This window comes from Abramis brama (genome assembly GCF_963993115.1).
Source record: "Abramis brama genome assembly, chromosome: 16".
In the NCBI taxonomy this organism is placed as follows: Eukaryota; Metazoa; Chordata; class Actinopteri; order Cypriniformes; family Leuciscidae; genus Abramis; species Abramis brama.
This window is the reverse complement of record NC_139978.1, coordinates 1,499,625-1,557,440: the sequence shown is the minus strand read 5'-3', so window position 1 is coordinate 1,557,440 and position 57,816 is coordinate 1,499,625. Positions and strand designations below refer to the sequence as shown.

General features: G+C 39.4%; 1 protein-coding gene across 1 annotated transcript; it reads right to left on the bottom strand.

The window, feature by feature from the left end:
• Window positions 1-18,131: 18,131 nt before the first annotated feature.
• On the bottom strand, window positions 18,132-55,962 carry LOC311066066 (zinc-binding protein A33-like). Its single transcript, XM_084087039.1, has 6 exons — window positions 55,328-55,962; window positions 33,640-33,735; window positions 33,195-33,425; window positions 33,095-33,117; window positions 32,895-33,013; window positions 18,132-23,171 (listed from the first exon to the last, which is right to left on the bottom strand). Exons 1-6 carry the CDS (start codon window positions 55,727-55,729, stop codon window positions 22,657-22,659), a joined length of 1,386 nt encoding a protein of 461 aa, XP_083943165.1. The 5' UTR covers window positions 55,730-55,962; the 3' UTR covers window positions 18,132-22,656.
• Window positions 55,963-57,816: the final 1,854 nt, after the last annotated feature.

Below are 57,816 nucleotides of genomic sequence, written 5' to 3'. Positions count from 1 at the left end.
AATTTATTTAAATAAATTGTTATTTACTGGCAACAGTTTGCTCAAAGTTAAATGAACATTAAACATTAACAAGTCTTTGTCTTTACAGAATAAAACTATAAAATAACAACCTAATGCAAAGCATTCTGGGAACCAGAAATCTTCATCAACCTTTTTCTGTTTTTTTCCTTCAGATTTTGGTTCCCACTGTTTGCATGAGGCTGTTATTTTAGTTTTATTCTGTAAAGATAAAGACTTGTTAATGTTTAATGTTCATTTAACTTTGAACAAACTGTTGCCAATAAATAACATCAATTTAAATCTACAGTAAGTTACTGGCAAGTAGCTGCCAATAATACTGTAATTTCTACAGATTTTTTTAACAGTGTACAGGTGTTGGTGTATTTTGTAAAAGTGCATAAAAGAGGAAAACACAATGTCAATGAACTACACTGGGGAAAAATGTGATCAATAACTCATGGCAAAATATTTTTACATTAACATAAGTTTATCAGTTTTCACTTTCACAAGTCAAAGCAATTCATCATTACTTAAGATTTAACAGTTGAAATACGGCCTTAATTTAATGCAGCAAAAATTATTTTACAGTGTAGGCTACTAAGATCTTTTCTTTTTTTCAGCCTTTTTCTTGGTTGCTTTTATAAACACCATTTATTTAATAGTGCTTTTTATAAAAGATATAATAAATAAAATAAATAAATAAATATATATAATAAAATGAATAATAAATGCACAGTTTAAAAATATAATAAAAAAACTAATAATAAAACTAATAATAAAAAACAAAAAATTACCATTATGTAGAATATTTTTGTACTTCACTTTTATTTGTTCCCATGTTCTAGTGTGGTGACTCTGACATTACAATGCACAAAGTAATTATGCAATTATTAAAATACAAAAATATAGGCTATTAAGTGATAAAAAACATCTATGGCCACTTCTAACGGATTTAAATTGTCTGCTACTTTTTGCCAGCCCTCTCTCCTGGCTTTTGCAGACTTTGAGGTGTTCCCTGGCGTTTTGATTAAACATTAAAATTCCGAATGAACTTCGACTATTAGTTCTTGCTCTGCTGAGGAGAAAAACTGAGCGCGCTCTTTGGCCACGCTGAGCAGCCAATAGCAGCGTTGCTGATCAATGTTTCTATTATTGATACATATCCCCTTTTAAACCAGCGCATGAACGCGCAATTATCTCAGATAACTCAATCCAGCGATACTAATCATATCCGGCAAGTGTGTTCGAAGAACCGAGTTAGCCGGATCATGATTCGCACGATGATATCATCCTGGATGTGTCATTTGATCTCGGATGTAATAAATAACGTACGAAGAACGAGCCCCTGGTTTGTGTTCATCAGTGTCTGTATTTAGTTCCCGCTGTTCAGTCAGTCTTGGTCTGTTCTCGTCTATGTAATGTCACAACCTGCCATTTTGTATCGCTTGAGTTATATTTGTAAGTACTTTGTATTGGAGCCTTCTGCCTTCCTCGTCTTCTGCCTACACACACCCTGACAATATAATTATTTATAATTTTAATTTTGTATACATGTACACTACCGGTCAAAAGTTTTAGAGCGGTAAGATTTTTAATGTTTTTAAAAGAAGTATCTTCTGCTCACCAAGGCTGCATTTATTTGATTAAAAATACAAAAAAAACCCAGTCATATTGTGAAATATTATTACAATTTAAAACATCTGTTTTCTATGTGAATAAATAGTTAAGTGTAATTTATTCCTGTGTTCAAAGCTGAATTTTCAGCATCATTACTCCAGTCTTCAGTGTCACATGATCCTTCAGAAATCATTCTAATATGATGATTTGATGATCAAGAAACATTTATGATTGACATTTAAGACTGGAGTAATGATTTTGAAAATTCAACTTTTATCTGAGGAATAAATTACATTTTAAAATATATTAAAATAGAAAACAGTCATTTTAAATTGTCATAATATTTCACAATATTACTGTTTTTTTATTGTTATTTATCAAATAAATGCAGCCTTGGTGAGCAGAAGAGACTTCTTTTAAAAACATAAACAATCTTACCGATCTAAAACTTTTGACCAGGGGCCTGTACCATGAAGGTAGCTGAACAAACTCGGGGTTACAGGATTAGTTTTGAGTTGACAAAACCAAACCGATGCAATCAGGCTTTATTGGTACCATGATGCAGCTCATCAACTTTCTTTGTCAACTCAGGCTTTGATCCTCAAGCTATGATTACTCCACGCGCGCGTGCACATAAAAGAGTGACGTCGACACTGAACAACCAATCGCGGGTAGAGCGAGAGCGATATATTTTTCTGCGGAGGAGCAAGAGATAATCATTCATAATTACGATGAATTTAAATATGTATTTCAAGCTCGAAACAATACGTTCTCTGCTGCCAAAGCAAGAGAAGACTGTTGGAGAAAGATTGCTGATTGTTAATGTGTAAGTTAAACAAATACGTTCTATATTTATGTAAAATTATGTATGTATATATGTATGCCTATATGTGTACTATAGCCTATAGCTTATTTTTATAATATATAAAAAATGTGCATGTATGTACTAAGAAAGATTAATATTCATTGATTTTTAGATTTTTAGATGCAACCCCAACTCCAAATGTTCTTGGCAGCAGATAAAGACAAAATATAAAAATATAATTCAAAGGTTATTTCAAGGAGTTAAATCAAAGAGTATTTACCACAACCTTTTATTACTTTTGTGAACATTTTATCACACTTGTTTGCAGCAAACAGAAATAAATAGTTAAATTCAGAAAACCAGAATACACTGTGGCAGAGGAGTTGGCTCTGAGTAGGCAATAAGGGACGGCCGATTATGGATGTGATTACAGGTGCTGTACAATCTGACCCTGGTGCTGGCTCCTCTAAGCAAGTAACACTGGGTACGTGTGCAATACATTACTACTTTTTTTTTAAGTTTTAAATATGGCTGACAGTATGTTCTGCAGGGAAATACAGTGTCCCTGTTGAAGCTAGCACACATTCACACACACACACACACACACACACACACACACACACACACACACACACACACACACACTATTAGGGTGAAGCAAATGATGAAGACACTCTGTCTGTGTGTTCTCAGACAGTTGCTGATGTGAATGCACTGGGCTTTTTATTATGGCAAATATTTGAATGTGTGGCATAAAAAAGGGACTGGCCCTTACACATCTCTTTTGTAGGATTTTTCACAACCTGACCAGAAACTGAGGCCTCTACCTCAATGGGCTTCAGAAGAAATGTGTAAGGATTTAAAACCCTTGACATAAACTACAGTCAGTCCTGTGTTTGTAGGAAGTCAAGGAACTTTTTGTGATTTGATGAGCCTCCAGAAAACTTGTAATGATCATGTTTGTGGTGGAATTATGTTTCAGGTGGAAACAGACTCAGTCAGGGCCCTGTACAAAATGAGTCTTGAACTAGAATGCACACTAAAGGAGTCTTGAACTAGAATGCACACTAAAGGAGTCTTGAACTAGAATGCACACTAAAGGAGTCTTGAACTAGAATGCACACTAAAGGAGTCTTGAACTAGACTGCACACTAAAGGAGTCTTGAACTAGAATGCACACTAAAGGAGTCTTGAACTAGAATGCACACTAAAGGAGCTGACTGTGAGCTGAGGAGGCTCCAAACAAAATCAAACAGCTGGATAAAACTGATCTCAGTATGTATATAGTTATATAGTGTATATATATATATTAGTATAACTTATTTAACCAAGTAACACTTTAGTATGAATATTTATTAATGCAACTTTCTCTTGCTCTCTTTCTCCCTCCCATCCCACAAAACCAATAAAACAGTTTGAGACCTATCTGCAGTTTCAATGTGCTTTTATTAAGTGTAATATTGTATGGTGATTGCATCTCTGCACCAGCTGGGTGGTCAAGTGTGATCGGGTCAGTTTCATCGGGGAGAAGCTGGTTTTGTGTTTCTCGCTCTTTCTACTGGTGGCTATATTGTGCAGAATGGCACATACAGCCACTATCTGTGACGCCCGCTCTGGTGACTCTGAAGCGCCGAACACAGTTGAAATGTGCCTTTAGGATGCCAGAGGTCATCTCTATCTTCACTCTGGTTTTACTGAGGGCCATTGAAGCGGTGCTGTGGCCCTATCTGAGGGTCATGATAGGGGGTTATTGTGTAGGTTTTTCTATCTCAGTTCAAATGAACAGTGTTTTGTACTGTACCAAATTTAACTTGCTTTCCTCAAAGCGCTGACACAACACAGACTCATGGAAAATTTGTAAGACAAGCACTGGAGCCAGGCCATTTGGCATCCAAACTTGATCATATGTTCATGACCACAAGTCATCTGCAGATGAAATGTTTAGTAGATCATTGTTATATCTGTTAAAGTTACTATTAATTTAAAGCTTCATCTCACAGAAAATAATCATCTCACATATTCACATCATCTCTACCTGAACATTAAGGCTGTGATAGGACTTCCTATTAACATAATCTGCCTCATGTTCCCCTAGAGCAGTGGAGATTGGAGCAATAGACTGCATACATGTTGCAATGACTTGGGAATCATATCATAAGATTATCAGAAGAATAATAAAAAAGATTCAAAATAATTCTTAACATGTATTATATTGTATAGTACATTTGTGAAATTTGCTTTTTGAGAAAAAAAAAAAGTGTTCATGTGATGTCACCCTATCAATATATCTTACCGGCAATTTTATAAAAGCCCTCTTTTATGGACATGGTCGATAAATGTCCGGGGAACACTATTAATGAAGCTTTTCATGTACTCCTGCAGAGCGAGGACCATCTTGCGAATGGTTCGACAAACATATGTTTTCCCCTAGCTTCTGTGCGTCACCCACCGTGCAAGAATGTACCACTTGCAAAAAAAAAAACAAAAAAAAATGCAACGCAATATTTGCGGTACAGTAAGTGCATGAATTCGACGTGTTAAATTCTTTATGTGCGGCTCAAGAAGTTCGCAAAGATAAGAAATTCCTTCCGCGGAAAATCTGTATCTTTCATACAAGTAACTATCAGGAAAGGCAAGGGGATTTTGTCTGGCTAAAAACTCTTTCTCTACGAAGTGCTCGTCAAACAATTTGTGCTGAGATGTCCACCGGATTTCGAAGAAAAGGTGAAGTCATTGTAACAGACACTTGGAATAAGTTACGTCACCTATATGTTTCTTTGCTCTCAGCTGATTGGTCAAACTTCAGTCTGAGATCTTGAATCCAGAACATAACCTGCCCCGGAGCAGGTTAGCCGTGCAGCGTAAGATTCCATGGCAACGAACACCGATTAAAGCCGAGCTACTTTCATAGTACCTAAAACCCAGGGTTGGCGGAAACTAAGCTGAAACATAGCTGGCTAGCCACCTAATCCGGCTTCATGGTACAGGCCCCTGTAGTGTGTGTATGTATATATATGTATGTATGTATATATATATATATATATATATATATATATATATATATATATATATATATATATATATATTAGTGCTGGGCAATGATTAAATTTTTTAATCGCATGATGTTCTTGATGTTTTAATCGCATGATGTACAACATCCCTCCAGGCATCATTTTTTACCTGGACATTTCTATATATGTCCAGGCTGGAATCATATATTACTGGAAAGTTTGAGACAGCTATAATCAATTTTTCCTCCATTTTCGTGCCGGGAAAAATGTACTTTAAATATGAAACCATAGCAACGCCCATACACAAATTCTCCCCGCCGAGTTTCCATTGGCTGCTGCCCCGCGTTTTGACGCTCTCATTTGCATAAAGTATCCACCGAGATATTTTTTTGCAGCGCCGCTGTTGACCAAATCGACGCGACGCGACCCATCATGCTTTGCGGGGGCGTTTTTGCTGCCTGATGTAGTTCCATAGGAAATGAATGGGCTTTGGCGTCGCGTCAGAAATCGAGGCGCTTATATTTGCGCGAATGACGCAAATTGAGGTGCGCACACGCCCGCCCGCTGCCGAAGTTGAATTGTCTTGAACTTTTTGTACACGACGCGCAGCACAAATCATTGGAAGAGAGACTGATCCTCGCTGTTTGTGAGTTTCCAGAATCTAAATAGTTATCAGGACATCAACAGGAGGGAATTCACATGGCAGAGCATCCCCGCTAAACTAAACGCAGGCCTATCAGGTAAAGTTATGTATAACTTTATGCCGTTGCCATGGTTACTATCCATAGCGCGCCTGCTGTTCACTCGCGGAGCGCTGTTCACCTAGAGAACCTGCCGAAGCCTCCCTCCACTGCTTGTTTGGGAGGGTTATTTGCTGGCTGACCAACATCCCACCCCTCCTGTGACCCATGGTTTGACTGTAGGCCTATGTGTATTCAGAGCCAGTGAGCAACGGACTTTCAAAATAATAATAATAATAAAAAAAACTGCGTTAACGTGCGATAAAAAATTTGTCGGCGTTAATTAATAAATGCGTTAACGCGATAATAACGTGTTAACGTGCCCAGCCCTAATATATATATATATAAAGCCTATATAGTTTTTCTTAGTTACAAACACAAACCCTGTTTGTTTGCCATGGCAACCATACATTCCGTAAAGACATAAACACTTAAATTATTAAGAGGAATAAACTGGACTAAAAAAACATGTAAACCAATTAAAACTCTATTATACATAAAATCATTGTACTGAATAGAGCACTGTGACGACCTCTGCTATTGATTCTGGGAATTGCTGTTGGTACCTGAGCCCACTAATCACCTCAATTGCCAGCAGAGATGGGAAGTAACGAAGTACAAATACTTCGTTACTGTACTCAAGTAGATTTTTCAGATATTTTTACTTTACTATTTATTTTTGTGCCGACTTTTTACTTTTACTCCTTACAATTTAAAATGAATATCGGTACTTTCTACTCCTTACATTTTACAAAAATGGCTCGTTACTTTAGTTTCAAATAATTTCAGTGGAGTTACCGTTATTATTTTTGCGTCATCGACCATTCGCAGGGAGTTTGATTGACAGGCGATCTGACCAATCATAATCCGCCATTTTGTCCGACAAAGCAGTCAGGAGAGTTAGTAGATTAACATTGGAGGATTTAAACTTGAAAAACGAAGTGTACCGAGTCTACTCTTTTCGCGTAAAAACATCATTCCCTCTTATGTTCATTCATGTTTATTTGATGCTATAAATTAACTAGAAGGAAGAGATGAGGAATTCACGAGCAGCTTTAACTGAGACTCTACACAGCGATCTGTCACGACACATTAAAGAGCCACAAAACGGTATTTATTGTTTAAATTTCTTTAAAAAATAACCAAAATTGAAAGGTGAGAATTTGTTTCATATAAAAAATAGCCTGGTCTGTCCTGTTTGTCAGTGTGTTGTCAGTGTCCTCTCTGCTCCGCGATGTGTTTTTCACTGCGTGAGAACATGGTGTGGCGTGAGAGTGGCGTCGCTTGTCGGACATAGCAACAGTAACTAAAGGGGATGGAAGGGAATGGTTTGAGACCGTTCGCAAACCGGTCTTTGCGAATGGTCAATAGGGGTTATGCACAACATACTTCCGGGTTCTACAAAACAGATCTAACTACTTCCGGTCGTCAGCTACTGAGGTAAACACAGCATAGGAATGGCGACCTTTTATAGAATGTGAATATACGCTGCACTTGACCCATCACTACAAGACGACTCGACAGATTCGGCGGCATTCGTTCGCGGAAAAATCTTTACATAGCCTACATGTAGATTCCTTTAAATGTTAAGGGGAATATTAAAAAATATTCTCACAGAATCACAACTGAATTCACAATTGAATTCATATCTTGCTACTCAGTCAGAATCTCATTAACCTGGAGTCCCAGTCTCTGTCACAATAATCATATAGGCTATGTGATGTTTTAGGCCTATTGGCAGACATCCATTTAAAATGTAGGCAATGGCATATAAAGAACCTTTTTTCCAAATCCACTTACGTTTCTCAGCTTGCACTAGTAACATTTGTGTGGTCCAGGTAGCTTTGCATAAAAACATTTTTATCATTCGCAAGGCTACTTTTACTTTTATACTTTAAGTAAATTTCCAAGCCTGTACTTTGTTACTTTTACTTGAGTAAAGAAGTTAAATCATTACTTCTACTTTTACCAGAGTATTTTTTAACACAAGTATCTGTACTTCTACTTGAGTATGGGAAGTGAGTACTTTTGCCATCTCTGATTGCCAGTCAACTGGAAACACCTGTGTCCGTGCCTTAGAGAGATCTTAGAGGCTTAAGAGATCACCAATTCACTGGAGAGGAGCACTCTTTGGTTTTGAACTTTGCTTTTGGACTTGGGTTGCGGTGTATTTTGTTACCATTATTATTTGCATTTGTATTTGCATTTGTATTTGCATTTCTACTTCAACACTGCATTACATTTCAACCCTACATCTTGCTTTACACACTGACCTTACTGATGAATACAGAAACACTGTTATTTTCTTTAATTGTTTTCATTTTATTATTTAGTGTTGCCTTATTTTGTAATTAAATAAACATTACTTTTGAGCCTATAATTTGGTTTTCATGTGTCCTTTGTTTTTGTTGCTTCCCTTGAGCCAAGGGTCGTAACAAATTGGGGGCTCGTCCTTGCTTAGGTTATTTGTAGTGGTGGGCAGATCGAGGTTTCGTGAAACAATGAAACAATTGAAGCAAATGTGCCATATTGTGTCGAGGCTTTGAAACAATCTGACACCCGTCTCAACAGTGACACCTAGTGGTCACTTGCAAGTGTTGATCTGAAACAACCTTGACAAGAGCCATTAAAAAAAATGTTGTTTTTTATTATTGTATTTTTCTATTATGTGAAGCTTGTAACCTGTAGGCTCCTCACTGTGCATAATGTTATTTTGGTCATGAAAAATGAATATTAATAAAATAAATCAAGCCACAATGTCTCACTTTTTTATATAGGTTTTTATTAAAAAATATTAATTTCTCTGCTGTGGAAGGACTTAGCCTACTACTTTTTTTTACAGATAATTTCTCCAGCCTTTGAAAAAATCCTCTCACAAGGGACACTTGTTGCTGGCATGCAAAGATATTTTTTAGCAAGGACATACAAATGAGGACAGATTACTGCTCTCTCTTTCCAGTAAGTTAGGGGATCATGAGTTCTGGGCAAAAACGCATCGTTGAGGTATTTTTTCACTTCCACTGTGGCATCAGCTGTAGCATTGTGTATCATCTGGGTTTCACGGATACGATTATCAAAAAGTTCCCATAAACTGTCCTGTGTTTCTACTGGTGTTGATGATGATGATGATGATGATGATGATGATGATGATGATGATGGGCCTGATGTTGACATTTGTGGCTCTGAATGAAAATGAAAACAGCAATTAGTAACAAATCCTAAACTGATGGCATATATGAAGTATAAATTACATGAATCAGATAACATAACATAACATAGACTGACATAGCAGGCCTAGGTAAAGGGGGAATGCTACCATCCTCTGCACCCTGCAAAATGGCAGGATGAGCGCTCCTCAAATGGCGCATCATGGATGATGTATTGTTGCAGTAGGCTAGCTGCTGACCATAATACATACATCTCACTTTATTTGGGGTTTCCAAATGGAAATGCTCCCCCACCACAGATGTACGGCATCTCTTCTGTGGAGCCTCCATTTTTATCTATCTATCTATCTATCTATCTATCTATCTATCTATCTATCTATCTATGTATCTATCTATGTATCTATCTAACTATTAATCGATCTATGTATCTATAAATGTATCTATTAATCTGTCTGTCTATATATATTTCTATCTATGCATCTATTAATGTGTCACTATACTCTGTCTGTCTCTAGCCTTTCAGTCAATGTGTACATTTAAATGTAAGCCTAAATATAACTAAACAAATCGCACTATAAATGTCACTATATCACCAAAAATCCGCTATCTCTAAATAAAACTCCTCTCACAAAAACCCACGAGGTCAAGATGCGTTGACTTCACTTTTATACAGATGTGCGATTGTGTGGTCTGTTCCCAACCCTGTTAATCAAACACTGATTCGGCGGACCATGCCACCTGTCGAAACACTTGTGAAACACTTCATTTAGCCGTAGTCACGTGACATGGGTGTTTTGAATCACGCTTCGGATCAGTGTTTCGAAACATCTGCGCTTCGGGATCTCGAAAAGCTTCGGAACGTCAGTTTTGCGTCAGCCATCCCTAGTTATTTGATTGCGCTAAAGTTTTGGTTGCTTATAGTTTGATAATTGATTATTTAATCTTTTTGGACATACAAAATTTGATTTGTACCGAAGTCAATTAGTTCACAGTGTGAAATCACCAGTCTATGGGTGAGGGTTAGGGTTAGGGTTAGGGTTAGTAAGTAAGTACATGTGCAATATTGTTTGCTTGAATGTGAGTTTTCTCTGATAGGTATAGCGGCATGTTTCTTTTGAGACGTGTCGGATTTGTTATTTCTGTGTAGTGTTGCGGTGAAAGTGTGTAGAAGTAATTATCTCGGGAGCACATCCGTGGTGTTGAAGGTGTCGCTGGTCTGACCAGTTGCGTTCTTCACCCAGCGGGCTATAGTGCATAAATACCCCCCACCGGTAATCGCATGAAGACTAGGGTTGAGTAAGGTAGAGGTATTGGAACGGTAGGTAGAGGGAAAACTCTAGTTATTTGATTGCACTGTGCTAATTAAATTATTCTGGTGATTTTTAGCATGGCTGATATTGATGAGTTTGTTAGTTCACCTTCGCATGAATCTTTGGACAGGTGTACTAAAGAGCAATTATTAAGTATTGCTGAACATTATGAAATTGTGATTAAAGATAAAAGGCTCAAAGAAAATGTTAAAATAGCTTTGAAAATTGAGTTGATCGAAACAGGTTTATTAGACACTGAGATGAAGGAATATGTACCAGTTCATTTCACAAATCTCTCATTTTAAAGGCATATGAATGTGTACCTGAAGCATACAGACAGCACTTTCGATTACAGAAAAAAGGCGAGTTACAAACAAATTTAGAATTTGTGCGTGATCTGAGAAAACACTTTAATCATTGGCGTAAAGCATTAGACATTAAAACATTTGAGGATTTAATTAATTTGGTGTTGGAACAATTAAATTCAGTTCTGAGTCGTATAGCTATGTATATCAGTGAGCATAATGTTAAAACACCAGAGGAAGCGGCTATGTTGGCCGATGATTTTGTATTGACGCACAAAACCACTTTTGTTGATTGGCATGCTCGTGATGTTCAGTATGTAAAGTCTCCATCTACAGATAACCGTGTTTTCACAGGAAAATTTGACCCAAGCAAGATTTGCAATTACTGTCATGAGAAAGGACATTGGAAACCAGATTGTTCTGTCCTTAAAAATAAATCCAATAGTAATGCACAAAGTTCACAAGCTAAGCCTTCTGCTCTTGCGGCATCAGTCCTGTTGGCAGGGAGTGAAATCGTTGAAAATCAAAAACTAGTTGATTGTTGATTTCTCTTCTTACTCACCTTTTATTACAGAAGGGCGTGTATCTCTGGTTGGAGAGAAAGAGGAAATCCCCGTTAAAATCTTGCGGGATACTGGTGCAATGGATTAATTTATTTTGGAGTCAGTTTTGCCTTTTTCTTTGCAGTCTCATACTGGTGAGCGTGTTCTAATTCGTGGAATAGGACTGAATACTCTGTCTGTGCCTCTTCATAAGATAAGGCTTCAGTCTGATTTGATTCAAGGTGAGTTTGTAGTGGGAGTACGACCAGCTTTGCCAGTTGAGGGGGTCCATATTATTTTGGGAAATGGATTGGTAGGTGAACGTGTGTGGGCTGATACTTCAGTGTTTCCCATAGTGACCACTGATAATAAAATTGAGACTGAACTGAGTGTTTTGTGCCAAGATTCATCATGTGTCGTGACTCGTGCAATGAAACGTGCCAATGAGGATGAAGTGTGTGATCAAAAAGAGATTCAATCTGATAAAGGCTGTACTAAGTTGTTCATGCCTGATTTGTCTGCTTTGTCTTTTTCTGTTTCTGCAGAGGATTTAGGAAAGGAACAGCGAACTGACTCCTCTTTGGATGAACTCTTCCAGAGTGCTGTTCTTCCAGTAGAGGAGTGTAACGTTTCCCGTGGATATTTTGTTCACAATGGAGTGTTGCTGAGAAAATGGAGTCCTCACAAAGATTTTGTTGGGGATCCTGTTTTTCAAGTAGTTGTTCCTACTAAGTTTCGACAAATGATGATAGAAATTGCTCATGATCAATTAGGTCACCAGGGGGTGCGTAAGACTTACGATCGCCTGTTGCGATATTTATTTATTTTTTTTGGCCACGTTTAAAACGAGACATCTCTGCTTATATTAAGAGATGCAAAACCTGCCAATTAACCAGTAAGCCGAACCAGGTGTTGAAACCTGCTCCGTTGAAACCAATTCAGGCTACTGGTGAACCGTTCGAGCATCTTGTTGTTGACTGTGTAGGGCCACTTCCCCATTAGAAGTCTGGTAGTAGTTATTTGTTCACTGTGTGTTTGAACACGCGCTTTCCTGCGGCATATCCACTACGTACAATTACATCTCGTTCTGTTGTGAAAGCTTTAACCCAGTTTATATCTGTTTTCGGAATCCCGAAAATCATCCAAAGTGATCAAGGTTCAAACCTTACTTCGCATCTATTCCAGCAAGTGTTAAAACAGCTGCACATTAAGCATAATCAATATACTGCATATCATGCACAAAGTCAGGGTGCATTGGAGAAATTCCATCAGTCGTTAAAGTCACTACTCCGTTCGTACTGTGTGCAGCTGGATAGAGATTGGGAAGAGGGTTTACCATGGATGATGCTAGCTGCACGTGAAGTAGTGCAGGAAAGTATGGGTTTCAGCCCTAACGACTTGGTCTTTGGCCATAATGTTCGTGGACAGTTGTCTGTATTTCAGCAGGTTGGTAAAGATGTAGAGCCTCCTAAAAACTTAGTGTCATATGTTTTGGGGTTTAAAAACAGACTCATCCAGGCTAGAGAACTAGCTAAATTAAATCTCGGAAAACATCAGAAAAATATGAAACGATTGTATGATCGTACGGTTGAACGTCAAGTGTTTGTACCAGGCGATCAAGTCCTTGTCTTACGACCTATGGTATCTTCTCCTTTTGAAGCCAAATTTGATGGCCCATTTGTTGTACAACGAAAATTGACTGATGAAAATTATGAAGTCTCAATGCCATCGTGGAAAAAGTCTGTTAAACGGTGCCATGTAAATCTATTCCCAAAAAAACCATAAGACAGTTGCAGCTCATACAGAACGCTGCCGCCAGGATTCTGAGCAGAACCAGAAAATATGAACATATCACACCAGTCCTCAGGTCTTTACACTGGCTCCCAGTTAAATTTAGGATTGATTTTAAAGTATTATTACTGGTATATAAATCATTTAATGGCCTAGGACAGGGATAGGCAACTCCGGTCCTGGAGGGCCACTGTCCTGCAGAGTTTAGCTCCAACCCTAATTAAACACACCTGAACAAGGCAATCAACATTTTCAGGATTACTAGATATATACAGGCAGGTGAGTTTTTATCAGGGCTGAAGCTAAACTCTGCAGGACAGTGGCCCTCCAGGACCGGAGTTGCCTATCCCTGGCCTAGGACCTCAATACATTGCAGATATGCTCACAGAATATAAACCTAACAGATCACTCAGATCATTAGGATCATATCAGCTAGAAATACCAAGGGTTCACTCTAAGCATGGCGAGTCCGCTTTTAGCTATTATGCTGGAACAGCTTCCAGAGGAGATCAGATGTGCTCCTACAGTAGTCACATTCAAATCCAGACTAAAAACACATCTGTTTAACTATGCATTTAATGAATGAGCACTGTGCCAATGTTCGTCCGACTGTTTGTACTGTACTGTACTGTATTTTATTTTTTTATTTTTCTAACTGTTTTAATTATTCTTATTTCTTTTTATTATTTTAATTTCTTCTATGTAAAGCACTTTGAATTGCCACTGTGTATGAAATGTGCTATATAAATAAACTTGCCTTGCCTTGCCTTGCCTATTAAAACTAGTGGTGGGCCGTTATCGGCATTAACGTGCTGCGTTAACGCGAGACTCTTATTGTGCGATAAAAAATATCGCCGTTAATCTATTCTCCAAGTTGGGTTGGGAGCTGCTCTATACTACACAAGCTATGATGGTTCGGATTTAAGCCATCCGACGAGCAGCAGCAAACTATATAGACAGAGTGTGTGGGGTAACAGTTCGGTAAGTTAACACACGACTAATCCGTTCTACCACCTCAAATTCAAAACGAAACATGATATCACTGAATACCAGCGCGCGCATATTATTCCCAATATATTTTAGTGGTGTAGCACATAATCTCTGTCTGCGCACGATTTTAAGAATCGTTGTTGTGTTTCTTTTTAACTGAAAAGACATCAGTTAGACAATATTCTAATTTTAAATTTGGGGTTTCATAAACATTAGACCTACTAAAGTCTCTGCAGCTAGTGTACTTAAATTTTATTTATCTGCAAAATTATGTTGTATACTTACAGTTTTGCACAATATATGTTCTCAAAACTACATACACCCTTTAAAAAAAAACAAAAAAACATTTAGCAGTTGTTTAGCAGGGTCTGTGTAACATGTTCTGAAATGGTTTTATTATAATCGTTATCACAAGAGGCTGCAATATATATTGTATATCACAATATGGATTTTAGGCCATATCGCCCATCCCTAATTGATAGCCTATAGTAGTTGATAATAACATAGGCCTACCTAATGTTGCCTACGGACGGTAACAGTACAGTAGTAACCTTTTACAGTCTATGAGTAGAACAGCTTTCTCAAGCAGTTTGTGATGCATTTTGGAAACAGGAGATGAGCCCCTGGTCTAATGCGCCACCTGACTTGAGAAACCTGTTCTCAAAGACTTACTTTTATAGTCATTATTTGGGTAGCACACATATTCTGAATGCCTTCGGCAGAATTCAAATGAGCCATTTTAATCTAGATTAATCTAGATTAAAAAAAATAATCTATGCCCATCTCTAATTAAAACCCTATTATGAAAAAGAAACCAAACCTGTAGAAAATTCGACATCTTTGCATCCAGCACTTTCGGCCGTTTCCATCGGTGGGGGTAATGTGAGTTTGGCACTTTCGGCCGTTTCCATCGGTGGGGGTAATGTGAGTTTGGCACTTTCGGCCGTTTCCATCGGTGGGGGTAATGTGAGTTTGGCACTTTCGGCCGTTTCCATCGGTGGGGGTAATGTGAGTTTGGCACTTTCGGCCGTTTCCATCGGTGGGGGTAATGTGAGTTTGGTGGGTGAGGAGACCATTTTGCCCGATGATTGTGCTTTCCGGGGTCGTTTGAATAATTCTCGGTGATGCACCATCGCGTACTGATTGGGTTGAACATGATATCGATGTGGGGGACGCAAAGCCTATTAAGCAGCGTTTTTATCGTGTTGCACCTGAGAAACGGGAATTGATGGAGAGGGAAATTAAGTATATGCAGGACCACAATATTGCAGTACCTTCATTTTCTGATTGGGCTTCCCCATGTATTTTAGTTGGAAAGTCGGATGGTACTGTGAGATTTTGTATGGATTTATGCAAAGTTAACACTTTAACAAAACCAGACTGTTTTCCTCTGCCCCGCGTCGAAGACTGTGTGGACCAGGTTGGTTCAGCCAAGTTCGTCAGCAAGTTTGACTTGCTGAAGGGCTATTGGCAAGTGCCTTTAACCATGAGAGCTCAAGAAATTTCATCTTTTGTCACTCCGTCAGGGTTACATTCTTACCAGGTCATGAGTTTTGGCCTGCGAAATGCTCCAGCGACTTTTCAACGCCTCATGAACCGAGTAATTTGTGGTCTTGAGGGTTGTGCCGTCTATTTGGACAACTTGGTAGTTTTTAGTGACAGTTGTGAGTCTCATTTAAAACGCTTGCGTTCGGTGTTGAGACGTCTGTCTGATGCTCGACTTACAGTGAACTTGGCCAAATGCGAGTTTGTGACAGTGACGTATCTCGGGAAGGTGGTGGGGAACGGCGAAGTGCGTCCGATGCAGGCTAAAGTGCAGGCCGTTCAGAACTTTCCTTCCCCAACAACCAAGAAAGAGCTCATGAGGTTTTTAGGGTTGGTCGGATATTATCAGTCTTTTTGTTGAAATTTCTCTACTGAGGTGGCACCGCTTACATACTTGTTAAAGGGAAAGACAAAGTTTATCTGGTCTAACACTTGCAAATTGGCTTTTGAGAATGTGAAATCTTTGCTGTGTTCAGCGCCCGTGCTTATGGCTCCGTGCTTTGACAAACCTTTCACGTTGCACGTCGATGCCAGTAATGTGGGAGCTGGAGCTGTCCTGCAGCAGTCTGATGTGGACGGAGTATACCATCCAGTTAGTTTCTTTACGTGAAAGTTTAACACATACCAATGTAATTATTCTGTTGTTGAGAAGGAAGCACTAGCCCTTATTTGGGCATTGCAGCATTTTGCGGTTTACATTAACTGGAGTGCACCTATTGTGATCTACACGGATCATAATCCATTAACTTTTTTTTAATTCTTTGCAGTGTCTGAATCAGAGGTTGGTTCGGTGGTCCTTGTTCTTGCAATCCTTCTGTCTAGATATTCAACATATTCGAGGATCGGAAAATGTGGTAGCTGATGCGCTGTCACGCGCCCCAGATGGAGTTTAATCTACTGGATTTTACGTGTTATTTCCTTTTCGGTGTCTTTGGGAGCTGTTTTTGGTTCCGAATTTGAGTGTACCATATGACTGAATTTTGTTTTGTTACAGGGATCTTTGTGGGAGTCCCTGTCTTATGGGGAGGGGTGTGACGACCTCTGCTGTTGATTATGGGAATTGCTGTTGGTACCTGAGCCCACTAATCACCTCAATACGCTGATTTCACGCAGCCGCCATTTTGAAATCGAAAGTGAGGCTCCGGTGGGAAAAACCCCGGAAGTAAAGATAAACAACAATGCCTTTGGACTACCAACCTGAAGCTGCTGCCGCGATTTACACTATTGGATGTTAATATCCAATATAGGATATGTGTATATAGTTCATTCCTGCTTCTTTTTTTACTTTCTGAATTATATAAAAAAATATATTTTATTTATAAATGAATTTCACTGTATATAGTCTAAAGTATGAAAGAAATGTATGTACAGTTTTAGAATTGACACAACATCATTAAACACAACAATACGCCATCGCATTCAAGACTCTCCTGTGATTAAAGGCGAAACTTCCGGTTTTCTTCCCACCGGAGCCTCGCTTTCGATTTCAAAATAACGGCTGCGTGAAATCAGCGTATTGCCAGTCAACTGGAAACGCGGCCTCAGACGCGGCTTAAGAGATCACCAATTCACCGGAGAGGAGCACTCTTTGGTTTTGAACTTTGCTTTTGGACTTGGGTTGCGTTGTATTTTGTTACCATTATCATTTGCATTTGCATTTACATTTCTACTTCAACAGTGCATTACATTTCAACCCTGCATCTTGCTTTACACACTGACCTTATGATGACCTTATGATGAATACAGAAACACTGTTATTTTCTTTAATTGTTTTCATTTTATTATTTAGTGTTGCCTTATTTTGTAATTAAATAAACATTACTTTTGAGCCTATAATTTGGTTTGCGTGTGTCCCTTGTTTTTGTTGCTTCCCTTGAGCCAAGGGTCGTAACAAGCACAAAGTCACCTTTATTTATATGGCGTTTTTTACAACACAGATTGTTTCAAAGCATCTTACATTGATAACAGGAAAATAATGCAACCAAGTTTGTTTCAGCATGTTTAAGTGTCCCCAAATAAGCAAGGCAGTGGCAAGGAACCAAAACTCCATCAGTGACAGAATGGAGAAAAGAAACCTTGGCAGAACCCAGGCTCAGTCGCTCAGTTCTCCTCTGGCCGCTCAGCTGTGAGATTTAGACCCGCAGAAAAGAGAGCAAAATTTAAGTGTTTGAAATACACAAAGAAAAATAAAGGTTTTCAAAGATTTACATGCACTGCAAATAATTTTGTAATCAACTTCTTTATTTTTAAACCTGAAGAAGACTTTTTTGCAATCTTTACATTTTTTTAATAACTTAGCAAACACCATCGCACACCTGCAGGTGATATGTGTGTGGGGGAAAAAGACAAAATAAGTAGGTCAAAAAATCTACAAAAAACAAGGAACTTACACACACTATCAGTACTTGCAAATGAGTATCAACATTTTATTAGCAACGTTTCATTCTCACGACCTTCATCAGGCATGATGTTCTGGCCAGCAGGTGTATCGCACAGCCTTTCCAAAGAGGGAATTTAATAAAAACTGTTACAGCTTTTTCCAGTTGCTAACACACTGAGCCCGGATTTCCACCAACTGCGGATCGGCTCCGTGCTCCGACGTCCTTCAATACCCACCAGGTCCTGATTTGTTGCGAACGGCCATGACTGACATCTGAAGTCACGAGGACCCACGAGATATAAGTGCTGAGTTGCTGCGGAGCTCTCCGGCATCCGGCAAAAACAGAAGCTCTGCGTATCTGCGTACGTGAATTTACATTTGATAGCGCGATATAAGTGCTGAATTGCTGGGACGGAGTCGGAACGCAGTCAGTGAAAATACACACATTGACTTTAATGGAAACCTATTGGATCCGCAGCCATTCCGCAGTTGGTGGAAATTGCCCGTAAAATGACATGAACAGCACAATTATTTAAACTGACTCAGAGAGCAAAACCTCTTCTCACGTCTCCAAAGTCTAAACACATTTTCTGCTTTACACACATTTTGCAATTCAAAATGGCACTTTTTAAACACACTGAACACAGTTCTCTGCATAAGACACAACAATCTGACATAAAGTCACATGTCTGCCATTTCAAAACACTGCCATTCAAAATGACACTCCATGAGCTGATTGGCCGATACATGTGTCACCTGACCAAACACCTCAATGGTTAATTGTTAACACTTCAATCTTTTTCAGTTTACTGTTTGTTGTGAGCATATTTGTGTTCAGTCCAGTGTAAATATTTCTGCTGTGCATGAGTTGCACTGACTTGTTTGGTGAAAAAAAAAAAAAAAAATGTTTCAACAGCATGTGTGTGTCTCTGCAAATATTTCTGTGCATGTGAACAATCTGAAGAATTTTCTACAATTTGAACTATTTTAGTATTATGGCAAAGCATACTGAAGATGAGAGTGCTCTTCATTACGCCCAACAGTGTGTAGTTGGTTAGACAAAGATCTGGTAATATGGTATAATAACATTCTGCAGGATATATTGGGTATTTTGCAGTTTGAGTGTGTGGTTTTGTGAATTGTGAAAAGTGTTTTGATAAAACCAGCCTAGTTTGCAAAATTGTGTGTCAGCAATTGGAAAAAAAACATAAGTTTATTTAATTCTGTTCATCACGGGACAACTGAAAGATGATCTGCTCTTCAGCGCCTCCTGGTGTGTGTGAGGAGAGATGACAGTAATAACACACTGATTACTCTCTCGCGCCCCCTGTGGACACAGCGGGAACTACAGGCGACTCACAGGAACTACTCTGAAGCTGCAATTAATATAATGCAAAACAAAGGAATTAAATATTAGCCTAACCAGCATGGTTACTGTCAGAATAATAAAGAAAAACATATTTTTACAGATACATTTTATAATCAGCGATTTGCTGCATAACAACTTAAATATTATATCTTATGACAATCAAAAAATAAATGGAGCAGTGTCTTCCTCAGTCTTACAGAATATGTATGAATTGAAAACAAAATAAAACAGAGTATGAAGAGGAGAAGGTTATCTCACAGATCATAACACTTGAAGGCTTATCAGAAACTGACCTAACAGAACTCGCCTAAATACAAAGCTGAAGGAACAAGAGAGTGTAAACAGAATCAAAACCAAAACGACCTTCTGCTATGAATTGTAATGTCATTAACTTCTGTCTGTGAAACAATTTTTTAAATACAGTGTAAATGTGATCAAACAAATCGAACAGTCGAGTAGAATGCAGAAATGTTATTTATTGTTTTTAAATATTTATATTTTCAGTTGTAATATTCTTTAATATGTTTTTATATAATTCTTAAATGCAAAATGTAAAAATGTTAATAGAGAAATGTCTTTACAAAGAAAGAAAAATTAAAAGGTAAACATACTCAGTTGAAATGTGTATTCTTATGTACACTTACAGGGATAGTTCACCCAAAAGTTAAAACTCTGTCATCATTTACTAACCCTAGAGTTGTTCAAAACCTGTATGAGTTTCTTTCTTCTGCAGAACACAAAAGAAGATATTTTGAAGAATATGGGTAACTAAACAGTTGATGGTCCCCATTGACTTCCATAGTAGGTACAAATATATATATTATACAGATATTATATTATATTATATATTATATAAATCCATACAGATTTGGAACAACATGAGGGTGAGTAAATGAAGACAGGATTTTCATTTTTGGGTGAACTATCCCTTTAAGAATTCTAGAAAAAGTGCCTGGCATGGCACTAAATAAAATTTAAAAGGAGACAAACATTCATATTTTTTTTACATACACAGGATTTAATTTAATTGTCTAGTAAAAAAAAAACAAAAAAAACACTTGAATCCATGTGCACTATGTCTGTGTGATGTTTAAATGTTCACTCTAAACAATGGACCATGAAAATGTGTGAGTATAGCACACACTGTCCAGAGCTGATTTACAGAACCAGCCAATGACAGAGGAATCACCCGATCGAAAATGTTAAATTCCTTAATTCGTCGAATGGCCCGTTCAGTGTGGATTCTCAAACGAGCTATGTTTTGTGTGCGTGCAAGTTCCTCATTGTTGAACTGCCCACTTGGGCCAAGAAAGGGTGGGATAACTCGTGTGGCATGAATTTCATCCAGTATGGTCCGTGAGGCAGACCCCCAAATTTCAGAAATTAGTATCATAAGAGGGCACCAATGTTGCTCTTTTTTATTCAACAGAGGGCAGGGCCGTAGCTAGAGGATTCGGGGCCCCCTGAAAAAAATATTGATGTGGGCCCCCACCACCCTCCACCAATATCATATACTGTACAATAGATGAGCATGGAGGCCCACATATAACAGAAGAAGGTGATGTTGTTGTAAAACCTTTATTTTAAAAGTTAAATGTATATAAAAATTTCAACTAATAAAAAGAAATTGTTAAATAATAATAAAACCCATTTTTAAAAAGTAACAGCAAAATAATGTTTTTTTTTCCCCATCAGTCTGTTATAATTCATAAATCAAAAAGTAAACATTTATTAATTGACAAGAATGCAGTCAAATTTTAAAAAAGTAGTTTATTGTCTTATTTTTTAATTAAGATAATATTATTAAATAAAGATAAAATGTATTCATTCACGTGCCGTGTGTATTCGTGTTTTCTTGATGTAATAAATACATCATCAGCCGGCAGGTCAGGTGCATAATACAATGCGTCATGACTCGTGTCAATTTTTTAACTCTATTTACAATAGTGTAAAAAGATAGGAATTTTGACCACATAATCATTCGGTCGATTGTGGTGCGCACTGATAATGAAGAGTGATAGTACCCGGCAGACTGTAGACGGTAGTTTTCTTATTCCCAGCGAAATAACAATACAACCTGTCTTTAAGAACGTCTTGATCGACTGGGATACAACAGCTCTCCTGGCCTCCCACTCATTCTTTTCATGGCGTTTCTGGTACCCTGATTTATGTTTTCTTTTCCCCGACATTTTGTCAGTCAGTCAGTCTCCTGCTCTTCCACCAAGTTCATCGTTAACTTCAGGCACTGCCGCCTCAACTCTGATTGGTTCTGTTCACGAGCTGGGGCGGGACTTACAATTGTATTGGGTCCATGATGTTTGTCACTGACTGAATAATTAATAAATGCTTTAGATCGGACTAAACCATTTATAGGGAGGTAAGAGAATATTTGGAAAAAATATTTAACCAAATTGCATGTTTTTGTGGTTTTCATTTAAATCTCAGGCATACAACTAATAGAAATATTAGAATTATTCATACAACAGGGGCCTATATAGTATAACTGCAGGATTTTGTGGGGCCCCCTGGGCAGCGGGGGTCCCTATAATTGTCACTACCTTTCACCCCACTAGCGACGGCCCTGCTGATCAAACACACCTGAGCAAGCTAATCAGTGTCTTCAGGATCACTAGAAACTCACAGCTAGGTGTGTTTGATCAGGGTTGGAGCTAAACTGTGCAGGACAGTGGCCCTAGTTTGAGGAACCCTGGAATAGAGAGTCTCCACAACGGATATGAAGACTGTGTGCGAGCCACAAGAGAACACTGATCGCAGCGGCAACGAGCACTTTGATGACTTGATTTAAAAAAAAAAACACATTTCAGCGCTAGATCGCCTCCTATTTAACAAACAAACTAAATTAATGCTCTGTTAGTTAACTGGAGATGTTTTATTTATTTGTATTGGTACATTCGTGCCGCGAGATGTTTAAAAAATGGTGGGGACAATATCGACCTTTGCAAAAAGTGGTGGGGACATGTCCCACCCGCAAATTACACCTATGAGCACTCTCACTCACGTAATATGGATTAAATGTTGGAAACATGATGAAAGCTGTAAGATCCAGATCTACAGGAGTGACGTTTACTGACTATTGACCGGTAAGATCCTCAGAGAGAGAAAACAAGAGAAGAATGGAAAGAGTGTGTGAGTGAAGGTGGTTGTGAATGTGTGTAGATGTGTGTTAGTTACAGGATCAGAGAACGACACCGTTCCTCCGTCATAGTCCAGATTCACTCTCACACGATCAAGAGCCTGATTAACACGAAAACCAGAACCTGAATACAGTCCGTCCTGATCTAACTCCACACTAAAAACTTCATACTCCACACTCCAGACATCAGTGTTGAAGAAAACACGTCCCTTCCTCTGGTTTGATGCTGTAGTTACTCCAAGAGTCCACCATAAACTCTCTTTAACCTCCACATCCCAGCAGTGTGTTCCTGAGTTAAAACCCTCTGAACCCAGAACACAGTAACAACTGTCAAATCTCTCTGGATTATCAGGAACAGGTTTGTTCCCGCTGTCTCTCACACTGGTCAGATCATCAGACACGACGAGATGTGGATTCGCAGTGTTTGGATCCAGAATCACAGGAGCTGATGAGACACAATCAACAGATGCTTTTATTCTGATCTTCATATAATGATCAAGAGTGAAACCAACACAGATTATTATGAATTATGACACTCGTCCTGTTGATCAAACACATTTTCCTCTGATCACTGTCAGTGCTGTTATTAGTTTCACACTCGTTTTTATCATCAGCGTTTAACGGCATCAACTACAAACATTAAATATGAGATTCAGACATTTGTGTCCATCAAGAGAAACTGATACTTTGGGAAAGTTAAATAACAATAAATCAATGAGATCTGTTGAGATTTATGATGTAGATGAAGAACTGTAAGTGTGTGTCTGATCTTCAGCATCTGATCATCTTCATTTTATTGGCTCTTATAGTCTGTGTTTTGTTTTAAATTAGTTTATTATGACTGTCTGTTGGGTTTGACTTAAAAACATGAATCACCTTCAACACTTCCTAGCCACGCCCTAGCAACCATTGTCGAGCACCCTAGCAACCCAAATCCACAGAGGGATATCATCTAATCTGAATGTCATAGAGGAGTTGCAGTTGGTTTATATCATTCATACTGGCAAGCAGCCTTTGAAGTAACATCATTGGCAGCTGTCAAGCCACTCCCTAGCAACTAAACAGAGCACCCTAGCAACTGTTCAGCAAGACCTATATCTCTGCACCAGAACATCGTAGAGACATGGTGGTTGGATCCTTTGACTAATGCTAGCAAACAGGACTTCCATCATGCTTCACATGCTAGCAGAATAGCTACATGCTAATCATAGACAGTATATAAACTGGACACAGCGACCCCATAGGTTTCAAAGGAGAAAAGTGAAGTCAATTAGAAGCTCTCACTTCCTGATGGCTGAGCGTACTGCACAGACTCAAACTGAGCTTGACAACGTAGATGCGAGCTTCTCCTCCTGTCCATACGGTAATCTCTCTACTGTGCGGCAGAGAGTCGCGTGGTTATGACGCAATCGTTAGCCTATTTTTACAAAAACGGCTTCTACGGGGCCATAACGTAAGATCCAAGGTAATGGAGCCTTTTATACATTTTCGTGTTTCTTTAGAAATAAATAATGGACAAATGGAGTCTTTAAACGCCTCAGATGTGAAGTTATTCGCTGTCAAAGTGACGCCAAAATGAATGGGAGTCAATGGAATGCTAACAGCAGGTGGGGGTCCGCTAATCAATGGCGGCACCCAGGGAAGCTTCAATATTTTATGAAACAGTGCCCCCCTGATGTTAATAGCGATTAGCTATGTGTTAAAACTGGTCAACAATGCTAACTAAAACGCAGTAGCAGCATGTTAATCATGTTAGCACCATGTTCACAACATGCAAGAAACATGGTGATTGTGTTAGCATCATGCTAGCAACATGCTAATCTTGTTAACATTTCGTTAAAAGGATGTTTGCAAAATGTTAAACATGTTAGCATCATGCTAAGAACATGCTAATCGTGTTAACAACATGGCAAATGTGTTAGCATCATGCTAAGAACATGCTAATTGTTAACATGCTTTATTGTTATTATTCTGAGACTATTTTTTTTTTATTGTAACCTCCTAATAAACACCAAACTCGTATCTATCTATCTATCTATCTATCTACAGATGGTACTCAACCAGAATAAAACTTTTTCCGCCGCGTTGCAGCCTCTTACCGCTAAGAGGCGCTACAATCACAGACTTTGCAAAGTGTCACCGCGCCGCGGCTCATTGAGAGCGATTGAAAGCTGGTAGCAAATCAATTCAAATGAAACATTGAACGAATTCATAATCACAATACTGAAATTACTGAAATTAAATTGAATAAATTGAATAATGAAAAAAAATCTACATAAAACATTGCAATAGAAAAATATTAGGCCACATCAATGAGGCTTTGTAAGAGCATAAGACATTAATTTAACAGTATTCAGACGATAGCTCTGTGGTCAACGCAACAACATGAGCCTCTCTGAGCTTCAAGCGATCTGAGATTGAATCTCAGTGTAGCCGACAGTGTTTATGTTTTTCCGTTCTTGATGCTTAAATATGTATCTGTTTATTAAAGTCAAGAGTTTTGTTTAATTATCAATTGTACAACATAAATTTGCTACATTCCAGTTGAGCCGCTGCAAAGGCGACACATCTGATGAAGGAAGAGTGTCAGCCGATCGCACCAGAAAATGAAGATGAAGAAGCTCGTCTTTAATCTGCTAAATTATTTTTTTGTGTGAATCATTCACGAGATTGAGATGACTGACAGTAATACCCGGCCATAGCAATGGAAGACATTATTCAAAACAGATCGAACAAATCAGAAAAATACTTTCAATACAGTATTGCTTTCAGTTAAAAAAAATAAACAATGAAAATGTAAAATAAAAATAAAATTAATTTAGTTTGAAAACCCATCGCACATTTCAAGGTATAAATAAAGTGTCGGGACAGTTTATTTATTTAAAACTGGGTTGCATTGATAGAGTTTATTCCCTTTGCGATGCAAAATAAGAAACACAGAATCTTATTCTTGCAACATTTTAAATTTCTATTGTCAAAGAAATTGCAGCTAAGTTAAAAAATTAAAACGGTACAAAACGAAAATAGTTCAAAGCAACATGAATTAAGAACAGGCATTTTTCTTTGCCTCTCTCTCTCTCGCTGGATCTTTTTTTAGTAAGTTTCTTTTGTCTCCCTCACTGCGCACGCCGGGTCTTTCTCGAAATTAAACATTTCAGGGTAAAAACACACCATACAGCTGATAATACTGTATATGTCGCTGTGTGTCATCCACACAAATCACGAAAGAAAAAACTGTAACAAATAGCCTTTGTTGCTTCAAAGACACAGCATGCCTTGCTGAATTCACCTTACAATAAAACGAGGTTGATCGCAAATTAAAGAGCTCTGTATCTGCTATATTGAAATTGTGTGTGGAAAACCTTTAAATACAATCAATAAAACTACAATATTTATAATCTAATAAGATATAGGGCCTACATATGGACTTTTGGAGATTTTGAGATTTATCCTTAAAAGAATTTTGCCTTTGCCAGGCTATCCGACACTCTCCATATGAAAGACGGAACATTAACACCTCTTGTCCTGCACCCCCACGATAAAGCAACTATAGCCTACTGCCTTCTCCAAACCCCCCAACGGGCTATCTTTGCAAAACAAAGAGTTTGCAATTCACACTTAAATCGCTATTCTAGACATTAGCAATAGGCTATTCAAGTGCTGATAATTAAGGAATTAAATAATTTAGGCTATAATATTTCTGTCATAAATGTTTATTACTAAATATTTAATTAGGCCTATTTCAATAATTGAAGAATTAAAACGCTACTTCAGTTTGGGCCAGCTTTTTCCAAGCAAAACTAAATACAATCTTCAAACGCATGTTCATTTGTTGTCACGAACAAAATGTTCAACTCAATATTTAAATTCCACAGGGATCTTTGAATCCTTACAACCAGGGTGCGATTTGTGAATAAAGTTTTTTTATTTTTGTATTCAAATAAATCTCGAACCACAGTGCTTCGTGCTGCAGTTAAACTAAATAGCCTAACATTTATAGAATAATTATGAACTTAAATGAAACAATATTGCAACATTGACAAATACATTTATTCTATCTGTTTTTACAATTTATCTCAGGGCGATTTAGCCTACATTTAATTAGAGCGAGATTTTCACCCTTTCCTCGTCCTTTCCTTATTGGGAAGCGCTCACATGATAGCTAAACATGTTTGAGTAGATCCTCTGTACCTCTCGGTTTCATATGGATTACATAATCAGGCTTTAGACATAGCCGATTAATTTCGTATCGTGACTGAGCTGAGGCAAGTGGCTTTCGGTTCATTTTTGTGACGCGCAGTTCCCGGAGACAGAGACGACAGACAAACTTTTGTCGTTAGCCTAATATGAATAAAAGTTTACAGTTTTGAACTATGTAACCTACTCTACTCTTATCTGTATGACCGAAAAACTACAGAGTAGCCTATTAAGTTATTTTAGCTGTTAAGAGATAAATAAATCCAAATGAACGCGCCGCCGCGTTTGTCGAACACTAATTCACCATGCCAGAATAAAACCCGAATTTAGAGCAATGCATAGCGCCACTCGTCATGGTGTGCCAAAACACTTAATTATAAACTTTTTTATAATTATAAATATTTCATTCAAAACAATCTCAAACCGCTTTGTGACATTTTGAAAAGCCGTGCATGCATTACTGCCACTGGAACCATGAACGTAACAGAATACTGGTTCTGATTTTATTGTTGTCGTTTAAACGTGCCTGTTGCATATCTTTATTTTATATATTTTATATGGTCTATTGAATTAGCATTGATATATATATATATATATATATATATATATATATATATATATTTTTTTTTTTTTTTTACAGAACCGCTTTTGAAATTACGATTAGAATTATTATAGGCTATAGAAGTAAAGTCATTGTATAATATTTGTTCCTTGGTGTAAAATGGAAATGCATGGTAATTTTATTTTATAAATATAAGCAAAAAACTATGGTGTAACAGAGTTTTAGAACTAGACTGTAGTATCCTGGAGTAACTACTAGGTGTCATCTGTATATCTAGGTTGTTGGGTTCTATCTTGGTAAAAAGTGGGTTGAAGAAGATGTGCCATGTGGAAGGCATAGAGTGTTTGATGTCTGTTGCTGTAACTGCTGCAAACAGAAAGTAAAGTATTAACTTCAACTCAATTCAAGTGGTGGTGATTTATATGGACGATATCACATTTTTGGCGACGAGGATGAAGCGGAAAGCCTGTGTTGACAACAGATTGAAATTGTGAAAAGGAGTGCTGATAACTGTTTGTGGGGGAAACAGAAGATTCTAAAGGATAAAGAGAAGAAGATTAACCATGGCTACAGGAACTATTGGCTCACTAGCAGCATTTGATGCAAAAGCTCAAACATGGGAAGAGTATTCGGAAATAGTGGAGCAATTTTTCGTGGCTAATGGAATCGAAGATGAGGGTAAGCAAAGAGCTATTCTCATAAGTGTTGTGGGACCACAAACTTACAGTGTGATGCGAAATCTTAGCCCTACAAAACCAAGTGAAAAGACTTATCAGCAACTGATAACAATGTTAAAAAATCATTTCAATCCCAAGCCAAGTGAGATTGTACAGAGATTTAAATTTGATTCAAGAACGAAGAAGCCGACAGAGACTGTGACAGAGTATGTAGCTGAGTTGCATTGCTTAGCACAAGATTGTAATTACGGAGCAACTTTAGACCAAATGCTGAGGGATCGTCTTGTTTGTGGCATAGATGATGATCGGATTCAGAGACGGTTGCTTTCAGAAGCAAATCTGACATTTGAGACTGCTTTTAAAATTGCAGTAGCCACTGAAGCCGCAAGCAAAAATGTGCTCGATTTACAAAATAAATCCGGTGTACAGGCATGTAACAGCATCATGTTTAAAGAGAGGAAACCGGATCACTGGAAAAGAGGAGAATCTGGTGAACAAAAAGAAATCAGAGAATGTCACAGATGCTGTGGGAAAAACCACAAAGCCAACGAATGTAGATTTAAGAAGGATAAATGTTATGTGTGCGGGAAAATCGGACATATCGCCAGAGCCTGTCGCAACAAAAGCCAACAGAGTGGACACGCAACAACTGGAAAAGGGGGAAAAGAAGGGCGTCCGTATCGAGCATTCAATGTAAGTGAAAATAATGAGAGTGATGAATCTGAAGAAACATTCACTTTGGCATGTGTAAAAACTGATGCATTGAAGAAAGTGAAACCCCTCACTGTTGAGTTGCATGTTAATGGCAGACTTGTAAACTTTGAGATTGATGAGTGTCAGTCTTATGAATGAGGGAATGTACAAGGACACCTGGAAAGATTCAGAAGCTCCCAAACTGAGACTTACAAAAATCAAGTTGAGAACTTATACAGGAAAGCCAGTTGAGATAGTGGGTGTGGCTGATGTACAAGTAAAATACCAGCAGCAGGAAAAGAAAATGCCACTTGTCATAGTGAAAGGAACAGGACCATGCTTACTAGGCAGCATTGAAGCCTGGCTTGAAGAAATTCAACTACAATGGAGTAAGATAAAGCTGATACAGTCGGAGGTGATGACATTGCAACAGGTGCTATCCAAGCAATAGGAAATATTCAAAGAGGAGCTTGGGACATTAAGGGGTACTACTGCTACTCTTCACGTGCCGACTGATGCCACACCACGGTTTTTCAGACCTAGATCTGTGCCCTATGCCCTGAAAATAAAGGTGGAGGAAGAGATTAATCGACTGCTACAGGACAAGATCATATCACCTGTTAAGTATTCAGAGTGGGCAGCTCCTGTTGTTCCTATTTTGAAACCAGATGGCAGTATAAGATTATGCGGTGACTACAAACTCACAGTCAATAGAGTGTCAACATTGGAACAGTATCCAATACCTAGGGTGGAAGATCTTTTTGCTCTATTAGATGGAGGAAAGCAGTTCACAAAATTGGACATGAGTCACGCATACCAACAAATCATCATGGATGAAAGCTCCAAGAAATACTTGACAGTGAATACACAAAAAGGGTTATTCACATATAATCGTCTACCCTTCGTAGTGGCTTCAGCTCCTGCTATCTTCCAGAGAACAATGGAGGGATTGTTGCAAGGTATTCCTGGAGTAGTTGTTTATCTGGATGATATATTGGTGACTGGCGTAAACCAAGAAAGTCACTTGAAGACACTGGATGAAGTGCTGTCGAGACTGAAAGAAGCTGGTTTGCGACTGAAACGAGTAAAATGCGTGTTCCTGGCAGATGAGGTTGAATATTTAGGCCACAGAGTAGATGCACAGGGTCTACATCCTCTGGGAATTAAAGTGAAAGCCATTGAAGAAGCACCAGAATCAAGGAATGTCACAGAGCTTAAAGCATACCTGGGCCTGCTTAACTATTATAACAAGTTCCTTCCAAATCTGGCAACGCTGCTGGCCCCCCTACATCTGCTGCTGAGAAAAGATGTTCAGTGGATGTGGAAAAAGCCACAGCAAGAAGCTTTTATAAAATCTAAAGCGCTACTAAAATCAGCAGAGGTGCTAGCGCATTATTCATCAGATTCAGAACTGATTTTGGCTTGTGACGCCTCACCCTACGGGGTTGGTGCAGTGCTCTCGCAGCGTATAAAAGGAGAGAGGGTGGAGAAACCTCTTGGGTTCATGTCTAGGACATTAACGCCTGCGGAGAAACATTATTCACAACTGGACAAAGAAGGCTTGGCTGTGATTTTTGGCATCCATAGATTTCACAAGTATTTGTATGGTCGTGCATTTACAATTTGCACTGATCATAAGCCTTTGATCCATTTGTTTAATGAAACAAAAGCAGTTCCTCAAATGGGATCACCCAGAGTGCAAAGGTGGGCTGTGATGTTACAAGCATATCAGTACAACATTGTTTACAAGCCAGGAAAGTACCACCAAAATGCTGATGCGCTGAGTAGACTTCCAGTGCCAGGTGAGGGAGAACCTGATGACACTAATGATCAAGTGCTGATGATGGATTTAATGGACGATTCGCCTGTAAGTGCAGCACAAATTCGGAAGTGGACATCACACGACATAACACTCTCCATGGTACATGAGTACATCTTAAAGGGTTAGCCTGAGAAAGTAGAGCCACATGTGTTACCGTACCATCACAGGAGAGATGCTCTCAGTGTCAAAGATGGATGTGTGACTTGGGGAGCGAGAATCGTCATACCATCGCAAGGTCGAGCGGCTGTATTGAAACCGTTACATCAGACTCATTCCGGCATGTCCAGAATGAAAGGATTGGCCCGATCATACATGTGGTGGCCTGGTATGGATCAGGATGTAGAGAGAGTGGTTCAGAAATGTGAGGTGTGTCAAAGTTTCAGAAAGGCACCTGCTCAAGCTCCTTTGCACCCGTGGGAGTGGCCAGGCTCACCCTGGGAAAGACTTCTTGTAGACTACGCAGGGCCCTTCTTGGGAAGAATGTTCCTAATTCTAGTAGATTCTCATTCCAAGTGGATGGAAGTTTATCCTGTCACGCAGGCCACTTCCCAAATTACAATTGAGAAACTGAGAATGTGTTTCAGTACACATGGATTACCTAAAATGTTAGTGTCAGACAACGGAACATGTTTTACCGGTAATGAGTTTGAAACTTTCATGGAGAGAAATGGTATTCAACATGTAACCTCAGCTCCTTATCATCCTTCTTCAAACGGCCTAGCTGAACGTGCTGTTCAAACTTTCAAGGAGGGGATGAAAAAGATGAAAGATGACACCTAGTGGTTACTCCAGGATACTACATAGACAAATCTCTCTGCATCAATAATAGGCTATAAAATGCATTAATAGGCTAATATAAAAATTTCAGGAGTCCAAGTTGGTTCGGGATTTGAACCCGTGTCATCTAAATGATCGAAACGTAAGTTCTACCACTCGGCCATGACTTTACTCTTTGTGCAATGCCCAAACGTTCCAATCTGTGTTCGCTCACACGAGCGAGAAGCGCTCTTCATTCAAATGAACGCGCCGCCGTGTTCATTTTGAAAAGCCGTGCATGCATTACTGCCACCATGAACGTAACAGAATACTGGTTCTGATTTTATTGTTTGTCGTTTAAACGTGCCTGTTGCTTTATTTTATATATTTTATATGGTCTATTGAATTAGCATTGACATATATATGTGTATATATATATATATATATATATATATATATATACACATATATATATATATATATGTATATATATATATATATATATATATATATATATATATATATAGTAAAGTCATTGTATAATATTTGTTCCTTAGTGTAAAATGGAAATCCATGGTAATTTTATTTTATAAATATAAGCAAAAAACTATGGTGTAACAGAGTTTTAGAACTAGACAAATCTCTCTACATCAATTGTAGGCTATAAAATGCATTAATAGGCTAATATAAAAATTTCAGTAGTACAAGTTGGTTCGGGAATTGAACCCGTGTCATCTAAATGCTCACAAAGTAAGTTCTACCACTCGGCTATGAATTTACTCATTGAGAAATGCCCAAACGTTCTAATGTGTGTTCGCTTCGCTCACACGAGCGAGAAGCACTCTTCATTCATCTCATTCCTCAATAGAATAGTACAAATAATCAGCTTCATTGCACATAATTTACTTTTGTTTGTTATTTTTGGTATTAAATTTGTTTTTGTGTTTTTTGTGTGTGTGTGTGTTTTTATCGCACTGCTCCCCGGGGAATAGGCTTGTTGCCCACCGACATCTAGGCCTACAATATGAAATACAGGTTATATTGTTATCGTCTCTATTTTTAACTTGTTATTCTATTTTTCTGGCCTTATAAAATGTTCTATTCTGTTTACCATAGTTGTAGTATTTCATCCTTACAGTTAATTGACATTAACCCCACTTATGGCAATTGAAAAAAATTGCTGCTTTTTTGCACAATATCCCTTTGCGCCACCTGGCGGTCATTTCGCAAATGACTTTGAAATGCAACTGGTTTATTTTTGCCGCGGTAGTTTTGCCACGGCGGCTGGCGCGGCAGTAATAGGCATTCTGGTTGATTACCATCTGTATCTATCTATCTATCTATCTATCTATCTATCTATCTATCTATCTATCTATCTATCTATCTATCTCTGTCATGAAGAGCCTCTAACTCTCCACCCATCCATCATGTCCAGCTCAGATCTCCTGCTGTCAGACTCACTGTTTTGGACGATGTCCTGCATCTTCTTCCAGACTCTGAACGGCAGGTTGCCCAAGTATCGTGGAACATGAATCAAAGCTCCAGAAGCCATCTGTGGATCCGGCTGTGAGCTCTGGACTCTGGAAGAACATTCAGGAGTCAGAACTGCAGTGGCTTTGGATCAGAACCAGAGAGACCAGAGACAGGAGCAGATCACTCACCTTTCCATTGAGCCTGGAAACTCCTGCAGAACAAACACACCATTTATCATCAAGAACTCAATCAATCATCAATCAATCAACCAATGATCTGAAATCAGACCTTCAGAAAGCAGACATCATTGGCTTTCATCATCTCCTCCATGTCTTTGATTGGTTGTGAAAGAGCTGAGATGTGTGTGTTCATCTCCTCCAGCTTCTCCTTCATCCTCTGCTTCTTCTGCTCCTCTTCCTCCCTCAGTGCAGTGACTGTAGCTTCTTCTTCATCTCTGAGAAACTGATGAAGCTTCTCAAACTGCTGTTTAATCTGACGCTCTGTGTGCTCAGCTTGAGACTGAAATCAAAGCACATTCACTTCAATAATCTCAATCGACACACATCATTAATATCCAAGATAAACTCAGATACCCGACATAAAACATATCCAGAAGCAGATTGCTGATAGTCATTTACAGAAATAATAAACTGGAATCTATTATATCAAATCATAACTGTATATAGTGATCCAACAGCTGTAATGAAAATGAGACTCATTTCTGTTTCCTCACCTTGATGTGCTGAACTGTTTTCTCAAACTCTGCTTTCATTTTTTCATTGCGTTTAAGTTTCTTCTGTAAGGACTCCAGTGCTGTATTGAGCTCCTCCTAGAATTGAAAACAAAACAAAACATAAAACACTAATTACAGTGAAGAGAAGACAATATGGTGATATGATCATATACAGTAATGCAGTGAAAAAGTATTTGGCCCCATCCTGATTTTTTGTGTACATCTCACACTAAATTGATTCAGAAATGAAAACCTACCATAAAACAAAGTAAACACAAAGTAAATTTTGTGAATGACAATGTTATTTATTGAAACAAAAAAAAAGTTATCCAATACCAACTGGGCCTGCGTGAATTTGCCCCACGTAGTTACTAATTCCTCAAATCTATGAAACTGCATTTATAATGTAGTTCAGCTGAACTAAACACAACCAGTCCTGATCACTGCAGCCCTGTTCAATCAAATCAACACTGAATACTGAAGCCTGATTGGTTCATGTCTGTGAATTGTGCTTCAACAGCTAAAGCTGACTCGCTTCTTCTCCACTGGGCTATCCGGCAACTCTTCTAGAGAAAATTTCACTATGAAAAAAGGGCAAATTTGAGCAACATTTGTTGCAAAATGCCGTGCCACGAGTGTTGCTCCTGCAGGGCTCCCTTCTTCCCTCATCTGGAGTGAGTGCCATGGTTTCATTTTGTGGCTTCGAGGAGGAATTTGATGACACTATGTCTCTGAAGCGGAGGACTGAGCAAACTCTGCTGATGACTCCCCCCACAGGCTTCGGAAGCTATTACCGGCGTGTCAGATTGGTTTTTAGAAATAATCAAACAGAATTACTTGCTCCAGTTCTCTCACAGACTCTCCTAACACTTTAGTCTTGGACATCAATGCTCACGTCCTCCGAGGCCCATCCTTGGTTTGAGATGTCTGAACCACGCTCTGATAAGACAGCCGTTCAGAAAGCTAACTTTGGAACATATCCTCTCACAGATCTGATTGGTTTTTATCAGTGGATCTGAAGGATGCATACTTTCATAGCCAGATAGCCACTCATCAAAGTTCTTGAGATTCACGTTCGAAGGGGTGGCTTACCACCTTACAGTCCTACCATTCAGATTGTCTCTTACTCCGCGTGGTAAGAGACAGAGGGGAGTTCATATCCTGAATTACCTCAATGATTTGCTGCTTTTAGCCCAATCGAAGGAGCAACTATGCACACACAGATATTTGCTCCTCAGCCACTTGTAAAGTCTGGGGTTCAGGATCAATCTAAGCAAAAGCTCACTGTCCCCACCCAACGCATCTCGTTCCCGGAGGTCGTCTTCAACATGGCCCAAATGCGGGCCTGGATTTACCCGGAGCGCTCTCTGAAAATTCAGATGCTAGTGATGTCATTCAGAATTGAGGACGACCAGAAGCTACTGGGTCTCATGGCAGCAGCCTCCTCAGTATTCCCCTTGGGCCTGTTACATACGCAGCCACTACAACACTGGTTGAAGGAGTGTGGATCGAGGGTCGTCTCATTCTCAGGGTGACCCACGGCTGTATCAAAGCCCTGGTCCCCTGGAAATCGCCCCATCTGTTTCAGTTGGGGTAGAACTGGGCTCGGTTTGTAGTCGTGGGCCCTATGCAACGGCAGACCAGCCGGAGGCCAGGAGCCTGAACCCGCCTCTCCCCAAAACGGATCCATCCTGGGACCTGTCCACAGTCCTGAGGAACTTCAAAGCCCTTCGTTTGAGCCGCTCACAACAGCCGACCTTCGGCCTCTCTCTTCTGCTGGCTCTGGCATCGGTCAAGCGAGTTGGTGATCTGCAGGCTCTTTCAGTGGACGCATTCTGCCTCGAGTTTGGGCCTAATGACAGTAAAGTCCTCCTTAGACCAAGACAAGGCTATGTGCCTAAAAGTCCGTTCACACCAAGGACGAAAACTATAAACATAACGATAAAGATATAGTTCTGAAAATCGTTCTCAATAAAGAATAGCAGAGTTCACACCACAGCTATAATTATAATGGCACAGAGAAATGATATCGCTGAAATCACTTTCAGAACGATTTTATACAGCTGATGAACGATAAAAACATTGACAGCCAATCAGAATCCATCCTGCTGTAATGAACTCGAGCATTTAAAGCATCAGACAAGCACGTGCGTAGAATAAACAGAACAACATTGCGGACGCTTACATAGTTATCTTTGCAGTTATCGTTCTTAGTGTGAATGGGCCTTTACCCCCTGGGGTCGGCTTTTTCTTATCAGTGCAAAAGAGACTCAAATAACTTTGTTGATTTTTGTCATACAGGCAAGTGTTATACATAATTCAAAACTGTTAAATGTCTTCTTTTATTTGTGTACACTAATAATAAAAACAAAATGTTGTGTTTTTCATAAAGTAAAGAAAATAAACATGATGCGCGTTCTCCCGTCTCTCTCAATGTGAAGATCATTCTGAAATGCAACAGAAAATGATCTGTAACTCAGTGAATTCTTGTCGCCGTGACATGAAACCTATGTCTTTACAAAGCTTGAAGTCTCCATTTTTAAATTATGTAAATCATATCAAAAACAAATGTTCTATGTTTAAGTAATCCGTATGAAAGCAATGGCATGTACAGTTTCTCCAGTCCAAGCTAATTAACTCTAATGTGCCCACGCGCGCACGAGTGATTGACATGCAAATAGTCCACGTGAAGGAATGTAGACCTTTCAACGCCGTCATCACCTCAAAACAAAGCATCAGAGACTACAGTAACGCACTTCTCTGCTTTTCGTCAAGACTGTGTTTGTGCTGTGCTGTTTACCTTGGATTTACCTCAGAAGAATTAGAAGAACGCGATTTGAAGATTTTTTAAGGTAAGACATTTCCACTCCTAATAGTAAGCATGTTATTGTTGTATAAACTTTACATTGTAGCTACTAGTTAAACTGGTGCCAGACTAAAATGTACATTATGAAATGAGATTGGAGTAAAAACATGAAGCCTATGTCGTACATCAGGGATGGGCAACTTCGGTCCTGGAGGGCCACTGTCCTACAGAGTTTAGCTCCAACCCTGAAAAAATCACCTGCCTGTAATTTTCTAGTAATCCTGAGGACCTTGATTAGCTTGTTCAGGTGTGTTTGATTAGGGTTGAAGCTAAACTCTGTAGGACAGTGGCCCTCCAGGACCGAAGTTGCCCATCCCTGTCGTACATGTATATGTAGGCTATCTCAGAAACATGTTGAAATGTGAACTAAAGGCAACATTTCAATGCTAAATGTATATACATGTACGTCACGAGGATGTTTTTCGATAATAAAACACAGCATGATAAAAGTAGGCAAGTATGAGAGTTTACTCTAATATGGTGATTATAATGTTTAGACCCGTGTTTACTGTTAAATACTTTGTTTGTGGATATCTGCTCAAACGTAGATGGTAACAATAATGTTTCATAGTTTGGAGCGGCTCGATCACACAAGTAAATGTTCTCCGCACGTGCTGAGTTTGAGTCAGTCGCGCTGTGCATTAGGCTTCATGTTTTTACTCCAATCTCATTTCATAACGGCAAAACGAATGGAAACATTTGAAGTAACATAATAATCAATATATTTTTCTCTAGTGTTGTGTTACTGATATGTTCATTTTTAACGATGTATAGGCCGCCTGCAATAGGCTATTGTTAATATTATTTTATGCAGCACTGCACGTATATGCCTACAAGGCACAACAAACCTGGTGTTCATTATTTATATATGTGTGTGTGTGTGTGTGTGTATTTTGTACATTTTAAATCACAATTTTAACCAGACAAATCTAAAATGTTTTCCCAAAATCGTGCAGCCCTATAGTTTCTCTTGATATCAGCATGTTCACAGGTGTTTTTTTTTTGTTTTTTTTATACAGGGACTAGATGCCACTGATGAGTCCTGCTGACTTCAACATTCACATGAGTACATGTCAAGTCAAGTCAAGTCAAGTTTATTTATATAGCGCTTTTCACAATACAGATTTTATCAAAGCAGCGTCACAGTATTAAATTAAAATAATACATCAATGTTTGTTTCTAGTGGAAAACGTCCACGTTTGGTAATGCTGATCAATAGTATTGTTGATTGATTAATTAATTAAATATCCCCAAATATCCCCAACTGAGCAAGCCAAAGGCAACAGTGGCAAGGAACTGAAAAAACTCCATCAGGTGACCTAATGGAGAAAAAAAAAAAAACCTTGGGAGAACCCAGGCTCAGTCGGGGGCCAGTTCTCCTCTGGCGTTTATGAACTAGAGGTCGGATTTAACTGTAAGATTAAAAGTATTATATTGAATGCCTGGCTGAAGAGATGCGTCTTTAATCTAGTTTTAAACTGGGAGAGCGGGTCTGAGCAACGAACAGTATCAGGAAGACTATTCCAGAGTTTTGGAGCTAAATGTGAAAATGCTCTCCCTCCTTTGGTGGACCTGGATATCCTAGGTATGACCAAAAGCCTTGAATTTAGTGATCTTAAAGAGCGCAATGGATTATAGGATGATAGAAGATCGGTTAAATAGACTGGAGCTAAGCCGTTTAGGGCTTTATAAGTCAGTAGCAATACCTTGTAATTAATACGGAACTTTATAGGTAACCAATGCAGTGATGATAAAATTGGTGTTATATGATCATATTTTCTTGATCTAGTAAGAACTCTAGCAGCGGCATTTTGGACTAACTGTAGCTTGTTTATTGAGGATGCAGGACAACCGGCTAATAAAGCATTACAGTAATCTAGTCTCGAGGTCATGAATGCATGAACTAACTTTTCTGCATCAGAAACTGATAGCATGTTACGTAGCTTAGCAATGTTTCTAAGGTGGAAAAAGGCTGTTCTTGCAACATATGAAATATGATTTTCAAAAGACAGGTTGCAGTCTAGTATAACACCCAGGTCTTTTACTGTAGAGGATAAAGTAACAGGACATCCTACTATGTTAAAGTTGTAGTGTGAGAGGTTTTGTGGGCGGTTTTTTGAACCGATGATTAGTACCTCTGTCTTGTCTGGATTTAATAAAAGAAAATTGCGCGTCATCCAATCTTTTATATCTTCACACACTTATAATATTTCCAAGTGGCAGCATATATATTGAGAATAACAGAGGGCCTAACACAGATCCCTGCGGCACTCCATAGTTTACTGGAGTTATGATCGATTTTTCTCCATTTAAATAAACAAAATGGTAGCGGTCAGATAAGTATGATCTGAACCAGCTTAATGCTTGTCCTTGAACACCAGCATGGGCGCCGTATATGGGGGAAAAGTTAGGACAATTCCAAGGGCCCCTGACCGACAGGGGCCCCAACAAATAAGTAAAAACTAATTAAAAAAATTGTATTATATTATACACTATATAAACCATCATCATTGAGTATATTTCAAATAATAATAACATGAATGATGTCTTTGATTTTACTTATTTTGGCAATACAAGTTTAATATCCCCATTGACCAAAAAGTACACATTCATATTGACCGACCACCCCCCTGTATCTGCATGAAATGGTTTGGTCCTGCGTTAGCATGCGCGGTGTTTAAACCATGGTTTAAACTTGCAGACAGTCAGTCGATAAGCCAGAAACACACAGAGACCGCAATGTTGCATAGTAAAATAAAATCTGGTTTTCAACAAAGGAAAGAGAGAAAAGAGAGAGGAAAGACAAAAGAAAGGGTGTCAATCTGTAACCCAGTTTTTTCCCAAGAAAGGTGGGTAACGTTAGCCTTTAGTCTGTAAGTGGTATTAACCTGTTGTCCATAGTGAAATAAGCTAACGTTAGCTAGCTGCAGGCTAGTGTTAGCCTACATTTCATCAACATTTAATCAGTGCAGGGAAACGTTTAGCAAGATATTCATATTAAATCATTGTCCATGCCCATTTTAGCAGACTAAACAACAGACGAGTCAGCAGCTGCCCCAGTCTCTCCATAACTACCCCTCCCTGTCCCAGTGAAGAAGGTGAGCAACACTGTGTTAATGACTTAGCATCATTCCAGGGAGTCTGAGTGGGGTTCCCTGACTGTCTCTCTTGCTCTTTTTACCATAACAAAAAAAGAAAAAGAAATATTTATTAATGACAGAAATCAAACACAAATTATTTTCTCACATAATGACCATCATGGCAAATAAAATAAAAATAAAAAAACAACCTCCTGTCTGTACTGGATGCAGTTAGAACCAATGAGTAGCTTACCTCAACCTGCATGTAAGTTCCAGACAATATTAAAATAATCCAGTGTGATGTGTTCATTTAGACTGAATTTTGGCCGTTAAATGACATCTATAGATACAGATTTTATTATTCCCATCATTCCAAACCTCAAACCCTATTGATTTAGTGATCACTTGATCTGTTTTGTAGCACTATAATAACCCTGGATGTGGAAATTCCGTTTTACACGTCAACTTTATTTTGTTGTTGGCATATATGTGCAGTTATGTTAAAAAATCTGCTGTTTTCATTGTTTTGAGATGATGATGTTAATTTATTTTAATTAAAAAGTTAATATATAATATATATATATATATATATATATATATATATATATATATATATATATATATTTAGTTTTTCTTTTTGTTTAAGTCTGTCATTAATTTTACAATAAAAATACATTGAGAATGTGTAAAGGATTGCCTTAAGGACATTTTTATTGTGGCTTTTAATCTTGCATCAAATAGTGAACTGCAGACTTGCATTTACAAATCACAGCATTAAATATTGTGCTAGTACTAGTATTGAACTACAAGCAAGACAGTTGCAACCTGCAAACTGCTTTTGATTAGAGTTATGTAAAGCTTTTGATGGGACAGTTAGGTCCTAGAGATGTGGTGACAACAGCTGCGCAGAGGGGGCCCAATTAGATTTTTTTGTCATGGGGCCCAAAATTCCTGGTGGCGCCCCTGAACACCAGTATAATTTTGTAGTCGATCTAAGAGTATTGTGTGATCTATAGTATCGAACGCAGCACTAAGATCAAGTAAAACTAGTATTGAGATGCAGCCTTGGTCAGAAGCTAAGAGTAAATCATTTGTGATTATAACGAGCGCAGTTTCAGTGCTATGATACGGTCTGAATCCAGACTGAAACTTTTCATAGATGTCATTTTCTTGCAAGAAAGAGCCCAGTTGGGCGGACACAACTTTTTCTAGTATTTTAGACATAAAAGGAAGATTTGAAATGGGTCTATAATTTGCTAGATTATGTGGGTCTAATTGTGGTAAAAATGAGAGGTTTTATAACTGCCAGTTTAAATGTTCTTGGAACATGACCTAAAGATAAAGATGAGTTAATAATATTGAGGAGAGGCTCTTCCACTATAGGTAACACTTCTTTCAGTAGTTTAGTGGGTATAGGATCTAATAAACATGTTGTTGTTTTAGATGAAGTGATAAGCAGGGATGGACTGGGGCTAAAAAACAGCCCTGGACTTTCTCCCAAATAGGCCCATTATCCGGCCATTCGCCTCTAGCCGTGCGCGACAGACACTATAGTCAGGATGTCCTGATACTATGCCACATACTGTAGCCTATCAGACAAGCAAGTAACATCTCAAAACCAATGATGATAATTGGGGTTGTGTTTACTAATGAAGCCTCAGCCTTCAAATAAAAACAAAAAAAATGTACAATGCCATTACATCTGCATTGAAAATAAAATACAATCAATGAAATATCACTGGCTACAGAAACCCCAAATTACAAAAACTTGTAAATATAAAACATATAGTTACTATATACCAGGGGTCTCCAACCTTTTTGTGTGCGAGGGCTACCTCAAGGGATAAAATAATCTAGAAGGGCTACTTGTTTGTTATAATCAAAAATATTTATTATACATATAACATGGTGGTGCTTTTTTACTTTACCTTTACCTTTACTTTTAACTTTAACTTTTTTTTTAATTTTCACCATCATATGGGAAATAATAAAATATCTTGATATTCTGGTTCAGACTTAGAAGCATTTTAAAAAAAATCAACAATTCCTGAAAAATTAAGAAAATAAATATTGATTTTTTTTTTTTTTATTCTCTATAAACTTATTGTAAGTGTTATCAAAAACAGTAGCACAAATATTTAGTATTAATATAAATGCAAAATAAATAATCTTCTAAACAAAAACATTTAATAGCTTAATTTATACATGACTAGGCCTATATATAAAAGCATTTTTATTATGAATATATACAGGCACATTTCTGCCCAAAAAAATTTTGTTTATTAAATTTAATTTATAAGTTGTGGAGTGAAATGTTTTCTAACTGGTTTGTTCTTGGAACAATGTTTCGCCTGTTTTTTGCGTCAATATGTTATCAGCGCTGTTTTATCCTGCTTTTAACTAACTTAAATCGCATAGTCATCTGTGGGTTTATAATAGAGATAGAGAATTCTGCGCTGAATTGAAATGCTTCTCAGTGGATCGCGCATCTCTATGTAATAATGTTCGCGTGATCGAGATCAGCCCGCACAGCTGCTTGCTTTGGCCGTGCACAGATCAAACAAGTTTCGTTCCGCTTTTTGAGCGTTTGCCATTTGATGTTTCTCATACGCAACGCAAATGACAGCATATAATCAAAGAGAGTTGGGTAATTCAGTGGCAACAATGTTTAGTTGCACCGGCACGAATAAAGGTCGCAAAATGATACCATTTATTCGAAGTCTGGAGCCCCGATTTACAGTGGATCGCTATTGGCAAGTTGGGGCTATTTATAGAATGTGTTTAGCAGGCAACTCAAAGGCTCCACGCGGGATACCAGGTGCCCGCGGCCACCACGACACGTTGGAGACCACTGCCATATAGCCTACTATAACTTATAACTATTCAAATATAATGTAAGCAAATTTAAAAGTTCAGTAGGTAAGCCTTATAAAACTGATCGTATAAGTGCCCCTGCTGTTGGCTGTTCATATTGCTTTATTGCATATTGCTCGGTTGGACGGCCGTTCTGGACTTTTCCAGAACACACAGATTGTCAGTCCGTCCCTGGTGATAAGTTTATTTAATTCTTTTTGTTCTATAGTTGTAAAGCACTGTAATTGTTCTTGCGGGGTGATAATTGAGGCTGAATTATAAGGCGCGATTGAGGATTGAACGTTTACAATTGTGGTTCTTATGTTTTCTATTTTCTCAGTGAAGAAGTTTGTCACGGGGTGACAAACAGCTCCAGATCTGTATGAATGTTTGTCGTCATGACAACTAAACGGCAGATTGGCGACAGGTGTAGGGACTTCACTTTGAGCGTCTGATTGAGGCCACTCCCGCTTTTTGAGAGGATAAAACACACAAGGAGAATGAGAGGTGAGATGCGCAGCACGTGAGCGGCCGTGGCCGCGGTCGCGGCGGGAGGCCGCGGGAGAGAGAGGCACGAGCAGAGGCACGAGCAGAGGGGGACACGACGAGAATGAGAGGGGAGGCGCGCAGCGCGTGAGCGGCCGTGGCCGCGGTCGCGGCGGGAGGCCGCGGGAGAGAGAGGACGAGAGAGACAGATGAGAGAGACAGATGAGAGAGACAGATGAGAGAGACAGATGAGAGAGCCAGAGAAAACTTCGGCTGGATTGCGGGCGGAAGCCTTGGTACACTGAGTCTGTTGAATTGCAGTTTTATTGTGGAAATGAGCACGAGTGAAACCTTACAGTGTGTGGTGGAAATGTGAGTGTGGGAATTATTTCTGCTGTTCACTCGCAATCACAGCTGTCTATTCCTCCCTCTGTCTGAGTCCAGTGAAGAGCCTGCTAACGCTGTGAGTTACACGTGTCTATTCCTCCCTCTGTCTGAGTCCAGTGAAGAGCCTGCTAACGCTGTGAGTTACACGTGTCTATTCCTCCCTCTGTCTGAGTCCAGTGAAGAGCCTGCTAACGCTGTGAGTTACACGTGTCTATTCCTCCCTCTGTCTGAGTCCAGTGAAGAGCCTGCTAATGCTGTGAGTTACACGTGTCTATTCCTCCCTCTGTCTGAGTCCAGTGAAGAGCCTGCTAATGCTTGAAGAGCCTGCTAATGCTGTGAGTTACACGTGTCTATTCCTCCCTCTGTCTGAGTCCAGTGAAGAGCCTGCTAATGCTTGAAGAGCCTGCTAACGCTTGAAGAGCCTGCTAATGCTGTGAGTTACACGTGTCTATTCCTCCCTCTGTCTGAGTCCAGTGAAGAGCCTGCTAATGCTTGAAGAGCCTGCTAATGCTGTGAGTTACACGTGTCTATTCCTCCCTCTGTCTGAGTCCAGTGAAGAGCCTGCTAATGCTTGAAGAGCCTGCTAACGCTTGAAGAGCCTGCTAATGCTGTGAGTTACACGTGTCTATTCCTCCCTCTGTCTGAGTCCAGTGAAGAGCCTGCTAACGCTTGAAGAGCCTGCTAACGCTGGAAGAGCCTGCTAACGCTGGAAGAGCCTGCTAACGCTTGAAGAGCCTGCTAACGCTTGAAGAGCCTGCTAATGCTGGAAGAGCCTGCTAATGCTGGAAGAGCCTGCTAATGCTGGAAGAGCCTGCTAACGCTTGAAGAGCCGGCTAATGCTGGAGAGGCCTGTTGATGCTGAAAGAGCCCGTTAATGCTGGAAGAGCCTGAGGCTAGTGAAGAGCCGGCTAATGCTGGAGAGGCCTGTTGATGCTGAAAGAGCCCGTTAATGCTGGAAGAGCCTGAGGCTAGTGAAGAACCGGCTAATGCCGGAAGGGCCTGCTAATGCTGGAAGAGGCCTGTTGATGCTGAAAGAGCCCGTTAATGCTGGAAGAGCCTGAGGCTAGTGAAGAACCGGCTAATGCCGGAAGGGCCTGCTAATGCTGGAAGAGCCTGCTGATGCTGGAAGAGCCCGTTAATGCTGGAAGAGCCTGAGGCTAGTGAAGAGCCGGCTAATGCCGGAAGGGCCTGCTAATACTGGAAGAGCCTGCTGATGCTAGAGCCGGCTAATGCCGGAAGGGCCTGCTAATGCTGGAAGAGCCTGCTGATGTTGGAAGAGCCTGTTAATGCTGGAAGAGCCTGAGGCTAGTGAAGAGCCGGCTGATGCTGGAAGAGCCTGCTGATGCTGGAAGAACCTGCTCCCAAAGAAAAGAGGATGTGGAAGGGACTTTATATTGTTTTTATTATTTAATAAAGAATATTTATTTTTAATTCTGTGTCTGCCTCCTTTGTGCTCACGGTCAGCTCCTCAGGGGCGGCACGCGGGCGGAGGGGTGGGCGGCCCGCTGGCGCTCCACCCCGACCTGTGACATAAAATGGCGTAGTCGGCAGGATGCCGCCCTGAGTTGAGCAACCGTGGGCCGAAGGTATGGCGACCAGTTTTTTTTCCCTTTTTTTGTTTTTTTTTTGCTTTGTTTCTTTTTTTTGTTTTCCTCTCCTTTTTTTGTTTTTTTTTCTCTCCCTTTTCTTCGGCGTGGGGGGGTATGTCACGGGGTGACAAACAGCTCCAGATCTGTATGAATGTTTGTCGTCATGACAACTAAACGGCAGATTGGCGACAGGTGTAGGGACTTCACTTTGAGCGTCTGATTGAGGCCACTCCCGCTTTTTGAGAGGATAAAACACACAAGGAGAATGAGAGGTGAGATGCGCAGCACGTGAGCGGCCGTGGCCGCGGTCGCGGCGGGAGGCCGCGGGAGAGAGAGGCACGAGCAGAGGCACGAGCAGAGGGGGACACGACGAGAATGAGAGGGGAGGCGCGCAGCGCGTGAGCGGCCGTGGCCGCGGTCGCGGCGGGAGGCCGCGGGAGAGAGAGGACGAGAGAGACAGATGAGAGAGACAGATGAGAGAGACAGATGAGAGAGACAGATGAGAGAGCCAGAGAAAACTTCGGCTGGATTGCGGGCGGAAGCCTTGGTACACTGAGTCTGTTGAATTGCAGTTTTATTGTGGAAATGAGCACGAGTGAAACCTTACAGTGTGTGGTGGAAATGTGAGTGTGGGAATTATTTCTGCTGTTCACTCGCAATCACAGCTGTCTATTCCTCCCTCTGTCTGAGTCCAGTGAAGAGCCTGCTAACGCTGTGAGTTACACGTGTCTATTCCTCCCTCTGTCTGAGTCCAGTGAAGAGCCTGCTAACGCTGTGAGTTACACGTGTCTATTCCTCCCTCTGTCTGAGTCCAGTGAAGAGCCTGCTAACGCTGTGAGTTACACGTGTCTATTCCTCCCTCTGTCTGAGTCCAGTGAAGAGCCTGCTAATGCTGTGAGTTACACGTGTCTATTCCTCCCTCTGTCTGAGTCCAGTGAAGAGCCTGCTAATGCTTGAAGAGCCTGCTAATGCTGTGAGTTACACGTGTCTATTCCTCCCTCTGTCTGAGTCCAGTGAAGAGCCTGCTAATGCTTGAAGAGCCTGCTAACGCTTGAAGAGCCTGCTAATGCTGTGAGTTACACGTGTCTATTCCTCCCTCTGTCTGAGTCCAGTGAAGAGCCTGCTAATGCTTGAAGAGCCTGCTAATGCTGTGAGTTACACGTGTCTATTCCTCCCTCTGTCTGAGTCCAGTGAAGAGCCTGCTAATGCTTGAAGAGCCTGCTAACGCTTGAAGAGCCTGCTAATGCTGTGAGTTACACGTGTCTATTCCTCCCTCTGTCTGAGTCCAGTGAAGAGCCTGCTAACGCTTGAAGAGCCTGCTAATGCTGGAAGAGCCTGCTAACGCTGGAAGAGCCTGCTAACGCTTGAAGAGCCTGCTAACGCTTGAAGAGCCTGCTAATGCTGGAAGAGCCTGCTAATGCTGGAAGAGCCTGCTAATGCTGGAAGAGCCTGCTAACGCTTGAAGAGCCGGCTAATGCTGGAGAGGCCTGTTGATGCTGAAAGAGCCCGTTAATGCTGGAAGAGCCTGAGGCTAGTGAAGAGCCGGCTAATGCTGGAGAGGCCTGTTGATGCTGAAAGAGCCCGTTAATGCTGGAAGAGCCTGAGGCTAGTGAAGAACCGGCTAATGCCGGAAGGGCCTGCTAATGCTGGAAGAGGCCTGTTGATGCTGAAAGAGCCCGTTAATGCTGGAAGAGCCTGAGGCTAGTGAAGAACCGGCTAATGCCGGAAGGGCCTGCTAATGCTGGAAGAGCCTGCTGATGCTGGAAGAGCCCGTTAATGCTGGAAGAGCCTGAGGCTAGTGAAGAGCCGGCTAATGCCGGAAGGGCCTGCTAATACTGGAAGAGCCTGCTGATGCTAGAGCCGGCTAATGCCGGAAGGGCCTGCTAATGCTGGAAGAGCCTGCTGATGTTGGAAGAGCCTGTTAATGCTGGAAGAGCCTGAGGCTAGTGAAGAGCCGGCTGATGCTGGAAGAGCCTGCTGATGCTGGAAGAACCTGCTCCCAAAGAAAAGAGGATGTGGAAGGGACTTTATATTGTTTTTATTATTTAATAAAGAATATTTATTTTTAATTCTGTGTCTGCCTCCTTTGTGCTCACGGTCAGCTCCTCAGGGGCGGCACGCGGGCGGAGGGGTGGGCGGCCCGCTGGCGCTCCACCCCGACCTGTGACAAGTTCATGAAATCATTACTACTAAACTGTAAGGAATATTTTGTTCAGGTGACATCTGTTTATTTGTTAGTCTAGCCACGGTGTTAAATAAAAACCTAGGATTGTTTTGGTTGTTTTCTATTAGTTTGCGGAGGTGCTCAGCCCTGGCCGCTTTTAGGGCCTTTTTATAACGTGACATACTGTCTTTCCATGCGATTCTAAAGACCTCTAAATTAGTTTGTTTCCATTTACACTCTAAATTACGGGTTTCTCTCTTCAGAACATGCATAGTATAGAGCTCCGGACGTCACGTGACCTATTCTGTTTACACCGCCATTTTGGCAGTAAAGAGGCCGTACGAGACGAGCGTGAACGGATGATAGTAGCATGAGTTTTAAGGCAACAGAGTTCACTGTGCACTTTAATTAAAAAGATATAGACCTGTACATAGCAAAACTTAATAGATTAAACATAACAGATCCCTGTAATGCCCCCGGGGTGCTTTTCATGTGTATTAATAAAGGAAGTAACTTATAACGTTAGCTTTCCTGAACTGCAGTATCCTGATATAACGTTATATACGCTACTTCATTAACTTTCCCTCGTCCTATTCCGGAGACTCTTTAAAGGCCTACAAAAGCCTGGAGGGAACAAATGGATGCAATCAAACTTTGTTATCAATATTCAATTTTGGAGTATACCAGCTTAAACCTGCTCTGTCGTCATTGAAAAGGCAAGTCAACTGTGTTGTTATCGACGCTAGCTGTCCTTGTTTGTTGGTAGCAAGGATAGCAATATCACTGTGAGAACAGTAGACTCAGTATGAAATCTTAATCCTTTAATCCCAATTTTTTCCCAGACATGAAAATATCCGAATGATGTGTCATTAGTTGCCCATTGAAATATTTTTTTTTAAAATGTTTATGGACAGTGTGTGAAAATTTGTGTTTATGTCCAATCATAAACCGGTGGGATAATGTATCTGGTATATATATATGTGTATATATATATATATATATATATATATATATATATATATATATATAAAAACTGATATTAGTTTACACATCTGGTATATATATATGTGTATATATATTAGGGCTGGGTATTGACACAAATTTCACAATTCGATTCGATTTCGATTCACAAGCTTGCAATTCGATTCGATTTCGATTACAATTCGATTCGATTCAATATCGATTATTTTGGATATCAGGTACAATACATTGCAAATTTTCTCAAGGAAAACAAATCTCTTAACTATTATTGTAAACTATGGGAGTCAGTTGTAGCCTATAGGCTTCATTAGCCTACTATAATATTGAAGGTAAAAAATAACTGATTTGATTTGTATACAAACACTTCAAATACACTTATTTATTTTTATAATAATAAAGTTATATGAAATTATATACAAATTTAAATGGTGGCTGTCATAAAAAAAACTTTCCAGATTTATTCAAACATGCATTAAATATTGAAGAACATTAAAAAATATAATGAATATGTAATATGGTGCATATATTTAACAAAATGCTCCTCTCTAGAGTTAATTTTTCTAGCTGACTAACGAGTTTATGGTCACTGGATATGGTTTTTCTGAGGTAAATGTGACGTTACATGACATTGTTTACTAACGTCTTTCCACGGTTGAAACACTGATTGAGCGATTCCATGTGACTATACGGACTTCGATAAGTTGTACTCTACCTTTTAACACACTTTCAGATGCTCATTCATGTTTATCTCGCGCTGTAACGGATATTATTAAGGCGGAAGAGAAGATCGTGTGCGCTCCGCGCTGCTGCTTCTCTTGAGCTGAGCAAGAGCGATCTCACGCCACAGCGCCAAAACGGTATTTATGTTTTTGAATTTCATAAGAACATGGACGTAATTTGAAATCTGAGACTTTGTTTCATATTAATAATAACAAAGCACAAAGATTATTGCGATTTATTGAATGGGATGCGCGCAACAATATTCCATTCATTCATCACTGAAAACAGGATGACTAATCGATTCTTGGGATTTAAGAATCGATATCGTTTCGTAAAAATGAGAATCGATTAAAATCAAGAAATCGATATTTTTCACCCAGCCCTAATATATATATATATATATATATATATATATAAACTGATATTAGTTTACACATTATCCCACCGGTCACAATTGTGACTGAACATAAAACACATTTTTTCACACACTTTCCATAAGCATTTAAAATGCTTTTAAATGATTTCCTCCACCTGTTCTGGAATCCAGGCGCACAGCAGCTGTCCACCATGTTGAAATAGTAATTGTTTTGAATTATTATTCGACCCGACCGCTATCGATAACGCAAAAGCCGCTCTGGCGCTCTCCTGGTTGACTGCCAAAATGGCGGAGTTTAGATTGCATGACGTCAGCCTCCGGAGCTCTATTGTTGTACCATGGTGCTTTACTTTTCTCTCTGACCTTTTTTAATCTAATGGGTGCAACAATATCCAATTTTCCAGAGAGAATGGTGCTCATAGTGCTAGTTAATTCCTCTAGTTCATCTGTTTATTTGGGTTCACTGAGCAGCTGAGACAGATCAGATAAGCAATTTGAAAAATTATCTATGGTGGATGGAAGGATTGTTCTGCCTGATCAATTACGCGGCGCAGCATGATATATTACAGGAGTACGTAATATGCAAGTTACCATGTAATGGTCAGTGACATCATCACTTTGTGGAATGATATCTATATCGGTTGGATCGGTTCCATGTGATATAATTAAATCGAGTGTATGATTAAAACGATGAGTTGGTCCGGTAACGTTTTGCTTGACCCCAAAGGAGTTTAATAAATCTGTAAACGCAGCCCCTAACGCATCATTTGGATTATCTACGTGTATGTTAAAATCTCCAACAATTAATGCTTTATCGACATTGACTAATAGGTCTGAGAGAAAATCTGCAAACTCTTTTAGGAAATCAGCGTAAGGCCCAGGCGGTCTATATACGGTAGCCAAGGCTAGAGATAATAGGGATGTTTTTCTAAAATCTAAGAGCGTAACATTTAGTACAAGTACTTCAAACGAAATAAACTTATAACCCGTTTTCTGAGTAACATTGAGAATATCTCTATAGATTGTTGCAGCACTGCCGCCACGACCAATCAGACGGGGCTCATGCTTATAGGAGTATCCTGATGGAGTAGACTCATTTAGACCGAAATAATCATTTGGTTTAAGCCAGGTTTCAGTAAGGCAAAGTACATCGAAGCTATTATCTGTGACTATTTCATTTACAATAACTGCCTTAGGTGTGAGTGATCTAATGTTTAGAAGACCTAGCTTTAGAAATTGTTTTTGTTTACTAATAGCAACATTTTCTGTTTTAATAACAATTAGATTTTTCCTAGATCCTGCAGCAGATTTATTATTTGATCTCACTAAACGAGGAATAGACACAGTTTCTATGCAATGTTCTACACTAGTATTTATATCAGTTAAATTGGTGCAGCAGAGACTATGATTTGGACTTTTGGTTACTAGTCAAAAGGTATTTAACATTATGGAGATGTTATCCGACACATGTACATGACCATGGTAAAGTGAAAAATCAAACACCTTGGAAATGACAGGAATGTACTATGTTTCATGAATGGCACAAAAGTGTGTGACTGTTCAAGTCTCTGTCTTTAGATCAGTGTGTTAAATAATGCGCTTTTTTGTCCTTTGTTGTGTATCTTTGGATTATGTTGTGTTGTAAATAAATCCAAAGAATCAAAAAGCCATTCTTCTATAAATCTCCTCAGTCTTTGTGCATGGTTGCTCAGAATGATAGGGCCTGTTAGCACCTAATAGGGCCATTATGGTCTTTGTCTTTCTTAGATGCGAAAGCCATCAATATTAATGATGTGTTCACGTCTCCTCGCATAAAGCTTTCTTACACAAAACATGTCTTACAAATTTAAAATCGATGTATTGTTTTATCTGAATGAGTTGGCAGGATAATTTTCCACATAGTTTTGAACCAAATATTCTAGGCTATGTGATACAATTTTCAAAAGCCTTCAAAATAATCAGTATGGGTTTCATGAGCTTATTTCAGTGACTTTTTTTTTCTTTTTTTTTTTCACAAACCACGCATAAACATCATTATCTCAAAACTACAAACTTTTACATACATGCTGCGGACACAGGGGCGGAGTGGCAATCGGGAGAGTCGGGACTTTTCCCGGTGGGCCGGTAGTGTTTTGAGGCCGCGGAGGGCCGGTCTGATGATAGTTATACATTGCGAGTTATTTTAGCAACACCGTCTGGCGGCCTGATGTGCGGCCGCTTCTCGCTGGTCAAACTGTGCAGCCTCTCTGCTCAACACAGTATATAAAAGTGCTCAACCCGTTCGGCAGGTCCAACCATGTCTATAGGATTTTAAAAAACATAGGGGGATCAGTGAGCGGCCCCTCCCAAAATCGGGTCGGCCTTTGATGTAAAAAGCCGCTGAACACCTCTTTTTCCTCGTCACGTCTTGGAAGTCTAACGTCCGTGAGAGTGAGTTAAATGATGGAAAGGCAAAAAAGAAAACTGAAAGGTGGCGCTGAGAATGGGCGGCTCTAGGGAGGGGCTAGCAGGTGCTTCAGCACCCCCAAGAAAGACCAAAGCACCCCCAAAAATAATTTCTGGAAGCAATTAGGCTATATTCAGGCTGTAGGCTATTCTATGGAAGCCCTGAACCGCATTTTGAAGCAAAAAGAAAAGAAAACTTATCTTGTTATTTCGAGATATTAAGACGTTATTTCAACAAAATATCTCGTTATTTCGACATAATAAGTCGTTATTTCGACATAATAAGGGGGCATTCTAATCTGCATTAAGCTAGCCTACATTAAGCGTTCTTAGGCCTAATGGTTTTCTATGGGAGGAAATTGCTTAAAGGGTAAGTTCGGTATTTTACACTTAAAGCCCTGTTTACAGATCGTTTCTGATGAAATAGAACGGTTAAGATTAAAATTTGGACACATGCTGCTGTCCCGAGAATTTTAGGTTTATTTCGCTTTCCCAAAAACCTCTAGAATGGGTGTATAGGTGCACTCGAACAATCCTTCATAAAACGCATTAAACTTTCGTTTACAAAGACGTGAAACTCACCGAGTGGTCAGGGGTGTTCACTGATATGCTCACACAAAAATCGCTGCAAAAGATGCTTTCCAACAGGTGTTTTACCATTCGTTGTAAAACTGTGGATCTATTTTTCCAAACGTAACACACCCGTAGATTCTTCCGTTGAGAGCTTGAATAATAGACACTCCAGCCCAGTTGGTGGCGGTAATGCACCTTTGCCAATTGCAAGCAAACCGCTGGCATTTCATTGAATACACAGAAGAAGCAGAAGAAGAAGCGGCGGAGTAATACCGTACCTCACACAGCTTTTTCAATACAAGTCAATGGAGTTGGACAAAAACTACGATAAAACCTGTTGGAAAGCATCTTTTGCAGCGATTTTTGTGTGAGCATATCAGTGAACACCCCTGACCACTCGGTGAGTTTCACGTCTTTGTAAACAAAAGTTTAATGCGTTTTATGAAGGATTGTTCGAGTGCACCTATACACCCATTCTAGAGGTTTTTGGGAAAGCGAAATAAACCTAAAATTCTCGGGACAGCAGCATGTGTCCAAATTTTAATCTTAACCGTTCTATTTCATCAGAAACGATCTGTAAACAGGGCTTTAAGTGTAAAATACCGAACTTACCCTTTAACGTGGGTACATAGCATTTTTATGATTTTAGTATCATAATGATTAATAAATGCACGCACAATTATCCGTGAACTTGATTTGAACAAACGCCTTTCAACTTGTGCAAAATTCTGAATTAAATTAATGTGCAGCAATTTGCACAAATAGAGAGTCTGTAGGCCTACTGTTGTAGCCAATAAATAAGCGCATTTAGTTTCATATTTGTTAAAATATTATAATGTCATTTCTTTTCCATTTATGTTTATTTATGAAAAGTGAACAGCACAAGTAAGATATGATGTGCTATATATCGAGAGACTTGGAGTGGGTGGGTCAGACAGACATGATTTTGACCATTTCATTCAGTTTTGTTTTGTAGAAAACCTTTCATTAAAGTGAATTTCGTTTTGTATAAATTGTATCTTAATTTTAATCATTTTTTTTATCAACTAATTGCCTGGATCTAATAATAAGCAAATATAACAAACAGACAATATAGCCTAATCATGGAGGCGCCCGCGCGGTCAATTGCATTGCACGTTAACTGAGCGCATCTCATCCGAACTAAATTAACGAAACTCAGTGTATGCCTCACACAGACATGAGAAACACATCAAATACACAAAGCTTGAAATAACTTTAAACGAAATAATTCAAAACGAAAAGAAAAAGGCTACTCTCTGATTACGTAATCATGCATTTCTCTCTATAGGCGCGTTCACTATATATGGCGATCGTCAACTTCATCTTTGCAGCCGACACCCGACACTGTCAGAAAACACTAATTTATTACTAAAAATCAATGCACGCGTTACCGGATTTACAAATGCACATCTTGCTTGTTGCACGCACATAAATGTCGAAATAACGAAATATTATGTTGAAATAACCTTATTAGTAGGCTAATAATAGCCTACATCTTTTAGAATATTTGATTGAATGCTGAATGTTGCGCTTGTTCAATTTAATAAAATTAAAACTTTAATTGTGATCATTAAAATAATTGAATATTAAATATTTAGTGGCCAAGTTTTGCTCAATTATTATTTGTATAACTGCGCAGCTCCCCCGTCAATGATCTAGCACCCCTCAGCACAAGCGTTAAAAAATCTGGCGCTGAGAAGGTCAGACTCAAAAGGAAAAAAATTATGGAGGAGGAGGCAGTGAAATGTTTCAAAATAACAGACATGTTCTGGGCATCAACAAGCAAAGATACTACAGGTGAAATAAACTGAAGCACATGTTGTCAAAGCTAGGCACAGATGGGAATTAGCACCAGCTATGCAGCCAGCCAGCCAAAAGCTTGTGTAATTTGAAAGTAGCTGTGGTAAATATGAGACAAATAAAAAGTTTACTATTGAGTGACTATCTACTAGTGGCAGATTTCCTAGTTTTAAAACGAGTAACCTCCCTTGGCTGCTGCTGCTATGTTAAGTGTATACAGATTATGTTAACACTAGCAGAAGCTAACGAGCAAGGTGTCGTGTCACTGTGAAAATGCCATGGACCCTTTTCAACAGGGTGATGATGACACGTTTTAACGGTCATCATCCGCATAAATCCTGGAAAGTTTTTTTAATATTTTCAATTTAAAAAAATATGTATTTACATTTATAACACTATTTTATATTATATTACCTTTAATAAAATTACAAAAAACGAGTTAATGCTGCTGTGAGGGTTTCTAATGCTGCGTCTGTGGGAGTGATGACAAAGTGACATATATTTCTCTCTTCTGAGTTCTTCTGACTGCCGTTATCCATCTCTCGCAATTTTTTTACTCTTTTAGAAAGTTGTGAAAAAACTATAGAGGAACAAAAAAAATCTATTTAATATTCTCTCATTCACCGCTATATTTTTTAGCAAACGTTTTTTTTGTTGTTGTTGTTTTTTACCACCGAGGGCCGGTGGTCTATGAAATTTCCCGGTAGATTTTTTGGTCCCACTCCGCCCCTGTGCGGACATATTATTGTAGCAGAGTCTGTGCTGAATACAGTGTATTCAGACTTTAGCCATGAGAATGTCACAAGTAACAGAAATAAGCACAAATGTCAGAGCATGTCAGAACACCTCCAGGGCCCAGACAACACCTCAGACCCCAGAAGGTTAAGGTGCTTTCCACGCCCTTTAGAGCTCAGGTCATGAAGCTCTCTTCCATTCTGCGCTAGTAGCACGGCGCTATTGAATTGCGTTCCCCATATGTGTCAGTTACTGACACATGTTCCAGTTACTAACGTAACCTTGGTTCCCTGAGATAATGGGAATGAGCATTACGTAGTTTGTCGTGCTACTGTACGCAACTTGATGCTGCCGCTCCTTAAGTAGAAAAAAATTTCTTTCATGGCGACATAAATAGGCAGTCGGTCCCGTCTGTTTTGGCGGACTGAAAAGCCATTTGTCTGTGCAGAGATGCAAACCAATCAGGCTTCAGTATTCAGGGAAAAACTAAGTTTTCCCCATAAAACATTGCTCGTGATCTCAGGGAACTGAGGATACGTTAGTAACCGGAACGATCTGTGTTTATGACTCATTATGGTTCTTTACATGTGAATAAAGAAACATTTGTCTTACCTTATATGATGAAACCACTTCACTGATGGGTCTGAATTTATGATTGTCATGTTGTTTTGAATCTCTGCACACTAAACACACAGGCTGTTTGTCCTCCAGACAGAAGAGTTTGAGTTTCTCACTGTGTAAACTGCAGATCTCCTCAGACCCGGATGAACGCCTCTCATTTCTCTCCTTCAGGAACGACTCACACAAGTTTTTTAACGCAAGATTAACTGGAGGAGGATCTCTTGAGGATCTTTTCCTGCAGACAGGACACTCCTGAGATTTCTTGGTTCTCCAGTACTGTTGAAGACACTCTTTACAGAAACTGTGACTACAGGATAAAAGAACAGGAACCTTGAAGATTTCACAGCACACAGGACAAGAAAGGTCTTCTGCAGATACATTTAGTGAATCCATTTTCACTGTTTGAACTCCAGCAATCTAAACTTTACTTTCACTTTCTGAACGATGGCTTAAAAAATGAATCACCATGAGAATCACAAAGATCAGAAACAAACTTGTTCAGAATGAAACTTCTCAAATTCTTCTGTAAAGTTTTTCCCTTCGTACTCCACTGATCGCTGATTCTTTATTGCTTTTGTCGAGACAAAGTCAGTATGGCAGAAAAGAGAAATAACAAAGTCCGTCTCTTCCTGGTTAGTGTTGTAAGAGGGTGGAGCTTCTGATCAAGTTGGTGTGTTGAAACAGGTCAAAGAAAAACATCAGGATTTCTTCATGTAAAATTTGAACAAAATGTATTCAAAATTATCTTGCATTGAAACGTTAAGATATAACGCTATAAAGCCTTGGATAACACACAAAAGAACAATTAAAATACTCATATACTCAAATATTAAAAATAAAAGATCTCAAAACTCAAAAACTTATACGTGTTTTATTTATTACTCTTCTTTATTTGTCTGTTTCTCCAGGGTCTGACATGATCCTATCTTTCTCAAAATGATTTCTTCTCATGCTGAAGTTTCAGTGATAAACACTTCTCTGTTTATCATGCTGATTGTCAGTGTTTGGAGAAACAAACAGATCAACAGATTAAAAGTCCTGAATAAACAGGAGAAATGGAGATGTGACAAAATTTTGTCTCTCAGGGATCACTCGTCAGCACCTTTATTAATACTTATGTAGCATTACTTATTAATTATTAAAAATATACTCACTTTATTAGCATAAAAACATTTCTTAACAAATATAATTATTTTTGATATAGTTATATATCTATTAAAAATACTGATATTCTGGTCTATATCTCCTCCCCGAACATCCCGCTGTCCTGTATCTTGCTCTCTCATTGGCTATAGGTCACTGATGTAATATTCAGTCAGAACACATTTCACACAGCAGGATTTGAATCGCTGACAGGTCCAGATATTAAGCATGCCAAATATCTCACAGGTGTCGGAGACTCATCTGCGATTCTCTCAGATCTCTCTCAGTGTCCCCAAATAAGCAAGCCAGAGGCGACAGTAGCAAGAAACCCAAACTCCATCAGGTGTTAGAATGGAGAAAAAACCTTGGGAGGAACCAGACTCAGTTGCTCAGTTCTCCTCTGTCCAATGAACGAACAGTTTATGATTATGATTCAGGCAGCATTACAGGTCAGAAGTCAGATTGGATCGGAACATTCAGAATATTTATCCAGTTCAATCTAATTGAAGATCAGATTCATCACATCGGTATGGAGACGAGTTTGTTGAGGATCAGTGCCGAAGGTTGTCGTGTCGACGAGGCCTTTACAGGGGAGAGTCTAGTTGACACAATCTCTGCTGAGACTTCAAGGCTTGTTGTGGTCGTGTCTAGGCGCAGGTCTTCCATCTGATCTGGATATGGCCCAGTCCGGCTGACTACATCATGCGTTGTGTTGTGTCTAGGCGCAGGTCCACCATCTGATCTAGATATAGATCGGATCCAGCTGACTACATCATGCGTTGTGGTTGTGTCTAGGTGCAGGTCCTTCATCTGATCTGGGATACGGTACCCTCGGGATAAACAGAGAGACAAATATTAGCGTAGATGCTATTCTTCTTATCATGTAACGAGTACAGGGGTACTAACAATCACTTATATCAGGGATGGGCAAATAGCGGCCAGCAATATCTTTAAATACGGCCCACTGGAACACTCGGATGATACATTTTAAAACATTTGAAAAGTAAGTAATGGAAAGATTGCATTCAGATTATGTTAATGTTTTAAATCAAACCAAGTGATGTCGCTATTTCCAGCTGATCCCCGTAGAGACAGTACAGGAGGGGGCTCAGCACACAGCCTTGTGGGGAGCCAGTGCTCAGCGTGCGAGTGGAGGAGTGCTGGGGACCAAGTCTCACCATCTGGGGCCGATTGGTGAGAAAGTCCTTTATCCAGGCACATGTGAGATGGGGGAGGCTGAGAGTGACCAGTTTAGTGAAGAGAATGTCCGGAATGATTGTATTGAAAGCTGAGCTGTAGTCCACAAAGAGCATCCGGTGCTCCAGGTGGCTCAGCAC

Excerpts from the sequence above, each read along its gene's own strand:
- LOC311066066 (XM_084087039.1), bottom strand. The coding sequence starts at position 55,729 with ATGGATTCACTAAATGTATCTGCAGAAGACCTTTCTTGTCCTGTGTGC. Across the intron at positions 33,426-33,639 it reads AAACAGTTCAGCACATCAAG|TCTCAAGCTGAGCACACAGA; the intron begins GTGAGGAAACAG and ends CTTTGATTTCAG. Across the intron at positions 33,118-33,194 it reads ATGATGTCTGCTTTCTGAAG|GAGTTTCCAGGCTCAATGGA; the intron begins GTCTGATTTCAG and ends TTTGTTCTGCAG.